We start from the raw sequence: 72,089 nt of genomic DNA, 5'->3' as shown, positions 1-72,089 counted from the left end.
AGTTAATCTTATTATTGATAATAATTAATCGAGGGCATTTGAGCATTTAACGTAAATAGTAGGATAAGGGAATTTGTTGATTGCTATTTCATGACCTGATTTTGACCTTTTGTGAGCCCTCAAAACCAAAAACTTGGAGACCCTATAATAAACTTCATTTTATAGGCAATTCAGGAATTAAAAACAAGCAGTTAAACAGTGCCGTAGACTATCTGCGTTTTATCGACATGTCAAGAAGATGCCAAATTGCAGTTGTTCGGAACACGGCTTTCTCATTGTCTGCTAACTGCTCACGTAGTTCTTTTACAGACGGCAAGCTGGAGTAATTCGTAATCTGGCCGGAACCATCCTGTATTTCTGGGGGTGGATATATAAGTCCTATAAAACGCATGTGTCAAAACAGTTGATAAGTTAGACTCTTAATCTACCATTATAATTGCATTCAACAGCCCTAATCCTGTCTTAATATTATTTCCAACTGACACCTATTTACCTTTCCTTCATCACTGACATTGTTGTTTTATGTTTGGCTAGTCTTTCTAGCTGCAGAACTGAGTGTTCAAATATTTCACCTCCTATATCAGTTTATAAAATGACTAACGCTGGTACGTTTCCTTTTCAACCTGCAACTCACAAAAATCCCAATTCAAATTTTATGACTGTCCAAAAGTATTATGAAGGTTCCATTAGGCAAATGAATTCATGATAACCCATGAAGGTGCTGAAAATGATTTCAATATACATCAGGTGCGAATCAAAGGACACAGGTTCAGCACTTAATCCATGAAGGCGACAACTACTACATGCGCGTCATAAACATGAAAGCCAGACCCATTGTCAGTGACCGAGTGCTATGGGTTATCAAGCCTAGGACACTAGCTGCTTGATAACCCAACTCTGTATCAACGACCTCCTAACTGATCAGTATAAGACTACTCTTGGACAAATTCACCTTGAGTTCAGTAACTGCCTCGAAACACACTAGTATAGCCTTGAGATTTTCCACTTCTTCAATTTTAGCATCCACCATTAGTGAAGTATCATCTGCGAACTGCAAAGGCATAATACTTTCACTTTCTGCACTTACTTTGAAGCCTGTAATGAGTCCCATTTCTTTGGCTTTATCAAGAATCTTCGACAACACCTCCGCAATTTCAGAAACAAGAAGGGTGACAGCGGATCACCGCGGCGAATCCCTCGCAAGCTTTTAACTTGAATCCACCTTTTCTATTTAGGACCAAAACCAACTCTATCTAGAACGTAGTCTAGACACACCCAGTTCGCTCTATCATACGCTTTCCTAATATCAATTTTACACACAAACACAAGTTCTCCTGATCTCAACGTTAACAAGAGTCTATGTACTCGTTGGCCACAAGAACCTTAAATTTGGCATACTATGAGATCTTTTAAAATTTCATACATGGAGGTGGTTTAGAGAGAAAACTGCTTTTCTCAATTTCTTCCATCAGCTCGACGGTGGAGTCTTAAGTCCTTTGTTTCTCAACTCGCCATAGCTAGCAGAGTGGCGGAACCAGCCATTCATGTAGAGGGGGGCTAAAAAATTTTTTCTATAAATACAATAAAATTTAGAGGGCTAAATACTAAATAATGGTGGACTAAATCAAAATATATGATAAAACTAAGGGTGAAAATGTGATTATATTAATTTTATGGGGGTTAGAGCCAGGATTAGTCAACCCTTGGCTCCGCCAACTGAATCGTGCACGAGGAGGTTTATTAATTAATTGGAAGTACCACTGAAATAAGAGGTATAAATTGGGTTGTGCCAGCACGAAGACAGTCCAGCACAGTACGTTAGCACATACGCATTTCATTTTCCTCGGCTATCCTTCTGTATTTGGTAGTGTTCTGTGGTTAGTGTTCTCTGCTAGACAGGTAATAAATCAACTTCATATGCACAGACCATGCACAGAGCCATAACTCTCCTAAACAAATTCTTCCCAATCTTTTCAAGTTTTCCCACCAACCGCATGAGAGGTAATTTTTTAGAAACATCAAAAGTCAGTTGTCCAATTAATTCCAAGTATACCGAGCATAGCAAAAAAAGAAAACAAGAAAAAAAAGATTAGCTAATGTACAAAATACATTACAAAGCTGGTTACAGAAACTATGGCAACTCAGAATCTGATGAATGGCCAGATGCTTTACATCTGCTAGGGCTCATTATACTTTCGTTATTTAGATTGCGACCCCAAATTGTCAATAGAGGAGGCCTTGTTGTCCCTCTTGGACTTGGTGTACCTGTCATATAACATCAGTGTGGACATATCCGGTTAAACATCTGGATATGAACTCTAGAGTTAATTTGCAAAACGTTATTTAGGTCAGATTTAAACTATCATAACATTCTGGTTTGCATCATGATGTCAATGCTATATCATAACCCAGGCTCGAGCCGAGTTCTATATGGCTGAGCAGCAATTTATCAGTTGCAAAATGTACGCATTTTCTGAGTCACGCCTAATGCTAAGTAAGATGGAAATAAGGAAAAATGGGGATGATGCAGCTGACCTGGTTTACTGATTTTTCCATCCATGAACTTCTTTGCTGAAAAAGTTTTCTTCAAAACGGGTTCTGTCCTCTCGTAGCTAAGTGTAGGCATCTCGGCTATCTGCTGGAAAGGATCTTCTAATGTACCCCAATTTTCATCACCACATAATGAAGCTCCGTCGCTTCCGGATTCCAAACTCCTTTCTCTAAAATTCACAATTATCCGTTCTTTTTCAAAACCTCTATAAGCAAACATTTGGAATGGGATTTGTGATACAACTAGTGGATCATGACTTCCCCACTCCGAGAATTTCTTTGAAAGTCCTTGCTCAATGTCACAGTAATCCATCACTGGGGACGGTGCATCAGGTTGGCTATGGTCAGGATTCATCAATAAGAATCTCTTGATGTAGCGGAGAATTCTGCAAATGGATGTGAAACTTGGTCGTTGAAGAGGCTCAGCATGCCAACATCTCTTAGTTAAGGAAGTGAGATATTTCGGTGGAGAGAACGGGAACAACGGCCTCTCCCCTGATCTTATATTCCTATTCAATTTATCACCCTGTCCATGTAAATCCTCAAATGGAACTTTCCCCATCAAAAGCTGATAACAAATCATCCCAAAGCTATAAACATCGGCTTTCTCGGAATACTGAAATGCACAGTCATCTCCAGAGTGTTCTTGCTCGGATAAAACTTCAGGGGCATACCATATATGCGGGTGCGTCTCCTGTGGAGTTGTAGGGGTTCGCACGTTAAAGTTCTTAATAGAAGATAAACCAAATCCAGAGACTTTTGCATGCAAGTACCCATCTGACGAAGGATTCCTTGTTGTGACAAGCACGTTGTAAGGATTTAAGTCACCATGGTGTATCTTCTGTGAATGTAGATATTCCATACCTCTTGCAATTTGTAACATTAGATCAACTGCGACAGGTAACGAAAAAAGAATTCGTCTCCTTGGACCAGATATCTCCTTGATGTAACTGAAGAGATCTTTATTCATAAGCTCCATTACTAGGAAGTTCTCTTTCTTATCCTCATCAGAGAATCCCCATGGGAAATGCATTATATTTGGGTGAGTAATTGACAAGAGCAAATATATATTAGGAATTAACTTATCGATATTGCCGTAGAATTGACGCAACGCAAAGCTCCCAGCCATTGAATCTCTTTGTATTGGCTGCTTCCGTTTCCTAATCGTCTCCTCACCTGAAAGTCCTTGGAACCTACTAGCAACGAACTATGAAAAAGAGTTTCAGTTTCTGTATCATCTAGCTTTCGTATAAGTATCTCAGCAAGCCGTTGTTCTTGCTTTGAAAGATTTGTCGAGCTTCTCATTTCACGAATCGTTTGCAGAAGAAACCAGCGATCTTCTCGCCAAACTGTATCCAACCTATTGCAGATATCTTGCGAAACCAAGTACTGCCTGCCGTATTTCCACTGGAAAAGCTTTGGATCCGTCCAATCTTTATCATACTTGTTTGATATTATTACCCGTTTCTTATGAATTCCGTCATGGTCACAGCCTGCAATCTCTCCGGCAATCTCGATTGCTTCAATGACAACAGGAATGCAAGATAAAAAATTGTGAATGTGGAATTCAATACAATTGGTATTCTGCGCAAGAGAGATCGCTTTAGCCCACCAATCTTTGATTTCTAAACACTGTTGAATATAATGTGCACCTTCTTTATAGATTCTGTGCAACTCTTTCAATGGACAACTGTATGAAAGAGTTGACTACAATGAGGTGTTCTCTCCAGTTGTGAAACACTCATCAATCCGAATTTTGTTGGCCTTGGTAGCATAGTATGATTTAGACCTAGTTCAGCTAGATGTGAAGACGGCGTTCTTACATGGTGATCTAGAATAGAAGATTTATATGACTCAGCCGAGTGGGTTCAAAGTTGCTGGAAGAGAAGATTGTGTATGCAAGCTGAAGAAATCGTTGTATGGGCTGAAACAGTCTCCAAGACAGTGGTATAAGCGATTTGATCAGTTTATGATTGGCCAGACATACACAAGAAGTCACTATGACCATTGTGTATACTTCAAGAAGCTACGTGATGGGTCTTTCATATATTTGCTCTTGTATGTCGATGATATGCTGATAGCATCAAATAACAAGAAAGAGATTGATAATTTGAAGCAAAAATTGTCAACTGAGTTCGAGATGAAAGATCTGGGAGAAGCTAAGAAGATTCTTGGCATGGAGATTCAACGTGACAGAAAGAAGGGTAAAGTTTGTTTGTCTCAAAAGGCATACTTGAAGAAAGTGTTACAGAAATTTGGTATCTGCGAAGGAACTAAATCTGTAAGTACTCCCCTTGGTCCTCTTTTTGAGTTGAGTTCTGATATGTCTCCCACTACTAAAGAAGAGCGTGAGTATATGGCCCAAGTCCCATATGCAAGTATTGTTGGCAGCTTGATGTATGCGACGTTATGTACAAGGCCGGATATTTCACATGCAGTAAGTATGATCAGCTGTTATTTGCATAATCCTGGTAAAGGACATTGGCAAGCTGTGAAATGGATTTTGAGGTATCTTTATGGTACTGTTGATGTTGGCTTGGAGTTTGTGAAGGAAGATGGGAACAATCAGCTGTGTGTTGGTTATGTGGATTCTGACTATGCTGGTGATTTGGACAAGATGCGTTCAACTACAAGGTATGTATTTACATTGGCTGGAGCACCGGTTAGTTGGAAATCAATTTTGCAGTCTATTGTGGCTCTCTCAACTACTGAAGCGGAGTATATGGAAGTGACTGAAGCATTTAAGGAGGCTATATGGTTACAGGGTTTGCTAGATGACTTGGGTGTTGTGCAGGAACAACTGCCTGTGCATTGTGATAGTCTTAGTGCAATTTACTTGGCTAAGAATCAAGTGCATCATGCCAGAACCAAACATATAGATGTTCGATTTCACTTTGTTAGAGAAATTCTGGAAGAAGAAGACATTATACTTGTGAAGATCGATACCAAAGACAATCCAGCTGATATGTTAACGAAAGTAGTATATGGGGTCAAGTTTCGTCATTGCTCGAAATTGATCCACATTCTTTCGGTTTGGTGAGACCTTTTGGGGTAGAGGTTCTTAGGAACCTGGTGGAGGCCTTCTAGCAAGGCCATTGAGTGAACTACGGTCAGTTTGATTCCTTGCAGAGGATACGTAGGCAGCTTATGGCGCAATCGACGTTGGAAGACGAAGGAGATTTCGTGTATTGATCGTCTCATGCATGAATGCATGATCCGAGGTGGAGAATTGTTGGATATAGGTCGATGGGTTTGAGTTCTAGATAACTCAAACAAAACTTGGTAGGTGGAGTTAATTTGGGATAAACCCAAATTTAGTCAGTCACCAAAAGGATTAGGATTAAGAGTTTGTGATAACTCTTAATTGGTTTACTTGATCCTAAATTCTAGGAACTTTGTAAACAAGTTATGAAACCCTAATCTTATAGGCTAAATAACGTACCTATATAAATAGTCTAGTAGAGAACCTAGAAAAATACACCAAAAATTCTTCTTTCTCTCTTAGGGTTTATATGTTTTCTCCCAAACGATAATATATAAATCTCTTATTTTTCCCGAGGATTCAACCTCGTTAAAATTCTCGTCTCTTTTCTTTTCTACTTTGTGTTTTTTGCAATATTTGGAGTACCATTGTGTAGCTGTGCAAATCGCTTTCGCAGGGTTTTAATGCAACAGTATGTTCTGTATCTCTCACTCTTTATGTGATAGTTTGACTTTCTCTTCGTGTATTAATAATGTCCAAATGACAGTGTGTGGTTGTAATGAATGATACCTCTCATTGAGAGTTCTCTCTGTAGATGTTACACTGCTATCAAGAACACTTATGGATTTCACTCCAACTAAAACTAGTTTTTTTGGATCTGTTCTCGTAACTGCGAGACTAGGAAAACAGATCCAAGGAAACTAGTTTAAGACGACGCTCTTGAGGTAGAGAGATGGAGGAGGGAACGGAAAAGAAGAAGAAAATTGATGGGTTTTTATGGTTTTGTTTTGGTATTAAGTAGTAGTAAATTCAGTAAATCCTAGTCAAAGAAAGTCAACGTCATAGTATTCCAAATAAATCGGCTAAGGTTTGATTCTTCAGAATTTCGCTAGTTTATGGAAAACAAAACTTTTAGTATAATACATGCTACTTCCATGTGTTTTGCTTGGTTGTGGTGTGTTGGCCTGTTAACATGTAAAATTAAAGTATCCAAGGTGAATGTGTGCGAACATAACAATGTAATTTGTATAGATCGACCACATACTTTTGCATTAATTGGCTGTCATGACTTGGCCTAGCGGCGGAGCCAGATATTATGAATGAGGGTAGAGGTGTAAAATGTGCCGACCGTTGCTCAAACTGAATCATGCCAATGCGGCACAGTCCAGTACACAAAGTCACGTGCTTAGCGTGTTGCGTGTTGTGATGAGTTGTGCCAGAAATTCAGACGTGTTGTGTTGTGCTGTGTTAAATGGCATGCCGTGTTGTGTTGTGCCAGAAAAATAAACGTGTTGTACCGTGCTGGGCGGTGCTATCACACTTATTTTATGTTCTTCAAAATAAATATTTTTGAGATATTTTAGTTAGTACATTTATTATTACAAAAATGAATTAGCATAAGGAAAATAAAATGTCAGAAATTGGCTAGAACAATGATTTTTTTGTGAAATATGCATCAAATGTAATGTATTGTGTAGTACTTTATGCATGACGTGGTGTACTTTTTTAGCGTGTTGTGTTGTGATGTGCTGTTGTGCCTATTTATCTGGCACATCACAACACATTAAACAAACGTGTTGTGCCCGTGCTGGGCCGTTCATGTGTTGCGCCGTGCTGTGCTCGAATTTTAACGTGCTATACTGTGCCATAAACGTGCTGGCCCGTCCCAGTTTACACCTCTAAACGAGGGGAGTAAATTTTTTTTACACATTAGTGGACTAAATATAAGAATTGTGTAGACTAAATATAAAATATATGATAAAAATAAGGATGTTTTTACGATTTTAATGATTTTTGGAGGATAGAGCTAGGCTCGGCCCCTTACTTGGCCTTGGGCAAATAAAGAATGTCATTTTACTTGGCTATCCTGCTGCACTTGCAAGAGAGAAAAAAAAAGATGTTTGGTAATGTTCTAATACACACGTATTAAATTAACTTCATTTGCAAAGACAACCGTTGCACAAAGCCATAACTCTTTCAAACAAATTCCTCTCAATCTTTCCACTCTTCTAACATTCTATAATCATAGATGCATCACCAACCGCGTGAGAGGTAATTTTTCAGAGACATCAAAATCAGCTGTCGAATTGATTCCAAGCATATTTAACATTGCAAAAAAAAAAAAAAAAAAAAACTACCTAATGTACAAGATAGATTACAAAGCTGATTACAGAAATTCTATGGAAAATCAGAATCTGATGAATGGCCAGATGCTTTGCGTCTGCTAGGGCTCATTATACTTTCGTTGTTTAGGTTACGACTCAATATAGTCAATTGCGGAGGTATTGTTTTCCATCCTGGGGCTTGCAGGTGTACCTGTCACATAACATCAGAATCTGATGAATGGCCAGATGCTTTACGTCTGCTAGGGCTCATTATACTTTCGTTGTTTAGATTACGACCCCAAATAGTCAATTGTGGAGGTCTTGTTCTTCCTCTTGGACTTGGTGTACCTGTCATATAACATCAGTGTTGACATTTTCGGTTAAACATCTGGTTAAAGGCTCTTGAATTAGATTCCAAAACGTTATTAAGGTCATCTTTAAAACTATCTTAACATCCTGGGTTGAATTATGATGGCAAAGCTATGTCATAATGCAGGCGAATTCAAGATGGTTGTGATGCAGCAATTTAGCAGTAGCAAATGAGCACGTTTTCTGCATTACAACAAATGCTAAGGTGGAAATAAAGAAAAATGGGGATAAATATGCAACTGACCTGGTTTACTGATTTTTCCATCCATGAACTTCTTTGCTGAAAATGTTTTCTTCAAAACAGGATCTGTCCTCTCATAGCTAATTGTAGGCATCTCCGCTATCTGTGTGAAAGGATCTTCTAATGTACCCCCATTCTCATCACCACATAATGAAGCTCCGTCACTTCCAGATTCCGAACTCCTTTCTCTAAAATTCACAATTATTCTTTCTTTCTCAAAACCTCTATAAGCAAATATTTGGAACGGGATCTGTGATATGACTCGTGGATCGTGACTTCCCCACTCCGAGAATTTCTTTGAAAGTCCTTGCTCAATGTCACAGTAATCCATCACCGGTGACGGTGCATCCGGTTGGCTATGGTCTGGATTCATTAATAATAATCTCTTTATGTAGCGAAGAATTCTACAAATGGATGTGAAACTTGGCCGTTGAAGAGGCTCAGCATGCCAGCATTTCTTCGTCAAGGAAGTGATATATCTCGGTGGAGAGAAAGGGAAAGACGGCCTCTCCCCTGATCTTATGTTCCTACTCAGTTTATCACCCTGTCCATGTAAATCCTCAAATGGAACTTTCCCCGTCAAAAGCTGATAACAAATCATCCCAAAGCTATAAACATCGGCTTTCTCGGAATACTGAAATGCACAGTTGTCTCCAGAGTGTTCTTGCTCGGATAAAACTTCAGGGGCATACCATATATGCGGGTGTGTCTCCTGTGGAGTTGTGGGGGTACGCACGTTAAAGTTCTTAATCGAAGATAAACCAAAGCCGGAGACTTTTGCGTGCAAGTACCCATCTGACAAAGGATTCCTTGTTCTGACAAGGACATTATAAGGATTTAAATCACCATGGTGTATCTTCTGTGAATGTAGATATTCCATGCCTCTTGCGATTTGTAACATAAGATCAACTGCAACAGGTAATGAAAAAATAAAACGCTTCCTTGGACCAGATATCTCCTTGATGTAACTGAAGAGATCTTTATTCATAAGCTCCATTACTAAGAAGTTCTCTTTCTTATCCTCATCAGAGAATCCCCATGGGAAATGCATTACATTTGGATGAGTAATCGACAAGAGCAATGATATATTAGGAATTAACTTATCGATATTCCCGTAAAACTGACGCACCGCAAAGCTTTCACCCAACCATTGAATCTCTTTATATTGGCTGCTTCCGTTTCCTAATCGCCTCCTCACCTGAAAATCCTTGGAACCTACTAGGAACGAACTATGAAATAGAGCTTCAGGTTCTGTATCATCTAGCTTTCGTATAAGTATCTCAGCAAGCCGTTGTTCTTGCTTTGAAAGATTTGTCGAGCTTTTCATTTCTCGAATCGTTTGCAGAAGAAACCAACGATCTTCTCGCCAAACTGTGTCCAACCTATTGCATATATCTTGCGAAACTAAGTACTGCCTTCCGTATTTCCACTGGAAAAGCTTTGGATCCCTCCAATCTTTATCATACTTGTTTGATATTATTACCCGTTTCTTATGAATCTCGTCGTGGTCACACCCTGCAATCTCTCCAGCAATCTCGATTGCTTCAATGACAACAGGAATGCAAGATAAAAAATTGTGAATGTGGAATTCTATACAATCAGTATTCTTCTCAAGAGAGATCGCTTTAGCCCACCAATCTTTGATTTCTAAACACTGTTGAATATAATGTGCACCTTCTTTATAGATTCTGTGCAACTCTTTCAATGGACTTTCAATAGCTTTCCATTTCGTATGTCGCTCTTCAAACCTCAAATTCTTTTTAATCTCTTCCGCAATCACTTCGTACGCGAGAGTATACACATCGACTAACAAACAACATTGCCGTTGGTTGATTTGAATATCGTCTTTGAATACCATTAATGCCTTTAGATACCCCAGAACTTTTCCCAAGTGCCTGAACTGATCCATTCCTAGTGCCGAGATTCAGATTACGGCGAAAAACGATGAATGTTCAAAACAATTGCAAAATTGGGAAACTGGCACTGGTGCTCTTCCAAGTCATGGCAGTCCGTTTTCTGCGGGGCATTGCCCCTTGGAATTTTTTGACTTATTTTAACTAACGGCTAACCGTATTTTCTTGAGGATCTTAACAAATCTTTGCTTAATTTATAAAGGCCATGCGGGAAAATTTTCAGATCCACAGCTGATGTGACAGACATGTCATCAGTTTATAGCTAACGTGTATTTGATGTGGCAAATTCTAAGATTCGGTAGATTAGCTACTTTGACATGTCTGGACTGGACGCATTCGGTGGACAATCACTATGAACTTTGCTAAGAAAACATAAAATTATGTCCCCCTAGATAGAATTTACTGGCTCCGTTACTGATGTGCACCTTCTCTATAAATATTGTGCAGTTTTTTTAATGGACATTCAATAGCTTTCCATCTCATGTGCTGCTCTTCAAACCTCAATTTTTTTTTTGGAGATTTGGATAAAGTACACCTTGTCGGAGTACTATTCATAAAATAGCCCCGTTTTTTTCATAATTACTAAAATACACCCAACTCAGCAAGATTCTGTACTATCTTCGATTAACAGCTCCAGATACTAATTAACCAATTCTCGCTTATGAGAAGGTGCTGAACAATAGAAAGTGCAAAACAAATTTGCTAACAGCTAATCAATCATCAATATAACAATTATCACAAAAAAAAGGTCATTTCCATTGTTACCTGATACATCTTCACTTGTATTTCTAATCAATCATCACTTAGTAACAGGTATACTGAACTGTGCAGAACCTGAAGGTTTTTGGTAATTCCGGCCGCCAATTTGAAGCTACCCTGATAGGAAGCTGTTAAAAACAGAGAGTGCAAACGGTTTTGTCAACTGGTAATAAACACAATTCAGAAGTTTGATATTTTATTAAGCAAATTTAACCTGCTCTGGACATAATCATAATCCTATTCACAAAATCAAAATCATTTAATTTAAAATAACCATAGGGAGAGGGGAAGGATGAAAGACCAAACCTCCAGACCAAAACAGTAAATAAAGTATATCAAAGAAACTTATATCGGAAATCTACATGATGATGTAGTTTTCCTTGTCTCGGTGGTGGATTTTGAGAGAAGAAAAGATGGAAGAGAACAACAGGGGAGAAATGAGACGCTGATTTCTTCACAAACCATTATAATGGTAAGGGTAGATTAGGAAATTCGTACATGAAAATGATCTTTCACCGTTGAATGATAATATTTGGTGTACGGTTAGATGCTGAGATGGTGGGCCTTAACGATTTCGTGGATGACGGGTGTATTTTAGCATTTAATAAACAAACGGGTGTATTTTAGAAAATACTAATCTCATGGGAGTATTTTGTCAAAATTCCTTTTTTTTTAATGATATTTTAGGAAATTACTTTATATGCAAGGACATCAACTAGCAAACAACATTGCTGTTGTTTAATTTGAATTTCATCTTTGAATACCCAGAACTTTTCCTAGGGTCCGAAATCGATCCATTCCCAGCTAAACAGCAGAGACTTAGATTACAGCAAAAAATGAATTATGTAAATTTTGGAAAGAGTCAACAGGTTTCTTCCAAACCATGGCAGTCCGTTTTCTCACAAGCAATGTGTTTTGGATTATGCGACCAATTTTTTGTTAGGAGGTGAATCTTGGGTCAGATTGCATATTTTCACCCACATGGTATGGGAGATATTTGTTAAAGAGAAAAAAAATTCAGGTCACAATGTTGATTTTGGGCATTAGATCATAAATGCTGGGTTGTAGTAATACACATTATATTACAGGGTAAGTTAATATTCATGAGAGAAATTCTTGGCCAACAAGATGGCTCTATTTCTTATTTCAGATTATAGTGGCACATTGTCTTTCACTCAACAAACTTCAAACAGATTTTGGGTCACGTTTCACAATGGGAGATGATAACCATTTAGATATTAAGTAGGTACCTTTTAGCAAGCCGATGCAACTGATCAGTGGTCCATTTGGATGATTACTGATCACTCCATCATTGTTCTCTTTGTTCCTTCGCAACGAAGTGATGATTGGAGCCATTGGATTCTTGTTTTTTCTTTTTCAAGCTCAAAGTTTGAAAATGTTATTATAACCATTTTTTTATGTTTAGCCATTGGAACAACGAATCATACACTTATGATCATACTCCTACCAAATACTCCCTCCATCTCTAAAAGATAGACAAGATTATGTGTAAATTTATACACAACCTTGCCTATCTTTTAGAGACGTATTGAGTAATAATTTGGGCCTTTAGAACGTTTTTTTGCCCCCAAGGAATCACGAGTTGCCATGGTACTTGAGAACTTGAGGTCCTGCAGTACTCTGAAATTTTGAGTCTCTTTCATATGAAATACCAGTAAGTTACCATCATATTCTTATCACGGTGCTCTAAGAGACTTAAAAAAATTCCTACCCAACAACCCGAGTGACAGAGTTTGATGCCAAATGCACCAAAATTTCCCATTTATATCGGGATATGCCCCCTCAAACAGTTAGTAACTCTCCGACTCAGTGCTGAACTTGGTTGCTATAAATAGCGAAACCCTAGCCGCCGGCAACTAGATTTTACAGGGGTAAAAAGGTATATTAGCTAAACATAAAAAAAAAACCTAAAAGCGGTGGTTAGGCGGCTATATATATCAAAAACATATACGTCTCTTTCCTCGGCCACCACAATCACCAACCAATCCCCCAATGACAGCAATGGTGTCTCTGCCATTCTCTACCGTCAGTCACATTGTTCCATTCTCCGCTGTCACTCTATTCCTATGTAACGGAAAATCGTTGGGCTGATGAAGGTGGTTCAATATATACCATTCCGTCACTCTGTTTATATGACACCGGAAACAGAAGGATCTTAATTTGCACAACGATTTCTCCGTTCAATAAAACAAAGCGATATAGCTCTTCGATATCTAAAAGGAAAAATTATTGTGCTGATTAAGATGGTTTTAAACTATCTCCACCGCCATTCTCCACCTTGTTAATTTAATTGCTATGTTTATACGGAACATGAAAACTGAAACATCTTGATTTGCACAGTGATTTCTCCTCTGAGGACACAAAGCTAACCAGTTCTTGGATCTCTCTGAGAGGAGAAATCATTATGCTGAAGCATCTTTGATTTCATGGTGACTTTTCTTCTTAAAAATATAGGGTAACCATGTCCTTTGATGATCATTGAGAGAAAAATTCATTATGGCAATTAAGGTGGTTCAACCTTGAGAATATTTATGTTTTCCTTCTGAATAAAAGTTCATAGATTCGAACTATGAACATCCAAAAAGGTTCGAATATATATAGCTCGAATCTTGAAGTGGGTGCAGGTGTTAGCATAAGAACCATCAGGCCATTCGTTCGGGAACTTACTGCCAGTCATTAGTTGCTGTTTTTGTGCTGACATATGCCAATTTTGGGTTGTGTCTTGCTTTTGGGCTTTTCCCTTACTTGTTTTGGTCTTTGGGCTTTACCCTTATTGTGGTTTCTTTGAATTGTTGTTAAATTTTGACATTTTTTTTTCTTTTGGTAATTTAGTTTTTATTAATGGAGAACATTATGATCACTTTGAACTGTTGTTAAGTTTTGACTTTCTATTTTATTTTGGTAATTCATTTTTTATTAATGGAGAACGTTATTATATAGATTTCAAGTACATCAAATTCCAAATGTAACACTTGTGACAGTATGAAAATCCCGACAAAAAAGTGAGAAAGAATTCCAAATAACCTAATCGACCAAATAACCTAATAGAACCAATTGAGTTAGAAAACATGGTCTTTATAATATTTATAGACTATTTGATAGATCTCCTTCATAGTACTTTTTTTTAATTGATTGGTCCTTAATTGATCCTTGTTAGTCTTTCTACCAATGGATATGTTACAAACCTAATAGAGCCTAATACAGCCCTAGGAAAGAGTTGGTTGCTCACTACATAAACCATTAAACTATTTTAGATTCTCATGTGAAAACCAGAAATCAGAGGAGGAAAGGGGGAGAAAAGATAATAGAAAAACATGAACATATTAGTTTTTTTTGTTTTGATATTTTGACTTTGGGTCCCATAATAGTGACCAGAGTTGCATTTTGATCATGAAGAAATTTTAATTACAGTTTGGGTTACGAGACCGTCATTGACTGTCTTGACAGTTAGAAGATAATTTATTTTTTAAACTATTTTCAGTTTATTTAACTCTGTTAGTTGATGTTAACAGATATCTTCTGAAGTCAACTCAAGAGACCAATATCAAAATCAATCCATTCTTCCACTCTTCTCATTTCTGTAGCTGTTTCTATTTCGTATGCTTTACAACTTATAACTAAGAACACCACCTTTACGGTTCTTTTCAGTCTTCTTACCTATATCTTCATGTGAATACCTAGATCTCATTAATCTTGAACCTATTCTTCAATTTGTTTCAATTCCAGAGAAATCCTAACTTCGGCTTCAAATCCTCAACCAGCTTCTTTTGTTTGTAATTCAAGCAGACACAATCAATTTCCTCAAATTCATTACAAACAAACCCTAATTTCATCATTATTCAATAAACTGCTCTTAGAAATAAATTCATCAGAACCACCATCTTTGTTATCCTTTACAAACCCTAAATTGCCATTAACATTCATCAGTTCTTCCATTCATCCTCAGTCGACATCAGCAGAAAACATTGGACAACAACCCTAACACCATCAGATTCTTCCAACTTAGGTAATCCATTCTTCCAATTCTTAAAACCCTTTCTTCTTCACGATTCTACGATTCCTTCTAGATCAAACTAACAAAAACCCTACTCAGCCGCGATCTGTGTTCTTCTATGTCTCTCAAAACATCAAATGAAAATTTTCTTTCGATCTCTGCTTCAGTACCCTAGTCAATAGAACTGCCATTTGCAGTATCTTATGCATTCATCGAAGCCTAGACATGAAGAAAAGAAAAAGAATTACGGGGAGGGAGAAACAACAAGAAGAGAATGATTTAGGTTTTGGTGGATAGTGTATTTATCTCATCCCTTTGTTCATGGACGATTTTAACCACGCGTGTGGCAAATAGAAATGGAAGCTAGAGTTGGTAAATAAATTAAAAACTTAATATTATTTGGTCATTTCAAATTTTCACTTGTTTGTTTACTGTGAACACATATCTTGTGACTCAAACTCTAATTAAAATTTTCTGGTGACACAAACGTAACTCTGATCACTTTTAAGTGAAAATATTCCTCTTTTTTGTTTGGTAGTGAAAATGTCAAGGCCATCTGTCTGTTAAAAAACTACCAAGAACAAATGGATGGATTTGGGAAGATGTCCAATAATTATGGACATGATGTTTTACAGTGTAAGACCGAGATTATGAGCCTCAGAGTTAGCTCCTCTCTTCACAAATTTGAAAGAAACAGATTCGAAATTATTCGAGAACCATTTGATGCCTTCTATTCTTCTCTGAATTCTCCAAGGCGCTGTTTGCCAGTCACTTTCCACGATGACGGGTTGGGACTGTAACTTCTGCGCCAATATTGAGATAATAAGAGAGAAACCATGTACCTCTACTACTTGTGGTGTGGCATTAATGAAAATGGACGTGGTAACAGCAATCGGGTTACCATTATGATCTCTCGCAATAGTAACAGAAACAGATTTCCCCGAGAGTATGGTGGAGACCAGGCTTCAATAGTATGCTGAACTGCTAAGGAATTAGCCTCTTCCATAGTGACGTTATTAATGGTGTCTTTCGTCTGAAATAAGTGTTAAACCAGTGAGTAGCATCACTAAGAAGTGAGACCTGCAGGAAGATGTGGCTGAATATGTTCATAGTGCAGTCTATTTCTTGCTCTCCATGTATCCCAAAAGGGTCGGGCTCCTAAGCAAAAGGTGTATCCACCATCTTGAAGTTTCAACCACTGCGAAAGGTTTTCTTTGACTGTAGAGGAAGAGTCATTAGTAGTTCTGCAGGTCCGAGGAGACCCAAACAAAAATTGACAATGATGGAATAAGTGATCAACTGTTTCTTCATGTTCTCCACAGAACTAATATTCAACAGGGATGCCATCAATGAATTTACCTCCAATGTTTTTTCTCTCCTCTCTCCCAGAAATTAGCCAACCATAAGATTAAATGACTTGGATCTGATCGCTCATATAAATATTAGAACCCAAAATAATTAATGGACGTTTTGGTGGGCTACGTATCCAGCTTCAACTTTGTTTAATGTATGATTATGAAGAAATAGTTCGGTTTAAAGTTCTAAGCATAGTTTAGGAGGGCTGTTTTTAGTCATACCAAATAATTTCTAGGCATACAAAGTAGTTTTCCTATCTAGGGTATCTTATAACGGGTATCCCTTTAAGGCTGTTCAATTACCTATTTACCCTTAAACCTTCATAATTATTAATCTGCCCTTTTTCTTAATATATAAACCTAAATTCTAAATCCCAAATCAGTTTTATCTTCTCTTCTTTTTCTCCTTCTCAGCCGAACCAACCCCTTCTCCATCAAAAAAAAAAAATTCATCGTCGTAACGAAAATTTTTAATCGTCGATTCAACACCACTATATAACAATATGGGTCGTGTAAAGACTAAAGCATCGCGTTCTAAAACCTCTCAATCAATTGAAGAACCAATTGAAGATGAAGATGTAGAAACTGAAAACCAAACAAAAATCGAACGGGAAAATCATCCAAGTAAAGAACCAACTTCTGAAATGAGAATAAGAAAGTAAGTTCTACAAACCCATCTCATATTTGATGTTTTTGATTGTTATAATAGGTTAATACGTCAAAAATTAGTGTTTTTCGGCGGTTACAGTTCATGGTTCGGCTCAAAATTAAGTCTAGATTTGCGCCGAACTGCTCTTGAAATTGATCTTTGAAAGTGTAGATGAACAGTTCAGCTTAAAAGATTAATTTATTTTTAAGCCGAACTTCGTTAAATAGCACCCATGTATGTAGATTCGGCTTATTCGACACTTTTAGTTTTGAGCCGAATATGTATTGTTAGGTTTCCATAAAGTTAAGTTTCGGCTTATTCCATGATTTCGTTATGCGCCGAATATATGTTTTAATGCATAAGTGTAGATTCGTCTTGTTCGATACTACTAGATTTGAGCCGAATATGTATTGTTAGAATTTTTAATAAATTGTGCAAGTGTAGGCTCGGCTTATTCCATGATTTCATTATGCGCCGAATATGTGTTTCATTTCATAAGTTTAGATTCGGCTTATTCGATAGTATGAGTTATGAGCCGAATATGGAGGATCGTCTTGCAAGTGTGTTGTATCTATAAGCCGAACCGATCTCTATGTATAATAATCAAAATTTAAAGACATAGTTCGGCTCATTTATGTTACTTCGGGTTAGCCGAACCTTGTTATTTGTTGACAAGTTTTTGGTGTTTCAAATTTATATCTCATATATAGTTTGTTTTCTTTTGTTGTTCTAAGTATTAGCCTTATAAGTTTTATACGTGTGTCAGGAACGTTGCAGCTAAAAGGAGGAAGAAGATGGAGGTAACTCCTTCTACTTCTAAAACTCCCGAACCTCGAGGAGGAGGTAAGAAAAAATTGGGAGCGGGAGGTAGAGGAACTGATATTTTAGAAGAAGCAGATGAACAAGGAAGAGTTGGAAGACAAGACAAATGAATAGATGATGATGGAGAAGCTGATGATAATCAAGAAACACAACCCCAACGAGAAACCCGAGAAAGGGAAGAAGGTTGCAGAACCCGAGAGAGAACAATGTTGGGGGAGAAGTTAGATACAATGGGTGTTGATGACGTCCTTTTTCAACCATATGTGAAGGAAGATGAAGATGATGAAATTGTTGAAGATGAGGATATGCCGGTGGCTATGTACCATGGTCCATTGTTTTATCCCGGTGGTTATGTCATATACGATCCTCGGAGAATACTCCGTCAATTAGGATGCATCCAAAAGATTCCTTTGTTTGACGAGAAATTCATGTTGTTGCCAAAGGGTGGTAATGGAACTAAAAATACAACTTCATCATGGGAACCAAAGTATGATCCCGACCCTACCCTTAAGTATTGGAAGACTTTAGATACTAATAAATTAGATGCTGCCAAGTTAGTACCGTTAGGTGATGATCCATGTGAAGAGGATCCGGGCTACATGGATTGGTATAACCAGATTTCTCATCCCTTCATTATCAATAAGAAAAGTCAAAAGAAAGCTGATAAGGCGATGGCAATCAAAATATCTGCCAATTCTACATTCATTCAAACACAAATAATTAGTAAGAAAAACTTCAAAATATTCTTACAACAGTAAGGTAAACACCAAGTTCTTACATAACAAATCATTTTGGAAGTGATCCTTAGTATCGTCTTGAATTAATTCTACTGGATCAGGTTGATTTTTCATCGGTACAGGTCCGGCACACATGATCTACAAAGAACATCACAAGGTTCAATACAATGAAGGAAAAATTAATAGTTAGATTCGGCTTATACTATAATCATAGAATGTGCCGAATCTTGTACATGCGGAGGTTTCGGCTTATACGATATTCTAAATATGTGCCGAACAATCAACAAATTTTGTACCAAACGATATTTGATGGTATATTCGGCTCATACGATTTTCATTATATAAGCCGAACCATAGTTTCGGCTTATCCGATATTCTAAATATGTGCCGAACAATCAACAAATTTTGTACCAAACGATATTTAATGGTATGTTCGGCTCATACGATTTTCATTATATAAGCCGAACCAGTTACATTTTTTATTCCAGAACTCTCAGGAATCTGTTCGGCTCTCTAGGAAAATTTTATACAAGCCGAACTAGTGTCTAGCAAATGGGTTGAAGTGGAAAATATATGTTTGGCGCATACCTAAACAGTTTCAGCTAGCCGAACTATTCATCAAGGGATTGGTTCGACTCATAGATGTAAGCCGAACCTCTTCCTGGTTCGCCAAACCTCAATGAAAAATAAAAACTTTTGATAATTTCGAGCTATAAAATTGAGATTAAGCATAATATAGAAGTGTACCTGTGTATTAGAAGCATTGGGTTCCTCATCAATGTCTTCATCATATGGATTTGGCTCATAAAACGCATCATATTGAGTTTGTGTTTGAGTTTGAGCTTGAGTTTGAGTTTGAGTTTGTGTAAAACCATTCTCATAATCTAAGAAATCAGCCATTTGGGAATTATTGTTGTAGTTGATGTGTATTTTTGTAGGTTTTTTAGATGAATAATGACCCTCCTCACCCTCCATTGAATCAACAAATAAAATTTCTCACTCTCACTTTCTCCTTCTCAATAAAAAAAAATTTCCCCCAAAATTTATCATCTACACAAACAAACCTTATAATTCTAAAAATCATCTTAATTATTAAACAAAAATTTTAATCACTAATCCAGATTATCAATAATAATACATAAAGGGAAGATTTGTCACTAAACATCCCCTTTTGTTTTTATTAAGTATGCCTAAAAACCAAAAAAGGGTGTGCAGTTGCTACCCAACCCATTAGGCTTCCATGCCTAAATTTCCAGGCCCAAATATTCTTACAAGCCAAATTTTGATTTCTAGCTACACTTAATATAACATAACCACGTGTGTCGCTTATTTTCTAATAAAGCTCCTCACCATAAACAAACTTGATCAAGAAAAAATACCTACATTTTCTGTGATATTTGGCCTATATCCATCTGTTTTCAGTGAAGAAATTGATCAACGTAAAAACAAATCCAGGATCACAACATTTAAACCCAGAAAATACAACAGTAACACTATTAAAAGATGATGTTTTGGTCAGTGACTACGCATACTCATCCTCTAGGACCCGTACAACACACCTATTTGACGGTCAGAGCAATAACTAGCAGAGTAAATGTTCCGAAGGTGCCTGCAGCAGCTATATAGGGGTTGTCCAGCGGCTGCAATGAAACAATAGAGCGGTTAGTGGTATCTGGTGTAGGTTAAACGATGAAAGCAGTTGAAGAAATGTTTGGAGATATATATATTTTAAAAACATAGTTTTGTAATATTCTCCCAAACTTAGAGAGATAGTGTGGTGGTACTATTTTGGGTTCCCACACTAAAGATTTGGGTTCAAGTCTCATCCCATGCATTTGGGTAGGTATATTATATATATATATTATTTATTAAAAGTCCGGGAGAGCGGGGTCTTGGGTCTAGGGAGGTCTGGTGACTTGAAAATAACTTTTTGCAGATTTGACTTTTGGTTTCAAGAACGTTTTAGGGAAATAATTCTTAAATTGATTTCCATTAATTTTTAGCATTATTTTCTGTCAGTTTTGACTGTTGCGGAAGCTTAATCTCGTGTAATTAATCAGAGTTTAATTTTCATTAAAAACATAATTGATTCTCTTAAGCCTTTAAAAAGTCTGGTTTTCCAAAAAAAGAGAAATATTATTATCATTTTTTTGAGCGATTCTGAGCAAGTGTTAGAAAGAGAGATAGTTAGCTCGATTTCTCAAGGTGCAGAGAAATCGAGCAAGAAAATATCAGCTGTTTTATTCCATAGGTTTTCGACAATTTTGACTGCTAGCACAATCAAGAGGCAGAGTCGCGAAATACCTTAAAAATAGCTACCTAGTCCGCGACTCTGTGTGAGTTTTCATTCTGTTTGAGATTTATTCTGTGTGAATTTTTATTATTGTTTCCAACAAGAAAAAATGGAACAAAAAATTAATGCAAAATAAATATTGCAAGACAGAAGAACCAATCTAAAATTTGGATGAGTACTTATTTGGTTTAACTAGAACAAAACTCTCGGTGCTAGGTCTCGGGAACGTGGTGCATGAATAACCACCCTGAAGTGCAGAAAATTATGACTAAAGTGACTGAAACAATGAGCTACAAATGATGAACGAAGCTGCGTGTGCATGTGGAAGATTTGTATTATTATTTGTAATAAGAATTAACAATTTTCCAATTATAATTCGAAATGAGCTACAAAGTTACAACTGAGTCATTACTAGTATTATTATTTTTTTGGAAAAGGTAAAATTCATTCAATAAAAAAGTGCTGAGAAAGCACTGGAAAGATACAACAGAAAATTTAAGGCAGTTGCATATCTGAAAACATGTAACGTAAGTACAGCCGTGGATTACCGAATTCTTTCCCCTATTACCAGTTGATTTCGGATGGTATTCTTAAAAAAACCCCAATAGATGATGAAGTCCGCCAACTTAAAATGTTTAAAGGATTCGTGAACACTTTCCCAGGAAAATAAAGAGGCTTTCACTTGAGTAATAACTTGTTCTACCGTCTTTTCTTTGTTACGGAAGACTCTTTCATTCCTTTCCTCACAAATTTGCTTGCATATAGAAAAAGGCAAACAAAACTTGAAGAACTCGATAGCCTCAGAGTTGAATTTCCGCTTCCATAAGACTCTTTCATTACTAGTATTATTTATTATGAATGTAAAAAATTATTTTTACAGCAATAGAATCAACAATTCTCCAATAAGGAAACCACCACTGATGTTTTTTTAGAAACAAAACAAAGAAAAGACCCCGAAATCCAACTACAAAACCCAAGGCAACAATAGCATACAACAACAACTTTTCTTTTCGATCTTCTCCATCGCCTTCATCAAATATATTTGCAGGATTAGAATAACCCGTACTAGTTTTGCTATCACCATCACAAAGTTTATTTGTTGGATATCCACATAATAACTCATTTTCGGAAAAAGCAGAACCGTCCACACTGAGTGTATCAAAATGGGGACCTCGAGGAATCTTGCCGCTCAATTTATTATAAGATAAGTTTAGAATTGCAATAATGGCAACTGCAAGATGAAACTTAGCTTGTATAAAGACAACTCTCTTTATTGATGTTTAGTAAATCTCTCAAAACTAAACACAGAGCTCTAATCTTGCTTATGATCAACCACAAATTTGGTGATCAGTTATATATAGAACTATGATTTCCTTTTCTAAGTTTTATTTCCTTATTACATGTATATCCTGATCTTAGAACTAGCTAACTCCTAATCCTCTTAGAACTACATGTATTTCTTAATCTTGTCCTAACCAACTTGTTAGTGATTTCTATGTTGAAGTTTAACCAACATTCTCCCCTTTAAGCTTCAACCTTACCTGTGACATATCTTATACTCCAATCAGTTGTCTCATCTCTTCAAACTTGATCCGAGCTAATGCCTTTGTCAATATATCTGCTTTCTGCTCAGTTCCTGGTATGTGTTCAACGTTGATGATCTCCTTCTCGATACATTCCCTTATAAAATGATATCTCTTGTGAATGTGTTTAGTCTTACCATGAAACACAGGATTCTTTGTGAGTGCTATTGCAGATTTATCATCAATTCTGATGAGAATTTGTTATGTATCTCTTCCTTTGATTTCACCCAAAATATCTTGAAGCCGGATTGATTGTTTAGCTTCTTATGTTGCGTCCATGAACTCAGCTTCGCATGATAAAAGAGATATTGTGTCTTGCTTCTGTGAGCATCATGTGATAGGTGCATCTCCTAAGTAAAAGATATGACCTGTCGTACTCCTTCCATCGTCTTAGTCAATGTTGTGGCTACTATCACTGTACCCTACAATCTTCTTTGATTCTCCTCGACCATACTTTAACCCATACGTGATTGTTCCTTTTAGGTATCTTAATATTTGCTTCATGATGTCACCATGAGACTTGCGTGGACTTTGCATATAACGGCTAGCTACTCCCACTGAGAAATCCAAGTCTGGTCTTGTGTGTAACAAGTAACTAAGACACCCAACATTTCTTCTATAACATGTTGGATCAATCTCTGTTTCCTCTTTTGCCTTTGAAACTTTGAGTCCAAACTCCATTGGTATCTTCGTTGGATTACAAGTTTCAAGTCCTGCTTCTTTCAGAATTCTCCTTGCATAAGCTTCTTGTTTAATATGAATCCCATCTACTCCTTGATGGACTTCTATGCCAAGGTAATAAGTGAGTTTTCCGAGATCTGACATCTCAAACTTTGATGACATTTCTCTCTTGAATTCATTGATCACCTTAAGGGAGTTGCCAGTCAAAAATAGATCATCTACATAGACTGCAATCACAAGAAGCGTTCCCTTTTATTCTCTTTTGTATACAGATGTTTCTTTAGGGCACTTAACAAATCCGATTCCTCTTAATATTTGATCTAACTTTGTATTACAGGCTCGAGGAGCTTGTCTTAGACCATATAGAGCTTTCGATAACTTGTAAACCTTATGCTCTTGTCCCTTTACTTCAAAACCTTCTGGTTGTTCAACATACACATCTTCTCGCAATTCTACATGTAAGAATGTTGTCTTAACGTCTAAGTGGTGAATTTACCATGAGTTTGATGCTGCCTCTGCAATTAATAAGCGTATTGTTTCAATTCTAGCAACTGGTGCAAAAACTTCATCAAAATCTATGCCTGATTCTTGTACATATCTTTTAGCTACAAGTCTTGCTTTGTATTTATTAACAGTACCATCGGCATTCCGTTTTATTTTGAATATCCACTTAAGACCAATCACTTTCACCCCACCTTGCTTATCAACTAGAAACCAAGTCTTGTTTCTGTTGATTGAAACAATTTCTTCTCTACATGCTTGTGTCCATTTAGACGAGACCTTTGCTTCCTCAAAATTCCTTGGTTCATCATTAACATAAATTAACATAATCTCACATTCTTCTGCAGCTTGAAGAACATAATCCTCCAAATACTGTAGCTTTTGTATCTGTCTTGTTGATTTTCGCAGTGGAATGGGTTGAGTTATTTCATCGATCTCTTCTTCTTCTTCTTCTTCATTATTATCAGTGTTTTCATTATTCTCTTCTTCTTCTTGATTAATATGATTGTTTCCATCAGGGTTGATGATTATGGGTCCTTCGCCTTCATCAAATACTTGACCCCATCTCATACGAAACATTCCTGGATCCCTACCTGGTCCATCATTAGTTTCCTTCCAGTTCCAGTTTGCTTTTTCATCGAATACTACATCTCGATTCACTATCAATCTCTTCGTTGTTGGATTGAATAATCTGTAAGCTTTGGATCCAGGCTCAATTCCTAGATGCACAAGAGTCTGAGATCGATCCTCAAGTTTCTTAAGAGTTGCAGAATCAACTTTTGTGTATGCTTTGCAACCAAACACTCTTAAATGATCTAGGTTTGGTTTTATCTTTCGCAAACTTTCATATGGAGTCATGTCTTTCAGAGCTTTCGTAGGTATCTTGTTTATTAGGTATGTGGAGTGTCGTACAGCTTCTCCTCATAGATAATTAGGTACCTGCATAGCCTTTAAAGAACTTCTTGTCATCTCCATTAGAATCATGTTTCTCCTCTCCACCACTCCGTTTTGTTGTGGTGTATATGGTGATATGAGTTGTTGTTTGATTCCATTTGACTCACATAATTTGTTGAACTCTAAGGAAGTGAACTCCCCTCCTCTATCAGTTCTAAGCATTTTGACCTCCTCTCTTAACTATTTTTCTATCAGATTTCTGAAAACTTTGAATCTGTCAAATGCTTCACTCTTTTCCTTCATAAGGATAGACCACATATATCTTCAGAAGTCATCTATAATAACAAATATGTATTTGTTATTTGCATGAGTTTGTGGTGTAATGGGACCACATAAATTAGCATGAAGAAGCTTTAATGGTTTTGAGGATCTGAATGTTGTTGCTTTTGGAAAACCTTGACGAGTTTGTTTCCCAACTAAACATGATTCACAGATTCTTAATTCATCGTTTATCTGTGGTAGTCCTCGAACCATATTGTTCTGAGACATTGCTTTTAAAGTTCTGAAACTTATGTGTCCTAATATTGCGTGCCACTTCCATGTCTGATCGTCCATTCTAATATTCAGACACATTGGCCTTCCAATCATGAGACTTATCTTGTAGAGTCTATTCTGTGAGCGTGAGACTCTAACCAAAAGTCTTCCACTTGGGTCATGAACTGTTAGATAGTCTTGCCGCATTCTAACATCACATCAAACTTCTGTAGCTTGTCCTAGACTTAGAATGTTGCTTTGTATGTTTGGGATGAAGTAGATGTTTGTGACAAGCTTATGTTCTCCGGTCTTGCTCTGAAATAGAATTGATCCTTTCCCTTCAATTTCTACAGAAGATCCATCTCCAAACTTCACTTGTCCTTTGATTTTCTCATTGAGTTCAGAGAAGTAGTGTCTCTTACCAGTCATGTGATTGCTGGCTCCATTATCTAAATACAAGATTCCTTCTTCACCATTCTTTGATTCGTAGTTCTTTGGTATTAGTTTCTCTTCGTTTAAGAATACAACTTCGTGCATGAAAAGGGCTGTATCTGCTTCCATTGTTTCATTCTTGTTTTCTTCTTCCATCTTTTGTATTATTTCAGGGCATACGGAGGAGAAGTGTCCCGATTTATCACATCTGTAGCAAATAATGTTTGATCTATCCTTCCTTTCTTTCCCTTGGTTTTGATCATTCTGACTTGTTGTTCTATCTTGTGAGTTGAACCTTCCTCCCCTTCCTCGGCCTCTGTTTACTCTACCACCTCTTCCAAGACCTCTTCCTCTTGTTGCAGAGTTTTGTTGGTAAGAGTTTGTGTACAAGAGTTTTCCGTGAGTTTATCCATTGTTTTCTTCATCAAGGATTCTCTCTTCATATGCTTTCAGTCTTCCAATTATATCTTCATAGCTAGTCTTCTTTAAATCTAAGAATTGTTCGAGAGAAACTATGATATGAATATACTTGGATCTTGGTAAACTATTGAGAAACTTCTTTACCAGTTTATCTTCATCAATGGATTGTCCAAGCGATGCATCTTTTGAACCTATCTCTGATAGCTTTCCAGCAAGAGTATCAATGGTATCAGTTTCTTTCATCTTTAGTCTGTCAAATTCAGACATAACGGTTTGCAGGCGTGCTTCTTTGGCTCGATCAGCTCCCATGTTACGTGCTTTGATCGCATCCCATATCAGCTTAGAATTTTCTTGTTCACCAACTTGCAAAACAAGTGATTCTAGGATTGCTTGAAATAGTAATCCAATGGCGATGTTGTTTTTATCTGCATCATCTATTCCTGGTTCAATTGTATCCCAAATCTTGTAGATTTTCATCAATATCTTCATCCTCATGGCCCATACTGTGTAATTTGTGGCATTGAGGATTGGAACTTGAACTGGTGGTGCTGAGAATTCTTTTGTACGCGTAGTGGTGCTCTCGTTTGGTACCATGACTTGGTTTTGACAAGATCACTTTTCTCGTCTGTGCACAAAACTTGTGGCTCTGATACCAAATAATGGCAACTGCAAGATGAAACTTAGCTTGTATAAATACAAATCTCTTTATTGATGTTTAGAAAATCTCTCAAAACTAAACACAAAGATCTAATCTTGCTTATAATCAACCACAACTTTGGTGATCAGTTATGTATAGAACTATGATTTCCTTTTCTAAGTTTTATTTCCTTATTACATGTATTTCCTTATCTTAGAACTAGCTAACTCCTAATCCTCTTAGAACTACATGTATTTCTTAATCTTGTCCTAACCAACTTGTTAGTGATTTCTATGTTGAAGTTTAACCAACATGCAAGAGTATCGATTATTGCCAAAGATGGTGGGATACGCCCAGATAAATTATTTGAACTCAAATCCAAAGATTGTAACCCAGACATATTTCCAATACTTTCTGGGATATCGTGGAGAAGTGGTTATGTGACAAGTTAAGTGAAGAAAGCAGTGTTAACAAGCCTGTGTCTTTTGGAATGCTTCTATGAAGATGATTGCATGATAGATCAATCACTGAGGTGTAGTCGTTTAGTCGATTCATGTGTATCATATTCCCTTTGGTTGCCAAATACAATTGAATATCACCATAGTTCCTTCCTTGTAAATGATTGGTTACAATCAGTCCTCTCAACTTCCCTAATTCACTAGGAATGTGGCCATGAAGATTGTTTAGCGCTAAGTCTAATATTTGGAGTTCTTGCAGATGAATAATTGCTTTGGGTATCAACCCATTAAACTTGTTCGACCTCAAAGAAAGAAACCGAAGATACTTGAGTGAAGAAATAGTAGTTGGTATACTACCTTCAAAGTTGTTATTCGCCAAGTTAAGAAATTTCAACTCGTGAAATTTACCGATGATGTGAAGAGGAGTACCTTCGAGATGGTTATTATTTAACTGGAGAAAGCTGATGTACTTGGCTAATATAAGCCCATCTGGAACATTTCCGGTGAGATTGTTGTTGCCAAGTTATAGACCACGCAGATCTCCACAATACCCTATATTAGAAGGTATAGTCCCAGATAGTTTGTTGTTGGACAGATCAATATATTGGGTAGATGTGGTGAATCCTGGTTTTGTTGGACATATAGTAAATGGAATTGAACCTGAAAGTTGATTACCAGCTATACCGACGGAGTACGCATTAAATAGTCTTCTTCCTAATTCTGTCGAGATTTCACCGCTGAAGCTATTACGTGATAGGTCAAACTCTATTATACCTTTAGGTGGAAGTGGCAGTGGACCACATGAAGTTTGTTATCTGGCAGATATATATTAAGAAGATGTTTGAGTTTGAAAAGACAAGAAGGGGTGGTTCCTGTTAAGCTATTATCAGAAAAATCCAATTCCACAAGATCAGTCAAATTACAAATGGAAATAGGGAATGATCCTTTGAGATTGCATGACCTTAACCTTAGATATTTTAGTCTAAACTTAGGAAGTAACTGTAAACTCATATCTAGGTTTAAACGGCTATTAAACCTCATATCAAGGGCAATTAGGTTTTCATTCATCAGGGAGAAAAACGAAACATTGCCCTCAATAGAGTTTCCAGCAACTGCAAAGTGCTTAAGATTTTGGAGCTTTGATAAGCAACTTGGTATAGTTCCTGTAATATTATTGTAATCCAAAAGAAGTATTTCAAGAGGAAGATTCTCACAGATTGATTTTGGTATGGACCCTTCAAAATTATTAAAAGATAAGTCGAGATGGTAAAGGAATTTTAGGTTCGAGATTGAAGGATGAATAAAACCTGTAACTGAATTATCAGATAGGTATAGATATTGTAGTTCGGAAAGATCATAGAACGAAGAATGTAGTGATCCATCAAGATAAGGGACTGAACCATGGAGATTACAGCCAGATAACCCAAGAATAGAAAGTGAAGTCAAATTAGCCAGCTCAACTGGGAATGGATAAGGAATTCCAAAATTGTGATTCATATTAAAAGATGATAGACGAGAAAGATTGTGAAACTTGTGAATGGGGAAAACCGAGCTAGATATATTGCAATAAGAAAGATCGAGCTCCTTGAGATTACAAAGATACGATATATGTTCACCAAATTTCTCTTGTGGACATGTAGCCTCGTATAGATCAATACCGCTCAACCTTAATACCTTAAGATTCACTAAACCTCTCAACCATTTTGTAGATAATGATTCCAAGCAAGAAGTGCTAAAATAATCAGAGTTGCAGGATAAATCGAGGAACTGCAGAGATGGTAAGTTGGTGACTTGTGTGGAAATTGATGATGCAAAATTTGCGTAGGAGAGATCAAGATGAGTGAGTGATGTTAGATCAGAAAACTTACGTGGGATATCTGATTCCTGGAAGTCATTATAGGCAAGATCAAGATACTCTAAATGAGTAACTTTCAGAAGGGAAGCAGAAAACTTACCTGCCAGAAAAGTGCTTCGTGGATCAAAGACATCAAAGGAATCATACTCAAATTCCTCGATGTAATTTTCAAGGCCTTTATTTCTTAGATTGATGGAGACCACCCGAAATGAGCCATTGGAACATTTAATGCCATGCCAATTACAACAGTTATGTTGGCTGCCTTGCTTCCACGACGATAAACGATTTGAAGATTTAAAGCTCAAGAGAGCATTTCTATCCTCTTCATGGCAGCAGTGCGAGGCATGCGGGAACTTAGTGACTGATCACCAAAAAGACCAAGAAATAAAGATGCATAAAATTGAGATAAAATGACGCTACTTGAGCGTTCTTATTGAATGAAGCCATAACTAGTTAGCTTTGTTGATATTTAGATATTTTGTTAGATGAATGAATATGCAAAATGGCTTAGATATGAACTACAATTTAACATCTTCAACATTATAATCATCTAAGAACTCCCACTTGTTCAATTATTAGAGTTCGTCTGTATTTTCATTCATGGACTAGATTTCGATGATTAAGCTTGACTTGGCAACCGGGTAGTCTGTCAGTCGTTGTTGAATTAGGTAGAGAGAGATTAGCTAATTATGTCCATACTTGTTGATTGATTAGGTAAATAGGAGACTTTCTTAATGTTCACTAATTAATTTAAGGTTGGCAAATTAATCATGCTGTGATCTATTAGAGAGTTTGATGGATCTGGCCGGCCAAATGCTATACAAGATGCGAAATGGTGAACAATGTTCTGACACTGTACGTAATTGAATTGAACAAATTAGGAATTAAACAAAATTAAAATCCAAGGACAGCAGCATTTATGGAATCCTGTTAGATTTTAGCATTTAGATAGTTTCAAACATTGGCAACTTGATTATTAGTATTTTTCCAATTAATTCCAGTCTATAGGTCTCAAATCCAATTTTAGGTTCCAACATAACTATACATACATTGCAGCGCATTTCATCCACTTTAAGGAATATCTTACGCTACAAGGTTAGGATTGTTTGCTTAAGGTTAAGGTACTTCGCAAATACAGAACATCTAGACAATATGGAACTGTATTTCTAGCGATGTCTAATTATGAAGTTGGTCTCTGATACGACAATTATCACTGTTACAAAATATGTAGTTGTTTCTCTTTCTCTGGCTTCTTACTTCAAGTATAGCTTCAACAAGGTTGCACCATCATGTTCCACAACATGAGCATCAACCTAATCCTACAGACATACAAAGATGTATTTACAATAATATATTAGATAATGATACAGACTGACAAGTAGTATGTAGTGATGAGGTTAAGGTCATATACCAGTGTAAGATAACAAATCTAGAGTTGCGTATACCTTATGACATTCATTCCCCATATATAAAGGTATAAAAGTTGGGACTCAAACCAATCTAGAGGTGCCCTTGTATTTAGTCGCGAGTAAATAGTAATAGATGGACTGGGAGTCATAAAAACAAAAGCAGAAATCACATAATGTTTACAAATATCAGCAAATTTATTTCTTACTTTATTATTAGGAAATCCAAATAAGTAAGAGGAGTACATGAAGATAATCAATCATTCTGAATAAAACTTTTTATATATTTTCACCGCAATGGAATCAATAAATCTCCAGTAAGGAAACCACCATTTTTGTTTCTTTGAAAGCAAAACGATGAATGGACCCCAAAATCCAACTCCAAATCCCAAGGCAGCTATAGCATACACCAATAATCTTTCTTTTGAATCTTCTGGATTGACTTCATCAACTTCAATTGTAGGATTGGTATCCCTGGTACTAGTTTTGTGATCACCCTCGCAAACCTTATTTGTTGGAGATCCACACAACAAACTGTTCCCAACAAAAGCTGAACCATCCAAACTGAGTGTATCAAAGTGATCTTGTCTAGGTATTCTACCACATAGGTTATTGTACGATAAGTTAAACATCCCAAGAGAGTCGATTGTTGCCAATGATTGTGGGATATGTCCAGCCAATCTGTTAGAACTTAAACCTAAGGACTCTAAAACAGACAAGTTTCCAATACTTGTTGGGATATCGCCGGATAAATGATTATGGGACAAATTAAGGGTATAAAGTAGTTTTAATAAAACTATATCTGTTGGAATGGTTCCGCCAAGACTATTACACGACAAATCGATCGCTCTGCTGTTGTTATATAAATGGTCCAGTTGTACCATGACCCCTTTGGTCACAAATTGAATTCCAGGATAACTAATGAACGAAACAGTTTTATTGATGAATCCATCTAAGTTTCCTAATTTCGTAAAAATATTTCCCGAGAGATTGTTTAGTGATAAGTCTAATATATTTAGATATTTCAATTGAAATATATTTTCAGGGATTGACCCATTAAACTTGTTTGATCTCAAGGAAAGGACTTCAAGAAACTCGATAGAACCGATACTAGCTGGTACACTACCTCCAAAATTGTTATTGGCTAAGTTGAGAATTGATAAACTCGAACTCAACTTATGTGGAAGTTCTCCAGAAAACAAGTATCGCTCATCACAATGTACGTTGCAGCATCTATAGACCAGAAACTAGCAGGAACCTCGCCACTTAACATGTTATTTGCAAGATAAATTTCTGTCAAACTAGAACAATTTGCAAAAGATTTTGGGAGTTTTCCCGTAAACTTATTTGACGAAGCCAAAATAGTAACTGACGCACCACCATGACATAAATTATCTGGTAACGTTACGTTCCATATTCAAACATTCAAAGTCTTTTGGAATTTCACCTGACAATTTGTTACCAGATGAATCCAGGTACGTTAAGTTCTTTAACAAAAACAACTTCCCCGGAATTGTTCCTCTCAAATTATTCAATCCCAAATTAAGTACTCGAAGGTTCGAAATTCTATCAATATCATTCGGAATTTCGCCATTTAACTGATTCCCGAAAAGATTCAAAACTTCAAGCTTTGAACAATTTAAGATAGAATTCGGGAACTCCCCAAAAATATAATTATCAGAAAGATCAAGTTCCATCAAGTTTTTCAGATTACAAATGAATTTTGGAACTTTTCCTGTAATATTCATACTTGCAAGAAATATACTAGAGACGTTACCACGGGTATCGCATTCATTACGTTCCCAATTGCAGAGATGAGATGAATTCCATGATCCCAAAGACAACGGGTTTCCAAATTCTTTCTTGAGTTTTAGAAGAATACTTCGTTCTTCGTCGTTCTCTTGAAATTTCAGAGAGTTTACTACAAGAACGAACATGGAAAGAAAGAAGATGAGAGAGACAATAACTTATTTAGAAATCAACATTTTTAAGAAGATTGATTTATGATCTATTAACTCCAAGTTGTCGAATTATATAGACGGATTGAGTTTTCTAGTCAACTGATTTTAACATTAAGATATTACAAGCATTTCAGCTATATTGCACGGCATTACAGCCACTTTAAAAAAATACATATCTGACACAACATATACTATTTACCATAGCGCTTTTTCATTGTGAGAGCCCCCAAGTAAAATATTAATCGCGCCCTGCATTAAAACGTACACGACATGCAATACATGTACTGTAATTAGCAACAATTTATTCAGTTCGCCAACATCCTGCAGACAGCAAATATTTGACTGCTACCAATGAGATTCGTTCCAAAAAAAAAAAAGAATAGTCAGCGCTCTTCGGCCATCTTGGTAAATTTGCAGCCCTATCCACAAAAATAGTTTCCCACGATCTTTTTTCTTTGCTTCTATTGATAAATAAGCTTTAATTCATAAAACAAAACAAAAAAAATGTAATGTTTTAATATCATAGTTAGGAGGCGGTTTGTTCACCGTTCACTATTGTATTAATTTTGACAACCAGGTTCTGCTCTCACTTGCTATATGAATATTCATGGGCAATCCAATCTTCAACTCCGGAAAACCTCATTTGCAAAATCTGGTCTCCTCATTTGAAACGAAAGAGCAGCCAACCTGACAATCTAATTCTAATCAACAAAACTTGGATGGATGGCGTTTTAGTTTGTCAAACTTAAAGATCAACAGAGCCGCATCATTTACGGGTTCTCCGGGATTTGGCAGATTATTTTACTCTTATAGTATTCGGCAGATGTGATTTTTCTTTTTTAAATCATTTCATTAAAAATACATGACATTAACCCACCCCACTAGACCAACGGTGGTTAGAAAATAACCCAGCAGATGCATTCTAACTCAGAAGACATCGATGCATGTGGACAACTACTTCAACATCAAGGAGTGTTTCAACATCATCGTTACCCATGATACCGACCACCGTTGGCATCAAAACCAAAATCAGATAATGAAAACCAATAAAGATTCCTGCTCAACCCAATGTAGGTTTAACTCCAAACATTAACAATAACAACATTAATACTGTGATCACAATAATACTAAGATTATCCGTTCGGCATTCCATTATTGAGCTCTCGGCTGCCAAAGACTATTCTTTAGGATAGTCTTGGTGTTTTATGCATTTTGAGCGTTTTGAGTGGAGTTGAAGAACGGAGGAGGCACTACTAGTAAATAAAAAATAAATTCCTAACAAACAACCCGAGTGACCCAATTAGATGCCAAATGCCAAGTCAAAAATCTAATTATACAAAATTTCCCATTTATATCGGGATTTGCTAACTGAAACCAGTTACACGCCGATTCAGTACTTAACTCGGCAAATACCAAAAAAACCATAGCTCCGGCAACCAGGTTTTACAGGGAAAAAAAAGTAATTTGAGGTATAATATCCTAAACTTACAAAACCGTAATAATTTTCTAAACTTACAAAACCCTAAAAGTGGTGATTAAGCGGCTATAAATAGCAAAACTATACGCCTCTTTCCTCCGCCACCACAATCAACACCGTCAATCTGTTCATATGCAACCTTAAAACAGAAGCTTCTCAATTTTCGATGGAGAAGGTGGTTCAATAATATCTCCACTGCCGTTCTCCACCTTGCTACCCACTATTTTTATATGGAAGATGAAGAAACAGATGCATCTTGATTTGCATGGTGGTTTCTCCTCTCAGAGACACAAAGCTAATCAGCTTTTGGATCTCTGAGAGGAGATAGTGTCATGTTGATGAAGGTCTATCTCTACTTCCATTCTCCACTTAATTCTCGCTATGTTTATATGGAACATGAAAACAGGAGCATCTTGATTGGCATAGTGATTTCTCCTCTGAGAGACAAAGATAACCAGCTCTTCTATGTCTGAGACGAAAAATCATTGTGCTGATGGAGATGGTTTATACAATACTTTGGAGTTCTTTTTCTTTTTACTTCAGCAGATACAAAAAATATAGAAGCATCCATGATGACTTTTCTTCTTAAAAACATAGGTTAATCACGTCCTTATATATGGATCATTCAGCGGAAAAGTCATTACGACAATAAAAGTTGTTAACCTGGAGATTTCATACTTCCATTTTTAGGACGTGGTTTTTGCAGGTGGATGTGAACTGTCGGTGGATGGTGGTAGCCGTCCCAGGTGGTTGTTGAAAACTTGAGGCTGTTACTTTTCTGGTTGTCTGTAACGTTGTAAAACCTATGGTTTCCGGTTCTGTCTTGTACTTGGCCTTTTCCCTTATTTGTTTGCTGGGTAATGGGAGTGAGTTGGTTGTATTTACCCATTATTGATTGTTGGAAATATTAACAGTGTTGTTCTTTTGCCTTAGATTTATTTTAGAAAAACTCTAAGCAAAACTTTTAGAAAAACTCCCTAAATCGCATTGGCCTTCACTTTAGCACCCATTCGTAACCAAAGGGTTCACCATTCGGGGTTAGTTTGGAAGTAAAATGGTATTTGGGGTGTTTTTTCTACGGTTTATTATGAACATCTTTTATGCTATCAAAAGTCTTGATGAACTGTATTGAGAAAAAATTATCTAAAAAACGTCTATCACATCAGAAGATTTTGGTTGGGTCCAAAAACTTGTTTATGAATTGCATTCAGCCGGACTTATTCCCCATAAAGTGTTGAACGTTTCTGGTTGCGGTCCTTGCGGACCGTTTTGTGGTTTAACAACGCACTTGGAATTACCGATCCGTGGAACCTTTGATGAAAGAGGCAATTTATGATATTGAGGTTTCTTTGGAATTGATCACAACAATACGTTTAGTCTTTAAGAATGTAACTTACCTCCCTAAAGAATGTTACTTACCTCCGTAATCAAATTATCTATAAAAGCCACACCATTTCTTTCTTCAATATCCAAGTCTAAAGTAGTCCTCTGTCTTCCTTTCCAATTTAGAAAAACTATTATACATTTAAAAAACAAAGAACAAGAATGGATTTCTACAAACCAATGATGACTGCTATGACATATGCAGCAGTACTAGTCATGCTGATGTCCCTAAATATCCCCACAGAAACAGCTGCTACTGATCATGGGTTTGTCGCCTCCCAAGATTTTTGGGTGGCGATGAATTGATTTCAAACCAAGATTTTTGGTCCTGCCACGAGCAACTAATAAAGACGGGCGGACTTGTGAATATAATTGGTGAATGTAGCGGAAGTTTCTTACGTTGGCTTTGGGGGAGATGGGATAGTAACGATAGATCAAATGCTGATTGTTGCCGAGCGATAACCAATATAAGTGAGGAATGCTTTGCAGAAAACTTCGCAAATTATAAGGAATGTTTGAGATACTGTTTGCCGTTTTCGATTTGGTGGATTCTGTGGCTAGAAAGAAATGATATCCTAATTGCTAAGAAACAGGAGAGGAAATCGATGAACTCTCTTGTAGTAGAGATTAAATCGTTGCTCTTTAGTTGGACCGTTAATGTGATTTCGTTTAGATTAAAACAGTGGGCAGAGAGCAGTTCTATTTATATTAAAACAGTTTCAATATTCTGTTACAGATTTTGGTAAAAGATACAGAGACTGATCATGCCAATATTGTAGGCTTTAGACTCTGACATAGTACTTGGTCAAGAGACTTGGTGTAGAGACTTTTTAACAGAGTCTTCAGGAGTTTGCTTAACAGTTTAGAGAGTAATATTGGTGTAAACTCTCCGGGCTCTTTGCTCTTATGTTGTTTTCTTTTTTTCCGGAGGGTACTATCTTAGCACCCTTTCTCTTTTTTTTTTTATTCTAATTTAACCTCTTTCAAAAAAAAGAAGTGTAGTGCCCTATAGTGTAAGCGTATTCATAATAAAATTTTCTTATCTATTTCATATGAGATCATATGAGATTACTGACCTATGACATTCACACTTCTGAATAAAGGAAGTTCGATCATGGTCTGTATTCGGTCATCAATAATAAGAATAATCTAATTTTTCATTTTCCATCAAGTTTCTTATTGGTTTACCATGACTTTACTTTTCTTACCTATTTGTTCGCCTCGTTCTCCCATTGGCCTTCCGTTGAGGTGAGGGATTCGCCTAGGGGTGTAAATATTACCCGAAAAAACTCAGCCTGCCCGTACCCGCCCAAGCCCGCCTGTACCTGAAATTGCCCAAAGCCTGTTATGGCCCGTTGCGGGCTACCCGGCCTTGCCTGGATTAATTTATTGGGCGGTCCCGGGGTTTGCGATTAATTATGATGCCCGGCCTGATACCGGGCCTGGTGCCCGGCCTGAAAGGCTTCTATGTGCTATTAATCATTTAATATCCTCTTAAAAAGACTTAAAAGTTACAATTTTATAATTGTCAATTTTGTGTCAAGAAAAATAAAATATATAATTGTTTTTCCTTATAATTAACCTTTTCAAAACATTAATGATAATATATTTTCTTATTAGAAAGTTTATTGTACTCTAATTAATTATTTATTATAGCCTAAAATTAAAAATTTGTCAGTGAAATTTAAATATAAAATAATACTATCACTTTACTTACGATATGTGATGTTGGAAAGGAAAGGATATTGTATTTAATACCGTTCATTTGAAAATTTAAACTTAAAAAAAAAAATCAAAATAGTGGCCTGTCCGGCCCGATCTGGCCTGCCCGTATAAAAAGCGGGCTTTGGGCGGTCTTTGGGTAGCAAATTATCTACTTGTACCCGGCCTGTCCGGCCTGAATTTGTTTACGGGCTAACAAATATTAAGCCTGGCCTGCCCGGCCTGTCTTAGTTTTTGGGTCGGGCGGCCCGGCCTGCCCGAATTTACACCCCTAGATTCGCCCCTTCCACCCTTAAATTAAGGGCGGATTCTCTTGCATACCAAGCCGAATGGGCATGATCCCGGCGGGCTGGTGCATATCACGGGTTCGGTTTTAGGGAAATGGTTTGTTTATTAGACATGTACAGGGCCATGAAGTGGTGGTGGAGCCAGACCGTCATGCATGCTAGTGGCTTTCATGATTGCAACAACGATTACAAAAGTGAAAAATACTAGGACCCCCAACTATATGGGTTCAAACATATAGAAGCCCCACTAAATGGATCATCCACTGTCAACTACATACTTTAAGAAAATGATATTACTAGGCCCAAAAAATCAAATTTTCTTCAGATCTGGCCCATAATTAATTAATACGAATTTTAATAATACCAAGGCTACCCTTTAATATTTATACAAGAGGAATAACAGAAGATACTTTCATTTTCTATTTCATTTTCTTTCTCCGTCTAAAACCAGAGTTGCTCTCATAGATTCATTTTCTAGGGTTTTATCTATTCGGTTGTACAAGATCTAATCTTCTGATTTGATTTCACATCAACAATTTGCAAGCAAATCGATCTGTGATTTAGAAAGAATCAATTATGTATAGAGATTTTTGTTCTACTCTATCTTCTGCTAAAAGAATTTAGTGGTTTTCGATCTATGTCATCTATGGATGCCGATGTACGACGAAGAGGAAAAAATGACATGAATCTCTACTTCTGTATCTGTATCTACTGATGATGTTTGTAGATCATCATTTGTTTGTGAATAAGTCGAAATCGAGATGCAGAGACAATGGAATTCGTCATCAACTATTAGATCTGAAGATTCAACAACAAAAAGTGAGAAAGATAAGTTTCTCCCTTCTAATCCTGTTTAATTCAATTAAAATTCCTAGTTATGTGATCCGAAAATAAAATTGACTCTAATTTGTTGTTTCGAAGCTACTTCAGGTAAGGTTTTCTATTTAATTCAATAGGTTTTCCTGATTTAGTAGTTCTACTTTCTTAGTTTGATAAGGTTCTGATTTTTGTTTCGTTGACTTTATTCAGATCGGAGAAGAACATTATTTTTATTGAATCAACAGGTTTTGAATCTAGGTATGTTTAGGTTTGTTGTTTGTTTCTGCCGATTTGTTGATAATACTAGTTAAATTCTCCATTTAATAAAAACGCTGATCTCTCATAATTCTAATGGAGCTAGTTGTGGACTCTTGTTGGTGTTTTTATGTTGCTTATCTTGACTATATATGTTGAGTTTGGTTAACGAATCTATGGTGGTGTTGATGGTGGAGATGCAGAATCAGGAGGAGTATGAGGAGGATGTGGTGGTAGAGGTGGTGGTATTGGAGCAGGTTTGAAGGAGGATTTTGAAGTCAGTGGTGGTGTTTTTCAGAATTGATGAATTGAAGGAGATGATGAGAAGATAAAGGATGAACTATTTTAAGTTTCTACTACTGGTGCTAGTGGTGACAGGTAATTAGCTGATTTCACAAGGTTCTCTTCTTTTTTAAATGTTTATGTTTTTTTTGTGATCAAGGTTAACTTGTTCTGATAAATTTACTACGGTAGCATCCCTGTCAATGATTGGTTTTTACTGTTGACTTATGCATCCTTGTAAAGGTAGTATATGGATTTTGTAATGTATATCAAAGGGGTCAATGCTTTCCGTTGAATGAATGTATATCAAAAGGTAGTATATGGATATAGGTCTGCACATTACATCTGTTTAACTGCACATTAGACAAGTCATATGCATGACAGTTTGCACATTTAACTAGCATTGGCAGACTATATATGTGTAACTAGTAGTTACACATCTAATCAAATGTGTAACTTCTAGGTACACAAGCTAAATGAATGTGTATCTACTAGTTACACATGCAAATTAGATGTGTGACTTATAGTTACACATGTTAATTTGATGGTATATGCATATGTAACCTAATATGAAACTTCTATCTAACTGTAACATTTTTAATTTTACCTTCTTTTTGTAGAGTCTGTAACTCTGTAAGGGTGAACTATTAAGTTTTGTATACTTGCTCTAGTTTATTCAGTTATGAGATAGATTTGACTATTCTGTGTCCATTGGTTTTTGATTTTTGGATGTCCTGTTTTGTTCATTTGTATGAGAAGTGTTCTAGCTGCTATGGTACTGATATCATTTGCTTGTCATGTAGTTACTAAGAAGGCTGACCCCAAGGTGCTGGCTAACAAAGCTTCCAAGGCTGTCAAAGATGGAGCATCAACCATTAAGAAGAAGGCTAACAATATCTGCACATCAGTCATATTTCACAGGCCAAAGACATTGCAGAAGGCAAGGAATCCCAAGTACCAATATATTAGTGCACTACCAAGGAACAAGCTGGACCATTACCAGATCCTGAAATACCCACTCACCACCGAGTCCGCAATGAAGAATATTGAAGACAACAAGAAGAAGAAAACAAGGATGCTTTCAAGAAGATGTACAACATCCAAACAGATAAAGTGAACACCGTTATCAAGTAAGCCTTCTTGATTACTTACGACTAGCTACTTCTTTTTCTTGAAAGGTAGTATATGGATATAGGTCTGGAATGGTTTCACTTAACTCATACATCTGTTTAACTGCACATCACACAAGCCATATGCATGACAATTTGCACGTTTAACTAGTATTGGCAGACTATGGATGTGTAACTAGTAGTTACACATGCTAATTAAATATGTAACTTCTAGGTACACAAGCCAAATAAATGTGTATCTACTAGTTACACATGCAAATTAGATGTGTAACTTATAGTTACACATGCTAATTTGATGGGATATGCATATGTAACTTATAGTTACGCATGCTAATTTGATGGGATATGTTATAGTGGTTATATTTATGAAATTGAGAAAAGAACATCAAGTCCTAGTAGTAGGGAGTAGTAGTGGATGCAGATTAGACTAATTAGATGCAGGTTATACTTATAGTTACACATAATAATTAGATGTGTAATTTCTAGTTACACATGATGATTGTATGTGTAACTTATGCTAATATGCATGTGTAACTATTGTTTACATGTGTAACTACTGATTACACATGCATTTTGTTTTCCTGGGTTCATATCTATACCCTGCTGAATCAGTTGTGTGATCATTTTTTGCGATATTAATGTGCTAGCACAAGGTTCCCAGGTGTTTGTATTATTCTGCCAGTATAATTACTGTCTGAAGCTTTACTTTCTGTTGCTTAAAATGTCCTTCGTCATCGATAATATGAAAATGGCTTAGGTACATCTAGACTAGCGCTGTAAAACGTCTTTCTGTTAATACAGTGCTAACAACGTCTTTCTGCTGAAGCAGTGATATATTAATTAAGAGCTTCTCATTCACTTGCAAGGTTAACTGTATTATTTTATGACTGGTAATTGCTTGATAGTCACCTCTCGTTTTTGCTAGTGTTATTCATTTAGAGATGGATTTGCTGATTTTATGTTGACATATCTAAGTCAGATGCATGTGTAACTCCTAGTTACATAATTCAGATGCATGTGTATCTGCAAGTTACACATGTTAATTAGATGTGTAACTTTTACTTACACATACTGATTTTGGGTACACATATCAATATGTATGTGTAACTCCTAGTTACACTAGTCATATGCATGTGTAACTGCTAGCTACACTAGCCAGATGAATGTGTATCTCCTAGTTACACATGTTATATGCATGTGTAACTCTCAGTTACACAATTCAGATGCATGTGTAACCGCTAGCTACACTAGTCAGATGCTTGTGAAACTGAAATATACATTGTTTTATGTACTGTTCATTTTAATAGTATAAATACTGATTGCTTGTTGTTATATTTCAGGTTTTAGATAACTTCATAAAAGCTAATTGCTTAAACGTGGTAATGGTCTCGCTGGAACTGGAGTTGACGCTGAATACACAATTCAGATGCATGTGTAACTCTCAGTTACACTAGATAGACACATATGTAACTCTCAATTACACTAAACAGATGCGTGTGTAACTTCTAGTTACACATGCTAAGAAATTATTGTAAATGAATATTAAAGTAATAACTTTTTTTTTGTGTTTTTTTTTTGATGTCTATTTATTTGGATATATATACAAGTGTAACTTTGCATTACACATATCATAAGGATGTGTAACTTCTGGTTACACATGCCATATGCATGTGTAACTTCTGTTTACACCTTCGCACTGTATTTTAATAATTTCGGGCCTAGATTTAATAATTTTGGGCCTAGATTTAAATTTTATTTAATTATGGGTTTGACAATATGCATAAGGGTATCAAGGTCTTTTAAAAACTCGGGGCCTAGATTTAAACTTTTTTTAATTAAGGGCCTCATATTATGGGTTATCCATGGGTTGGGCCGGAGCCTAATTTCCCCATTACAAAATAAGTTAGGAAGGCTAGATATGAAACCCGAATCTTGAACCATATTTTCTTAGGTCGAAAAAAAATATTTTGTTTGGTCATGGGTAGTTTCGTACAATTTATAAGCCAAGCTTCACGCAAAACTCTAAGCCGAGTATTCTTCGTGAAGATCCACTCATCCGTCCCCTCGCGCAAAAAGTGTGGGATCTTCCTCTTGAATGAATGTACGTATGCTGAATATACTACAGAACTCATGCCATTCAATTAAGTGAGGAGCGTAACAGCGTGTACTTCAGCCACAATGTCATTTTAATGGTCTTGAAAGGTTACCTATGCATGATGTTGAGGTTTCTTTGGAATGAATCACTATAAAACCTCTGCAATTAAGTAAATGTGATCTTTACATATCGTCTTAATGAATGTATGTTACCTCAATTCAAAGTTAGAACTGAGTACATTATTACTATAATACTGTTACTTATTTTTGATGTAACCAATTATTCTTACAGCAACTGAATCAACAATTTTCTAATGCGGATACCACCATTTCTATTTGTTTAGAAACAAAACAAAGAAAACGCCCAAAAATCCAACAACAAAACCAAGGCAACAATAGCACGCAACAACAACTTCTCATTTGCATCTTCTGGATCGACTTCATCAACTTCATTTGCAGGATTATAGCATAAGTACTAGTACTAGTATTTCGACCACCTTCGCAAAGTTTGTTTGTCGTTTCCTGAAAAAGCAGAACCATTCACACTCACAATATCAAAGTGAGGACCACGAGGAATGTTGCCGCTCAGATTATTATAAGATAAGTCTAAAACTGCAAGAGTACCGGTTATTGCCAAAGATTGTGGGTTATGCCCCGACAAATAATTGTAACTTAAATCCAGAGATTGTGGCACATGTAAGTTTCCCATACTTTCTGGAATATTATTGGAGAAATGAAACGAGAAATTGTGTCAATCGCCCAAATATTTTTAAAACATGATTTTAATGGATGAGTAAAAAATTAGTATAGGTGAGATGGACACCAAAAAAATAGCAAGAATGAATCTGGATTCATCCCGACTTAAACTTAACAAATAGCGATGGTGAAACTGGATGCATCCTGATGTATATTAAAAATAAGAAAAAATATTTGAAAATGGTAGGATGAAACTCTTTACATCATGGTCATTTTTACATTTTCACCCATTTAAATATTATCAAATTTTACATATGTTTTTTAACCAGAAATTATGATTATTGTGTCAATTGACCAGTTTTGTGAAATGATTATGGGACAAATTAAATGAATACCAATGTCAACAAGCCTATATCCTTTGGAATGATCCCCGGAAGATAATTGCACGATAGATCAATCGCTGAGGTGTAGTCGCTTACTTCCTTATCCTGTGTCATGATTCCTTTGGAATGATCCCCCGAAGATAATTGCACGATAGTTGTCAAACACTTGCCTTTGCCTAACATTAATGGCTGGATTAACATTAATGAATGTCATTGGTCTAAAATTAGTCAAATGTTCACACCAATAGAAATTTCGTAGATTATAGTGCCAAGAATTCGGACTATAAACCAACATTAGTACAAGATTAATAATTATTTGGTCAAAAGTTTAGACCAATGCAAATTTCTATTTTGAGTCTTGGAACCGTAAACCAACATTTGTACCAAATTAATAATTTAATAAATGCCATAAACAAAGCTAAAAAATGAAAAAAAAGATTCAGAAAGTAAAATTTTTTTTGGTACAAGTATTTGTAATTAATAATATATTTATTACTTCACTTACAAAAGACAGATGACGTTTAAGCATTTTACAAAGGAGAAGAAAAAAGAAAAAATTAGAGCACATATCACAATCTGATGGTACAATGTTGCTTGGTCGTTCGAACAAATGGTCCTTCCCAATGAATTGTTTCTATTACACCTGATGGATTACACCATTACCATAATCCCCAGTTGCATTTCACTAAACTGCCAGTTAAATAACACTTCACTAGACAAGCTTAAAACAGCTACGAGATAAATAGATAACATCATTCAGTCAGTATTCAGCTCTCATTTTGAGAAAAATTGGAGTCATTCCAGATCTGGTTCCTCCCTCCAAACATGATAAACATGGATCCTGCATTTAGTTGCAAACAAATACAAAATCTGAACTTTTCAACGAATAATTATTGGATGAAATAAATTTTGAAGCTAGATATGGGTGCAGGTACTAAATAGTCTATGTTCAACATTACTCCAAGGATATAAAGAGAAGGTGGTTCAAGTTCTTCATCTAGAATCCATATAATGTCAACTCTATAGCCCCATATTGTAGTGAAATCATACATAGCCCCATATTGTAGAAAAATATGCTTTTTCTCTAGTTTTCACGGTAAATTTTCTTTTTGTGCCCCCTCCGACTTGTGGATCATTGCGTGATCTATATTAAACTTGGAACTTTGCAATTTGCAAACCCATCCTAAATGCTGGGAAATAAACCGGATAATTCAAAACAATCTCAAAAGCTCCTACTAACTAAGCCACGTTCAACAGGTTGAAAAAGTAAACCCCGCTCTATTTATTCTCTACGACCAAAAGAGATAGACACATACTAAAACGAAAACAACTTAAAACTTAAAATTGAATCGTAACAATAGCAAACTTTTAAGGGTGTGTTTTGGAATTTGGAATGTGATATTGGGAATCTTATAATCCCTTATAAATACCGGTTGATAATTAACCTTGAGCGCATCACACCTTTCTCATCCTCCTAATAATATTCAGCACCTTAATCTTATAATCACTATTATTTTTTAGTTTTATCGCCATCTCTTCCACTGGCACCATTAATTGAAGCAACAAAAATATCAGTATTTACTAAGTCATTTGACTACGTTTTTGCACTTCAATGGAATCCATATAATGTCAACTCTAGAGCCCCATATTGTAGTGAAATCATATATAGCCCCATATTGTAGAAAAATTTGTTTTTTCTCTAGTTTTCACGGTAAATTTTCTTTTTGTGCCCCCTCCGACTTGTGGATCATTGCGTGATCTATATGAAACTTGGAACTTTGCAATTTGCAAACCCATCCTAAATGCTAAGAAATAAACCGGATAATTCAAAATAATATCAAAAACTCCTACTGACTAAACCACGTTCAATAGGTTGAAAAAGTAAATCCCGGTCTATTTATTCTCTACGACCAAAAGAGATAGACACATACTAAAACGAAAACAACTTAAAACTTGAAATTGAATCGTAACAATAGCAAACTTTTAAGGGTGTGTTTTGGAATTTGGAATGTGATACTGAGAATCTTATAATCTCTTATAAATACCGGTTGATAATTAACCTTGAGCGCATCACACCTTTCTCATCCTCCTAGTAATATTCAGCACCCTCAAACACGATGACCATCTCTCTACTCTATTATTTTTTAGTTTTATCGCCATCTCTTCCACTGGCACCATTAATTGAAGCAACAAAAATATCAGTATTTACTGAATCCTGCAGTGCAAGAGCGTAGTCAAATGACTCAATAAGTACTGATACTTTTGTTGCTTCAATTAATGGTGTCAGTGGAAGAGATGATGATAAAACTAAAACATAATAGAGTAGAGAGATGGTCATCGTGTTTGAAGGTGCTGAATATTATTAGGAGGGTGAGAAAGGTGTGATGCGCTCAAGGTTAATTATCAACTGGTATTTATAGGGATTATAAGATTCTCAGTATCACATTCCAAATTCCAAAACACACATTTAAAAATTGCTATTGTTACGGTTCAATTTTAAATTTTAAGTTGTTTTCGTTTTAGTACGTGTCTATCTCTTTTGGTCGTAGAGAATAAATAGAGCGGGGTTTACTTTTTCAACCTGTTGAACGTGGCTTAGTCAGTAGGAGTTTTTGATATTGTTGTGAATTAGCCGGTTTATTTCCTAACATTTAGGATGGGTTTGCAAATTGCAAAGTTCCAAGTTTCATATAGATCACATAATGATCCACAAGTCGAAGGGGGTCACAAAATGAAAATTTACCGTGAAAACTAGAGAAATAACATATTTTTCTACAATATGGGTCTATATATGATTTCACTACAATACGGGGCTATATGTGGGATTATAGAGTTGACAGTATATGGATTCTAGATGAAGAACTTGAACCACCTTCTCTTTATATCCTTGGAGTAATGTTGAACGTAGACTATTTAGTACCTGCACCCATTATATCTAGCTTCAAAATTTATTTCATCCAACTAATTATTGGGAAAAAAAATCATTTTTATGTTCATTTTCACTATTAATAATACCCCAATTGATGTTAATTTGGTTGAGGCATATAAACAAACACTTAAAATGCAAGAACAAAGCCTGAAATTGGTTTTTAACGGCATTGCTAACTTCAATCGTACGACGTAGCACCCCTAACTGGATATATGCAAATGAGAATCGTACAATGAGATCTAAAAAAAAAAAAACTGCAAGAAAGAAACATTAGATGCACAAACTTAACTCTGAGATGTGAACGACTGTGGGAAACGCTGACATGGAAAGGAAATTACCGAGAAAACAATGTTTTCGGCTTTGGTGTGGTATTACTTGAAGCGGCTAGTTGAATAAGGCCTATCAACAGACAAAAATCATTCAAACAGCAGACATAAGATTAAATGGAGAGCGTAATGAAGACCACATGAGAAACTGTTACTTGCTGCCATTTTTTTCTTCTAATTGGGCTAAAAATTGATGAACACAGAGGGTAAATGAAGGAAGAAGAGATAGAGAAAGAGGGTAGATGGAAGAAGGAGAAAAAGCGGCATGGAAACGACTGGGTTTGCCATTAGGGTAAATGTTTTAGGGTTTTATCTTATTTATAAGGTATCATGATAGGCGAATCAATAGGCGAGAGAACGCAAGTTACGCAATATACTTGGCTAGTTGGCTTAGTGCGTTTTTAGTGCAGTTTTGTTGACTAAGTAGGTGCAACTAGTTTTTGTTTTTTTACCAAAATCAATAGAAGCCAAGACATTTTACCCCCGCCATCATTTTCTAAGTGTACCTGTGTATTCTAAGATCAACTTTTTAGTAGTGTGTATATATAAAATTAGTTTCAAAAAACAACAATTTTCTAGATTCAAAATCATGAATCGTGGTCCTGATAGTGTGAGCTAACTGTGCTATTTTGATAAATCACCGTGGAGGGTGTGGAATGAAAATAACATTTTATTGGTGTACATTTAGTTTAAGGCTGTTAATGAGTTCAGTTTTATTCGGGTATCACTGGACCCATAGTCGGCCCTAATTACAAAAGTTCAGGCCAGTTGCTAAGTTAGTGGATCAGAAATCATTTTCGATACTCAGTGATCTGGGTGATGCCAGGTATTAAGAAAACTCTCGATTTTTCTATAAAAAACTTAATAACCTCCATTTTTGGTAAATAGTCCACATTAATTCCATAAAGAATTATTATTTTAATTTTTTTTATCAATGTTCTAAATAAAAATCAAATTAACCTAAGGCAAAATAGGAAATTGAACATGACAAAAAAATCAAAATCAAAATTAGACAATTACTTGAATTTCGTTAAAAGAAATCAACTAGACACAAAGAGATTTTGGATTCAAATTGGGTAATACTCGCCGGGTACCTAGCTAGATTGTTTATGAAATCCTATTATAGGACCCGAAATCGGACTAGGATCAATTAATTTCGTTTTTGTTTCGATTAGTCAGATACCTGTTGAAAGCCTTGGACTTTAGCTAAACAAGCTTAATTCACTAAAGAGTCTGAATTTGGTTTGAAAATCCAAAGCCGCTACTAAACCTAGCTAATAGTATCTGAAGCCGAATGAGATATGTTTTGGCTAGTATAATGACTATATAATTCTGAATAAAATCTTATTTGTGGTCATACCTCGATATATACTCAAGATGACTCGAGAGACGCTAAATTTTTTCGAGAAGATTCATATGTATGTGCACGTTGGTGGTCTAAGCCATTATAAAGTAAATTCATCTTTTTTATCCTTCTTCTCGGTCTAAGTTTCTTTATGTGACTCGAAAGAAATGTTTCTTTGTATAGGAACAAAATAGCCAAAGAGAGATGGTTTTGCGCAATGACTCGCCTCATATTAACATAGTATATATTAGACCCTCACAGTTATTGACTAACATTATTGAATCGGATAGTTCAATCAATGCTCTTCATGCTCTCTTTTTGAGGTTATCTTCTTTCCAAGTCTAGTTAAAACACAAGGGTAGTGAAAGGTTTCATGAGTTTAGATTGGAAAAATGACATAATGTTGAGGTATATGGTTATTTCTCATTTTTAGTTCTCTAATTAAGTGAGCTAATAGGAAAACATAAACCAAAATGAACTATATAATGAACTATATAATAGATATATTAGTAGGGTATCTCAAGGAACTAACCAAAGAATTCCCGAATCGTATTCGTATTCTTGTCTTGAAAAAATTATATAGTTATATAATCATTCTCGAAATCAATTTATGTAAATCTCTATGCCTATCCAGTGAGATTAATAAATTACGGAGACGTAGAAACTTTCCTTGGAATTTGAGTTATGTAAATATCTAAGCATATCCAATCAAATCGAGAAAATTCTTGAGTTGGGTGAATATTTCACCGAATTCCAGAGACAGCGTCATTGAATCACACCCGCATTTCATAGTTTTTCCGATTATCTACCAATTTCACTTAAGGTCCATCAACCACACTCCTTTTACGTGTTATTCATCGAGCAATCACAATATCGTTTTCCTTACTCGTTTTCACCCGTATTTCATCCATTTTCTCGACTGTCAATCAATCTCACCAAGGGTCCATTGATATTATTAAGTAGCACCGAATGTCCATCAATCTTACTCAATCCCACTCGACTTTACCTGGATTCCATTAATTTCTCTAGTTATTAATCTATCTTACCCACCCGATTATTCGAATTTGAACTTCTTCGATTTTTCCGGTTATCCACCAATTTCACCTAGTTTATTTTATTCCATCAATTTTATCGAGTAACATAACAATCGTTTTTTGTTTTTAAAGAACATACATATTTTACCGATTGGGCGCAAAATATAACTCACATGACATGTACATACATGTATGATATATTTTCACTTTTTATAAGTATATTTTCTTTCTTTTTTTTTTTTTTTGCAGGCATCCATTTTCATTTAAAAGTTGGCGTTGTAAGTTCCCACCAAATTTCTTTTTAAGAAAAATCAAATCCCCTCGGCAAATTTTTATATCTCTGTCACATCTCTTTTAAATCTAACGATAACAAACTATGACAAGTCATCGATCCGTATGCATTTAGAAAGGAATTTCACAATTATAACCTTTATTGGCGGGAATAACAAAGCTTTGGTGCTCTAGATCCCACGATATTTCCAAAGAAAAAGTCTTTTTCCCTCCACTGGAACCCTAGCGGCATCCTTGTTAACAAAACCCACAAACAGAATTTCATTCCATTCACCTCGAAAAGATAACAGGATAATTTTCTCTCACCAAACTTCTTTGAGATTTTAATCTACCTTGAAGCGAAACCCATCTTCATCTGTATGATTTTTCTTCGACAAAAAAAAAAATCATCAATAGGTCTCTTCCCATTGAGTAAATTTGGATTTCCCTGTTAAATTTAACCCGATTTCGAATCTGACGACAGATTAATGCTCAGTATGTTGTAATCTGCATTACCCATAAAATGCTTTCGCAGTCAAATCATTTACAAATTACAATTCTTCAACCTAATGGATGAAATTAGGGTTCATCCGATTTGTAACTGTAGAAATCCATTAATCTGGTAAGTAATATGTTCATCTTTTTACTTAAAATACGTTTTGTGTGGATTCAATCTTTTGAAGCTTTGGGGCCGATTTACATCTTTGTTTTTCTAATTTCTTATGAGTTTCTCAGAAATCTATTCGAGTCTTGTGTTGATCTAAAGCCTAACTGGGTTTTCATTTTATTGCAATTAGGCGCGAGTATTGGTTCGTTTGAAGGATTGAATGTTTGGTATCCATCAGCAGCTGAATTAATCACCTGTTTCGGGTAATTTTCTTGTTGCCTTTCTTCCCCCCTTGTTTGGGCTAATCTTCTTACTCGTGATTTTGATATGTGTTACCTATTTGAGATAATGTCACCTATGGAATGTTAATTGCTTTCTAAACAGTAGTTATACTGGTGAACAAGATGCGGTTCTGGTTTGTTTTCATGTAAATATTCCCAGTTTTGAGCTACGAAATCTGTGTGTAACTAGAGATTTCTGATCTCCAGTGTAAAGATATTATCAAATGCTGGATATTGATTTTCGGGTCTGTTTTTTTTTACTCATTTATGAAACTCTTTTTTGATTTTGATGGGATGATCTTAAGGTGTGTTATATTCGATTGGTTCAATTGATACTTTGATTGTGCAAAACGTTTTCCCAGTTTTTTTTTCAAAAATTACTGAACAATAATCTTTGTACAATTCGCAGAGAAACTATGCGTTTGAGCGATCAGACATACCTCTATTGGAGGATTATGTTCTTTTTTTTTGAAAGAGGTAAAAAAAAAACAAAAAAAGGGTGCTAAGATAGTACCCTCCAAAATACAAGAAGAGATGAGCAAAGAGGCCACAGAATTTACAACAACATTATTCTCTAAACAAACTTGTCCAATCAAAAATAAATTCCTCAAACTTGATATTTCTAAACGAAACAAAATTGACGGACCAACTAAAGAGCAACGATGTAATCTCTACTACAAGAGAGTTCATCGATTTTCTCACCTGTTTCTTAGCAATTAGGATGTTATTTCTTTCCAACCACACAATCCACCAAATAGCAAACGGCACACAATATCTCAGGAAAACCATAGGCATGATAGCAGCATTCAATTTCCACCTCCATAAGAACTCCAGTACCGTCGTCGGATGAACCCAAACTATGTTCAGCTGCTGTAGAAAGTGCTCCCATATCTGCCAGACGAAAGGACAATGAAGGAAGAGATGTTTCACTGTCTCCTCCCTAGTATAACAGAAAGGGCACATAGTATTCTCTACCTCAATACCCCTTCTCGCTAACACGGAGAGTGTAGGAACCACTCTAATTGCAGCTGCCCAAACTAGAAAGCTAATCTTAGGTGGAATATTCTTGTTCCAAATGTAGTCGGACGGAAATTTAATAGGAATGCTTCTTCCCTGATCATGCATAAGACAATTATAGCAAGAGCTTACCGAGAAAATACCTTTTGGATTAGAGCTCCATTCCCTTTTATCATCCTCGTCAGTAAGCATCCTATGATTGTCTAAGATTCTAGTGAACTCCATAACCCTCTTGAATCTCTAGCTCTTTAAGCCTCCTACACGGCTCTATATTCCAGGCCCTATTTTCCGTATTCCCGCAGCTCACCTCTTCAACTAGCGCTTCTTTCTTCCCATTCACTTTCCATAATTTGGGAAACAACTCCTTAAGAGTTTTATCTTGGCACCATTAATCATCCCAGAATTTACTTTTGTTTCCTTTTCCAATTGTGAGCTTCGACCCATTTCTTAGAATCTGTAAATAATTTAGAGTACCTCTCCATAGCCCCCATCCATAAGTATTCTTAGAATCTTTTGGAACCCAAGCCTCTTCGACACCACCAAACTTCTCTAAGATAATTTTCCTCCATAAACTGCTCTTCTCTTCTCCATATCTCCACAACCATTTGGTTAATAAAGCAACATTAGTGCTCTTCAAATTTCTTAAGCCTAGGCCGCCTTCATTCTTCGGAATACACACTTTTTTTCAAGATCTCCAATGCAAACTTTTCTTGTTTAATGTGTTGCCCCACAGAAAATTTCTCATGATTCTCTCTAGCTTGTTAGCCACTGAAACCATAATCTGAAAAAAGGAATACTAAGAAGTATAAAGGAATAGCCGCCAACGTACTATTTATGAGCAATACCCTTCCGGCTCTCGATAGATATCTCCGTTTCCACGGAGCTAGCCTGAGAGTCATTTTTTCGATGACAATATTCCAAACAGATTTGGCTCTTGTAGAAGCCCCGACTGGAATCCCAAGGTAGGAAAAAGGGAACTCACCTACTGCACAATCCGCTAAAACCGCACAATCCTGGATACAATCTTGATGAAACTCAATACCCATCATCGAACTCTTGGAAAGATTAACTTTCAGACCCGTTTTTGTTTTAAATTTTTCCAGCACCTTTAACAGTTTCTGACCCTCCTGAACTCTTGCATCTAAGAAAACAATCGTATCATCTGCAAATTGAAGGTGTGAAATCTCCATACCATTTTCGTTAACGTAAAAGCCTTTGAGACAACCTTCCATCTCCGCATTATGCATGAGCTTGTTAAACACTTCCGCCACTAACAAAAATAAGAACGGAGAGAGTGGGTCTCCTTGACGTAGTCCCCGCGAAGCCTTGAAAAATCCTTTCGCCGCACCATTGAGAATAACTGAAAACCTAGCTGTAGATATGCACCATCTGACCCATCTCCTCCATTTCCAACCAAAACCCATCTTCCTAAGAACAACTTCAACCGAATCCCAAAGAACATGATCATAAGCTTTTTCCATATCTAATTTATAAACAATTCCTGCTTTCCCTTCTTTCTTTCTTGAGTCAATCAACTCATTTGCAATTAGGATACCGTCCAAGATCTGTCTTCCGGCTAAAAAAGCACCTTGGAGTTGAGAAACCAGCTTCGGCATAACCACCTTTAATCTGTTCGCGAGAACTTTAGCTAGTACTTTGTAGATGGTGCTCACCAAACTAATAGGACGGAAGTCCTTCAACTCAACAACATTATTCTTCTTCGGAATCAGAGAGAGGAAAGTACAATTCAACCGCCAATTGAAACCTCCTGTAGCATTAAATTCCTCCACCACTTTCATGAAGTCAATCTTTATCACGTCCCAAGCAGCTCTGAAAAATTCTATAGGAAATCCGTCAGGTCCCGGAGACTTACCCAATTTGAAATAGTTTATATATAGTTGACAGAACTTCATCTTCAGCGATATCTCTTCCCAGAACAGAGTTCTCCATCTCAGAAATGGTGGAAAAACAACAGTCTTCCAGCACAACTATTTCTTCACCAACTCTAGAATAAAGCTTCTCACAAAACTCAATCACTTCTGACTTGATTCTATCTTGACAAACCACCTCTTCTGAATTGATATTCAGTTTAAATATTGCATTTCTCCTTCTGTTTCCATTTGCCACTTTATGGAACATCTTTGAATTCCGTTCCCCCTCAACATGCCAGCGAACTTTAGCCCTTACTTCCACGTTTCTGCTATCAGAATTAACACTTCTTTGTAAGACAGACGAAGACAGGCCCTCTCTAGAAACTCCTCTTCTGAAATAGGAGCAGAAGTTTCTTCTTTCTTATCCAAAATACTAATAAGAGCTTCCAAATGTCTCAGCTTCATATCTAAGTTCCCAAAAACCTCTCTACTACGTCTTTAACATTGTAACTTCTTAGAGAATATAAAACTAGGAGACCCCTCGAACAACATGTTATTCCACCAATACATCATCATTTCTACAAACTTCGGATGTTCGAGCCAGAAAGTTTCGACTTTAAACGGAAACGGCCCAAACACAATACCACCACTTCGTAATCTAGAAATACCAACACAATACAGCAATCGGTAGCATGGTTTCCGGTAATCTAGAAATTAGCCAAATTAGCGGCGTTGGATCTCAGATAATTTATAGATTACAAGTGTAAATGCGGCTATATGCAGCATTTGAGCTCCGCTAGAACTTGAAAAATTTGCAAATTGATGGTGTTTTGATAGTAATTGATAGCTCTAGCAGATTCACATAAATGATTTCACCATGATTTTGCTGATCACAACTCCATGGTACTTCATTTGTATATCCTTGTTTTCATTCCTATTTGAATCATATCTGTCTCATTTGATTTACTTATTGAACATATGTAGTTACCTTTGTAGAATTGAAATCAGATTGTAAATTATAACTTTCATAACGGTTTCATTCTGAAATTTAAGTGGTTCTTTACTCATTAGATTACTGCAAACATGGGAATTCAGCAGTGGTGCTCTTTTATATATGTATGGAGGCACCGAGCATCCGTTATTGCAATTATGATTTTTTTTTCTCACAGTGAAATTTGGGATATTAAAACACAACATGGAGTTTCATGTTATTTGTTTAATGCCATTTACTTAGTTCTCTGTATTGATTGTGACCAGCTCTACTCGTCCAGTTTCTTGTGCAAAGATGCTGCTGAGTTGGGGTGCTACTAAGCTCCTGGGTTTAGTATTGGAATGGGCTTATAAGTAATGGCAACTGCAAGATGAAACTTAGCTTATATAAAGACAACTCTCTTTATTGATGTTTAGAAAATCTCTCAAAACTAAACACAAGGTCTAATCTTGCTCATATGATCAACCACAACTTTGGTGATCATATATATATAGAACTATGAATTCCTTTTCCTAGTCCTAATACCTTATTACATGTCTTTCCTTTTCTTAGAACTAGATGACTTCTAATTCCCTTAGGATTACATCAATTTCCTAATCTTGTCCTAACCAAATTGTTAGTGACTTCTATGTTGAAGTTAATCCATCAATAAGCTGTAATAAATTTGTTCTCCAAGTTAGGGTTTGTAGGATAATTCTAATTCTTGTTCTATCCATTAATGAAATAAGATCAAATTTTATTCATCATGTCTTAGCTTAATTGTTCATTACTAAGATTTCCAGCAACTACAACTACACTTGGATGTAGTTGTGGGGGTTGTAAGATTTCCTGAAACTACACTGGCGACAACTTTTTCGATTCAACCCTCCCAAAAATTATTTAGAAAGACTAATTTGTTGAAGAGAAAATATCAGATGCTGCATGTTGATTCAGGTTTTTGAGTATCTCTACCACCACCACATTCCAATATGAATAAACCAAGATCCATTTGTGCTGAACAATAGAAGTGTAAACAAATTTTTGACAGTGAAGAGGTGAATACAGAGAGGATAAGATTGAATAACCGGGGCAAGTTCCCAAGTGTTAACCATAATAAGGTTGCTTTACTGCATGATGAAACTTGTTTTTTCTCGTGTTGTCAAGGTTGGCCTAGCTGATGAAGAAGAGGACTAGGTAGTGTGTCCATTAATTCACTAGTTATAACTGTAGTACACGTTACATGGGCATGACTAGGTACGGCTACCATTAGCAGGAGTGCAGGACTATGTGAAGAAGTGAATGGCCCATAGGATGCTCATTGAAGATTTTTTCACAAACATTGTTAACAATGCCACGTCTAAGGGACGAGGCCTGCATAATATTCGTGCCTTGTGAACTATGGAGGTTGTTCGAAGAATGTATCTAAGTCTTCTTGGAACAATAAGCTGATTCGCATATCTCACCGTCCAGCTACCATATATAATTTGGTAACAATGGTTTGAATGGAAACACAGGTTTGATTACTAATCACAAGCATCCAAATCAACTAAAAACATGTCTATAAACGTCATTCGGAAGATTAAAATTCACAATTGACTGCTCCCTTATTAATCTTTGAAGCAGATTTTTTTATCATATTTTTATTCTGAACCAATCCTCATAACCAGGTTAATTCGACTTGGCTCTTCTCGACAATGCTCGTTCCAACTCTCTCCCCCTTGGAGCACCTTCTTCTCTGGATGGGGATTTCACCTGTAAAATCCTTCCTAAGCTCTTCAAATACTCTACTTTACAATAAATCATAAATACTTGACCTTATAATCATGCTTAATCGAAACAAAGTTGCTTTTGCAGCTGAATCAACTAAAATAACTTGGGTGTAACATATTATTGTCTTATATGTTCACATTTTTCATTGACAAATGGTGAACCATCCGCGCTCAGTGTATCAAAGTGATTTTGGTTATGAATTCTACCACTCGGGTTATTGTAAGATAAATCTAAAACCCGAGAGAGTCTATGGTTGTTAAAATGGTGCACGGATTATCCCGATATTTACCCGTCTCCTTGAACATCCCACTAGGAAGATGGTGCCAACAGCAAGGTGCATCTGAAATTGCATCAATCGTAACTTTAGATGTAATATAAATTACTAAGTCATTAAGCCTCCATAGCGTGTTATTCATGACCTATGAAGGTTGGTCTAAGCAATTTCTCTATAACAATAACCACCTTGATCAATGAAAAATATCTGCATTTTTGGCGAACTTTGGGCCAACTCTATATCTGTTTTTTGTGAAGAATGCATGAGAATAAAAATCTTCACTGTATTCCAACAGATCTGATCAAAAGTTCGGCAAAAAAAAAATTGATCAAAGGAAAATAATCCCTTTTGGCAAATGAAGATATGTAATTGCATCTGGAGCAATTAGATAAGCTATTAGTAAAAAAAATTCAACTGAATCTAGATAGATACATAATACTTTTAAGAATTTAATTTCCCTGAATAAACAATTTGTTAGTCAGATTCAGACGAGTTAGGAGAAAAAACATACAAACAAACATAAGACTCTGGGATGCCTCCATATTGCACTAAGTAAAATAAGCAGCCAAATTGGAGATATTTAGAGAATTTGCGCTCACAAGAAGCCGGTTACAGATCGAAGCCACTATATATCTCATTACATAAGACACTCCAAATAAGAATTAAGCCACCAAAAACCATTGTGTTTCATTACATGACACTAATAAATAAAGCTTATATGGCTAAACCGAAAGATTAAACTGTTTTTGCACATACGGCTCTGACAGCAGCATCCACCACCTAGCTAGAACTTCCTTCCGAACAAATTGCACAGACATTGGAATTTCTTTTTGATAAATGTCCGAGCTTGATCGTCCTTTTTCATCTCACGATACCTTTCAGGACTCTGGTTGTGCCTGCATAGATTAATTACCATATGCAAGGTTCTGGTAAGACCCTCCACTCCACGACACACTTCACCCAAAGTTATACGCAGATTATTGCTTGCTTCATCTTTTCTAAACCTTATTTTGATTGCATACTTCTTGAGTTCAGAATTCAGTCTCTCGGTTCTCTCCAGTACGTATTCGAGATACTCAATACCTTCAGCTGTGCATGTAGTAGTTGTTGAGTTCATCTGCCGACTATACCATGTATCGACTTTATCCAAATCCTCCATTGTTTCCCATGTATAGTAGTTGTGTATAATTTTCGCGATCTTGGTCGGGAACTTTTTTGCATGAATGTTACCATCAGAAGGTTCTAATAATATTGACATATTCAAAGGATGAACAGTGATACGAATTCAATGTGTTGTTGCTTATCGGGGATGGATCTGCAGTGGGGTGAATCCAATTGGTTATGCCTGTTGACGTGGGGAAAGCCTATGAATTAATAAACAATGACAACTTTTGCAAACTCAATAGATTCAGTGGTCTTCTTATATAGGCTTCAATATGGTATTAACACTAGGAAAAGGAAATCAAACTAAACCAGAAAACTGCCTATCAGAACCGCCAGGTAATAAAAAATAACCTTAAATTTCATGTAATGTAAAGATAAAAACTGAATCGAACAGGGTAACTTGGTCAATAAGATATCCTATGAAAGTATCTTGGTCTAAGCTACTAAGCCGACTTAGTGTAGGATTCATTCCCTGCGATGGTTGGTCAAACAATATATCCAGTCTTCAAGTTTTTTTTTTCTTCTAATTTTCATCACCACCACATTCTCATACAAAACTCCTTTTCAATCTAAGACCCATTTTTGCTGTGCAGCTATAAGAGGCAAGAATATTTTAGACAGAGAAGGAGAGCAGTGAAGATGTGTGAATACAGAGATGATAAGATTTTAGAACTTATAACCGTTCGGGGTATTTCCAAAAGTTTAGACCAGGCTTAGGTTAATTTAATGCTAGACACTATTTTTTCGTGTGGTGAAGCATATAGCCTATCTGATGATGAAGGGTACTGTTAACTAATTCACTAGTTTTAACTGCATAGCACGTTAACTAAGCATAGGGGTGTGCAACAGAGGGATTGATGAGGATTAGAGGTCACCCGCGTCTATGTTAGAGTATACAAATATTATATGGAAAATTTTAGTATTTAGAGTTATATTTAGCGTTTGATATATTTAGTATGAATTGATTTACAAGTATTAGTCTTGCATACCAAGTTATGGTGTCGCTATATATACCTTATCGGTTCTCAATGTAAATCATCTCATTCAATAATAGAATTCTCTTTTATCATAATATCTAGTAGTCTGTCTTGGTATCAGAGCAGGCTATTTGTGTCGAGTCAAATGACCGCACCTTTACTCCGCGTTACCCGATTTATTGTTCCACGTGTTAGACCCAACGAGGCTACACGTGAGGGGGCGTGTTGAGATTATTAGTCCCACATTGTCTGGGTTTCTAAGATCCTGCGGTTTATAATCCTTTGGGCCTCTCCACTCATTGCCAATTGGTTTTGAGTTGGATGCCCGTATTCTAACATGGTATCAGAGCTAGGCCCGTATGAGAGCGGAATGAGAAGTAGACCCAAAGAGCTTCCCGTCCACCCGTACAGAGGTCCACGTTATAGTGGCTTAATCTCCTCCGCCCTACACGTGGAGGGGGATCATGTTGGAGAAACTATAAGATAGTCCCACATAGCTAACTCCTTAGCCTAAATCTTAATATATAAGGTGTGGAGCCACTCCACTCATTACCATGGTTGAAGTGTATGGGCTTCAAACTTCTCCATCTCTCGAGCTCGTCAATGGCAGCAAACCACAGCCCCACCGAGCATTACCGTTTTGATCATCATAATCAATCCAAACTCCGTCGATAATCAGCAACACCTCCAAGTCCTTTTTCAGTTCCATCCCAAATCTGTGCTGGTTATTGTCATCTCTGCCAAGTTCCTTGTTGTCACTGCCATGTTCCTTTCCTTCAGCTTCTCATCACAATCACCGAAACTCCATAGTCGCAACAACTCCTTCTCTTCATCGTTGTCATTCTCTCACTTGGTTCTATAGTGCTAAACAAGTTATGGTGACGCGCAAGTTACGGTTCTCCGAATCGGTATTCTTTTTAATGGTGACGCGCTTCTTCTTATACTTCTCGGGCGTTTATTGGCACCGGACTTCATCAACAATATTTATGGCCAATCTCATGCGGTTTTTCCAATCCCCATGAGATTGAGGGAGGGTGTTAGAGTATACAAATATTATATGGAAAGTTTTATTATTTAGAGTTATATTTAGCGTTTGATATATTTAGTATGAATTGATTTACAAGTATTAGTCTTGCATACCAAGTTATGATGTCGCTATATATACCTTATGGGTTCTCAATGTAAATCATCTCATTCAACAATACAATTCTCTTTTATCATAATATCTAGTAGTTCTGTCTGTCTAATCCGTCAAAGTTGCGGACTTGGAAAACTCACCGTTTCCGACCCAAATCCACGAATTAACGGGTGATACGGACCGGATACGGAGTAACTGCAGATTTAGCCAAAATAAAATAAAATAATAATAATAGTAAAACAAAACCTAATTCTACAGAATACCCTAATCTAATCAAGTAATCAATAATCCTCTCGCTCTATGTTCAGGATTGATTTGAGTGAGGAACAACAACGGTATGTAGCTCCATATCCTACTTGATCCTCTCTGTTTTGCATATTTATATATAATAAGCAAATTAATCTATTAAAAAATCACCTGATTGATCCAAAGATATCTATTTGTACGTCTTTTGATATCTTTTATCACTACAATTAGTTTGTGTTTGTTTGCTATACAGTATTTTCCAGTATTAGGGATTGTATTTCATGAGTTATGCATCTTAGTTGGATTAGGGACTGTATTTCATGAGGTATGCATCTTAGTTCAACGCATAAAAACAGTAGTCGTTGTGCGGGTGAATCTGCGGATTTCAAAATCCAACCTCAACCAAACCGCTAAAAGTGCGGATTTGAGAATCCCACACGTGTCCGGTTCATAGATCTTGCGGATTGGGTTTCACACGTAATTTTGCGGACGAATACGGATGAAATCCGTGGTTCCGGACTTTTTCCTCACTCCTATCTAAGCAGGAGTGGGATACTATACGAAGCACAATAGCGATGCCCATCGAAGACTGTTTGTTTGTTTGTTTTTTTTTTCTTTTTTTGACTTTAAAGTTTAAAATTTTATTGGCAAGAGAAAGAGAATTACAAAAGAAGAAAGCACTAATCAAATGCCACAAAAGCAAACTAGACTAAGGCATAAACAATCCTTAACAACAAGGAACAAAGGCATGCGACCCTCTCTCCTAGCTCCAAAGAGCTTAAAATTAAAGGCATACAAGCAAATGCCACGGTTTGTTGTTCTTCCTAGCAGGGGTTCTTTTCTCTCTACCAAGCATATCATTATTTGTAACCCCAAGTCAAATGAGTTTAGCAGGTTCTTTTTCAGGATTTACCTTGGATTTCCTTTCTACCATATATACCAATGAATATATTCTTCATGTCGCCTTCCTTTCGTCCAACACTTAACAAACCACTAACATTCACAAGATTTTCCACCTTTTTCTCCTTAGTCATGGTCTCCATCTAGATATCCTATCTTCTTAACTTGCGTACCTTCATTATTTGTTTCATACTCCTACTGTTCTCTAGAATCATCACAAAATACAATTGTGACTTTGTCATCACTGACGTTTTTGCTACCCTCTTGTTCTCTAATTCCCTCTTCTCCTATCAAAGATTCATCTAGATCCGCATTCCCAATTTCAGCGTTTGTATCGAAAATAAAAAAAGGGTTCAGGGAGCAAGGTTGAATTTTCGAAGTACCTTTATCGCTTGATTTATTCTTCTTTTAGTACAAACAGTCCAATTTTCAGTTGAAGGTTGGGCTGCCACTTCTATGACCCCATCATACGCCAACAGTCAAAATCTCCTTTGAATGGACACACATGAATATTGATTATTAATTAAAGGCATCCAAATCAACTAAAAAGTACATGAACCCATGATCGAAAATGAATTACATACATAAACGCAGATGATTAATTTAAATTCACAATTGTCTGCTAGCTTATCAATTTTCTTATACATATCTTCATTGGAACCAACCCTCCTAACCACGTTAATTCTGCAACCTTGGTATAGGGGCGGCAAGGAATGGTAGAGGGGCAGTAAGGATGATAGAAATATCCTTCTAATTGGTTAGGGGATGTCCTATGGGGTTGTTAATTGAATAGATTACCCTTTCACCTCAAAGGGACTAATTTACCCTTACTTTTGTGGTTGAAAAGACTGAATTGTCCTTCCCAATTATTAACCCAATTCAAACTGAAAATCAAAAAAGTTTTTTTTTTCAACTTTACTTCATCTTTTTCTCCTCCTCTCCACCACCATTAAAACTGATTTTTCATCGTCCTCTTCAATTAATTGGCGAGTTGAAAAATTGATAATCGTTGATTTGAAACTATATTAGAGATGCCGAAGATTGTAGCCGTTCTAATGAACCAAATCTTCCATTAGGTCAAGAACATCAATTTGAAACACCTCAACCGTCAAAATCAAGCACAATGACTTATATAAGGTATGTTTCGAAAAACCCATTTAGGGTTTAGTCTATTGTGTTTGATTTAAGTTAGTTTTGTATGAAAAATTAGGGTTTTGGATCGAAATTGAAACTGGAAAATGAATTTTGCATCTGAGTTTCGGTTGCAAATAACCCACATACCAACCGTACCTACAAATTTTGAAGATCATACGGTTGGTGTCAACCCAAATACGAACCGTACCTTGAAAAAATTGAGAATTAGGTTTAGGTACGGTTTGTATCGAAACCTTAGTTAACAACCGTACCTGGGTCCGGTTTGTAACTTAAAGCACATTACCAACCGTATATTGTCCTGTGTATGTTTGAAGTTGTTATGTTCGGTTGCAAAAGTTTGTTGAATTACAAACAAAAGTTGGGTGCGGTTGGTGTTGAAACCTTCGAGACGAACCGTACTTGGGTCCGGTTTGTAACTTGAGGCAGATTACCAACCGTACATGCTCCTGTATGTTTGAAGTTGTGTGTTCGGTTCAAAATTTTAAATGAGTTACCAACCGAAGTTTGGTACGGTTGGTCGCGTTTCATGTAATTATGAACCGTACTTTATCCTACTCATGAATATATTTGTGTTTTGTTTTCCATATTATTTGTTATGCTCTTAGTTAATCAACCAATTGTAATGCTTGTGTAGGAAAAAGAGAGGAAATAACTTAACCCCGATTGATCATACGCCCACCCCTCGTGGTGACAAACATTTAGGATTTAATAATAGAGGTATCCACAAGAATGAGATGAAGAAGAAGAATAGGTTTGAAATTAAGTTAAGGGAACAACCTGTGGCTCAATCTGTAGTTGAGTTAGAAGGAGTGAAACATAATTATCAAGAAGAGGTTAGAGTTCAAACTAACCGTGAAGGCAATATAAATGAAATTGTAGAGGAAGGAACTAATAATGATGAAGCTGAAGAAGAATCTAAAGAAACCGGTGATGGTGGAGAGGAGGAAGAGGAATCAAATGATAAAGAGGAGGAAGAGAGAGCAAATGATGAAGAAGAGGAAGAGGAAGAAAATGATGAAAAAATGAAAGAGGAAGAAGATGATGAAGAGGTAGTTGTTGAGGAGGAAGAGGAACCCGCACCTCCAAAGCAAAAGAAAGAAAAGAAGCCGAGAAGAGAACCCGCACCGAAAGGGATGCATATTCCTAAAGGCAAAGAATTGTTGTTTCCAGCGAAGAAGAATAAAATGATTTGGGGCGAGGCTCCAGATAAGTCTTTAATCTTATTTGGTTATAAAGATTCCTGGGACGCAAAAGTCTGTCAGACAAGGGTATGATTTTTCTTGTTTTTCTTAGCATTCAATTTTTAACTGATTGTGATCCATTTTGTTTGTTTATTTCAGTTCACCAATATGTGTTTATATTTTTGTATATTTGTGTTTTTAGGACCATGCAAGATGCACAAAATTACTCAAGCGTCAAAGGGCTAAACATTGGGCATTAAGTAAAGAATGTGTTGTGGTTCGAAATCTAGTGGTTAGTACAGGATTAGGGCCCGGAATTCTAATTGCCAAACGGAGTATGATAGTGTTGTGGTCTCTGCCTTCAGGGAACGATATTGGCTTGAAACCGATACATTTTATCTTCCATTTGGAGAGATGACAATAACACCGGACGATGTGAAGCAAATTACTGACCTTGAAGTTGAAGGACAATCAATATTTGAAGGTTTCAACAACAACATGGCTTGGACTGACCTTTACGCTCTTTTTGAAGAAACAATTGGGTGGGGGAAAGATGAAACTGAGATGGAGTTTAAGTTGGCTGGTGGTTATGACCCAGATGAACCACATAAACAGAAAAACCCGTTGAGAAAGCTAATGTTGAAGAATCTGAGGAAAAAGTTTAAAGGAACGTTCAAGAGGGAAAAGGAAGGTGAGGTGATTGATGAAATAACAATTAAGCGTACAGCCACAACTTACTTGTTGTATTCTCTTGGGACCATATTCTTTTCCGATAACTCGGGAAATCGGGTGAATGTTCATTATCTACAATTGTTGAATAATTTGGACAACATCAAAAACTATTCGTGGGCCACTGCCACCCTTGCATATCTACTTGATAGCCTAAGAAAAGCCTCGAGGGTTGGAGTTACTGAAATTGCTGGGAATGTTGCGATTCTAATGATAAGTTTGGTTACATTTTTATTCAATTATATGATGGTTTGTTATATTTTTAGTCATGAGGCAATAGTTTATACATAAATTTTTTTTTAGGCATGGGTTTATGACCACTTTCATAGCCTGGCCCCTCCTTCTAATTGGGAACCACATGATTATGGCCCTACGGGAAAGAAGTTCATGTTTACTGGTAGACAACAAAGGTTCAAAGACGACAAGCTCATTCGAATGAGGGAGCAAATAGATGCTTTCACTGTTGAAGATGTTATCTTTTACCCTTATGTGAGGATCCAAAATGGAGTTGATGCTCGTAAGTTCACAGAGACTGCAGGCTACAACGGACCATTGTAGCCTAACCCTCCATTACAACTATGAAGTTTCTTCTTCAACCGGTTGTGAGATGACTCCGCCGTACTTTTAGCTTGGTTGTCATAGTGCTTATATTGGTTTGTGAACGCCGATATGAACTTCTCTTTGTGCGGATCCAACCAATTATCCAACAAATACTTCACAACACTTGGATAACTTTTTTTTCCAATGAGCCACTAACATACGAGCTCTATCATCATATTCATCCACAGTGACAGAATAGGTCAAGGCTTTCCACTCCGTTTTAAAACTTTCCCATTTTTGTTCCGCCAACTTGTCATCCTTCTTAAACTTCTCTTTGGCATCCTTTTGTTGATGTAACGGTTGCTTCTTTATTCTTTCCATTTCACTCTTTTTGGTTGGACGGACAAGGCGCATGCCCTTAGTTTCAATACTTTTCCACAAGTGGAACGTGCAAAGAAGGTTATCAGCTTCCGGTAAAACCCTCCTTATTGCATTCAACAAAGCTTGTTCCTTGTCGGTAATAATGACCTTTGGAGTATATCCCTCTACGTAGAATAGCTTCACTTGGTTCAATGCCCACACATAGCTCTCTTCGATCTCATCTTTCAAGAAGTTAAAACCAACACTAAAAGGAGCATTGGTAGAAGTTTTCCTGACAAAGTTCAACAACGGCATCTCAAACTTGTTGGTTTTGTATGTGCAATCCATTAGAAGGATTTGATGAGAGTACCGTGCCAACTTCACAAACTCGGGATTATCCAACAAAAGATGTCTTATTCGTCCTTTCTCATCATCATCGTGGAATACGGAGTAGTTATGCATCTCCCCCAAATGCTTTAATTGTTGCATTTCGTGCCTTTGTTCCCATTTCTTAGCCTTGTATTTTTTTTCTTGCATTGTAGATGTTATCCAAATTAGAAGCATTTTGAGGGTTTCTTTCCTTTAAGTGAGCGAGGATATCAATCGGCTTCGTACGAATTTGTGTCAGTGATTCTACGATATTCTCTTCTTCTTTGGTAAGGCGTCCAGCATAAGCGTGTGATAGCAAACTCTCGGGTATAGGGTGGTTATGACTACAACATACAACTTTCTCCAAAAACCACTTGTTTTCCTTGTTCCTTTTAAACTGAAGCTTGAAGGGGCATCCTGTCTTCTTACTGAAAGTAGTATTCTTCCTCTTTGTCTTTGCTACTTGCAAGGTATCCTTTTTTGCGTGACTTTTATGTTTTCCACTACACTCGCAAACCATTTGAAAGGCACTATCTTTAGTGGTACCATTACAAACTATGATACACCTAATCAACTTGCCTCGTTCTCTAGCCCACTTCTTTGCATCGTCTTTCTCCTCCCATGTCTCCTCGGTTAAATAGTGAGAGCTAGAATCTTTGGTGAGAAGTTGATTTTCTAAAGGTTGGTCATCCATTGTAGGAGGTACAACAAAGAGCTGGACAAAAATATACCAACATTAGTCTAAACTAGGCAACAAAACAAATATATTTTTGGACGGTTGTTAATGACAGAGGCAAACAAACTGTAACGCAGGTACGATTGGTAACGATTAAAACTTACCAACCGAACCTCGGGTACGGTTGGTTATTCGAAAATTTTAACCAACCGTACGAACATATAGTACAATTATGGTATTTGGTCACGGCTGACTTTGTCACGGCTGTACCTACAAACGAGACTAAAGCTTTGTTTGTCCCGGGTAAATGTATTTCCGAGACCGTTTCATAACTCTTTGGATACGGGTATTATTGACGCGCGTCTAATTTACATCAAGGGTCGGTCAACATTTTCTAAACACGATTAAAAGTTAGAACTGCTTTACCTAAACTCCCAGTCTCCCACGATGTACTATAACTCCGCACACCTTCTTACGTCTTAGGGTAATTTCCTCTCTACTTCTTCGTCTCTCTGTAATTCAATCCCAAATAAAATCAATCTGATTTCATGTTCCTATGCTAAATCAGTCAGAAGTTTCGGATAGTTCAGGAAGTTTATGGGTTTTTTCTGGTAAGATTATGAAGTCTGTTAATTTTTGGACTAGCTTTTGGTTAATAGATGAAATAATTTGCTCAAATTGAATTAGTGAATTCTTTGTACATTAAGGTTTTCTTATTTGAAATCATGACACACATTATTTTTTTCCAATTTTGACTGTCTGAATTTGAAAATAGTACCCTAAAATAAGCATTGCTAGAGTGTGGGAGATCCATGCCTTTTCTGTTTATGTGAAAGGTAAGTTAATTTTTTCCTCAATTGTTAAAGAAATCCCCAATTTCCCTTTTCACCCATTAATGTCGAAGATGATAATCTTTTGTGGATTTGGTTGTTTTCAAAATTATTAGGGACTGATATGTGTAATTTTGGTATAGTTATGTCAGAATGTTGATGTAAAATTCGAGGCCCTTGGCCCTTGCTGTAATGAGATGTTGGGTTGTCGTTATTACCATGTTACAGAAAATTCCACCTTTTTTATGTTCTAGATTTACAATAGTTATCATTTTGTTTGCCTGTAATGGATTTGTTTTTGTTTATTTACGGAAATTTATCTACCATTTGGCCATCATGGTTTCAACTTCATATTAGTTTCTGATACTTTTTTAGGTAAGTGGTCTCTGAAGTTGATAGTGAAGCTTGCGCCTTTGTTAGGACAATGATGGCGTCCTGATCAATGATGGTGGTGTTGGTATCTATTTACTCTATTGTTAAGTTAAAATCTGTGTTTGATCAGTATAATGTCATGATAGATGCAACTCAAATCCATTCCTATAAATTGATTATAATCATCTGTACATAAGGAATGCTAAATGTGGTCTGTGTAGATTGTCTTTGTGCCAACTCGGGTAACTTGTTACATTACTTATCACAATTCCTTGTTTTTACGTACATTGATTAAAGCCTTAGAAGATACAATATTTAAGCAAGTTGAGATATTTGGTATATTTGACAAGTTATTGGATATCTTCCTTTTGCCCTGTATGTGTAGACACTTTAAGCAAGTTAATAAATGCATGCACTAAGAGGGTTTCCCAGGCAAATCTCCTCCTTTACCAAGGGTACGTTCCTTTCCATTCATTTGAGATCTCCCCGATATTTTGACGTTTACAGTTATTGAAACTGAATATTTAGTGGCACGAAAACAAGTTAGGAAGAGTATGATGGTTATAGGCTACTAAATGGTATCTACTTTTCCCGTTCTAGTGCTGTAAATTTAATAGTATTGGCTGCGTATGATTTAGTTAAAGGATCTTGAGTTTTTCCTTTTTGACAATGTTTTTGTGTGTTTAAGGGATGTGTAAGCTTTCATAAAGGAGGCATTTTTCGGTGTTGGTTGGATACACCTTCTTTAAGATAGGGGATATGACATTCCTTCACACATAGTGGTTTAGTTCCTTTTATTCCTAAAGCTATAAGACTGACTTCAAATATTTGACGAGATTGTAGTTTCCAATTGGTCAGATAGGAAAGGAGATTTACTCCGTTGAAAAAAAATGATGAGTGCAGCATGTTCTTTTTTTGTGTTCTTTTAGTAAGTTATCGTATGTTCTTCTAAGTGCCTTTTTGACTTGGGAAAGTAAATGAATGAATTAGCGTTTATTTTTACTGCCAGGTTTTGGATATGTAAATGCGAGCATATATCTTAAAGATTCAACTTCTATACTCTTCGATTTTTTTCACTAGTCTCGAGTTCAGTTACTGGTTTGATTTGTTCAATGCTGGTTTATTACCACCAATTGATTCAGGTTTGGAAGCCATAATGTACTCTTCATCTTTTCTTTATTGTATAGCCTTTAGGATTTGTCAATCTGCATCCAGGTTTAATTTAATTTGGAGCCTTGAATTAGCTGTAAAATGATGCTTTTGAAATGATATTTTCATAATCCAAAGGTTTGGGCATTTCACTGTTTGTTATTGGCAGAATACAATTGATCTTTCTGACTCTTATAGCCTCTGTGAGAAACCGAACTCTAGGAAAAGCCGCATTTGCTAAAGGCTCTGCATCTAAGGAATATACTGTTTTAGACAGAGGTCTGATTTTCTATTCCTTATTTTGATCAAATTTTTTTTGCGTTGAAGTTGCTTTGATAGATGACATCAGGTGTTTCTGCTATCAAACTTTGCTTGATATAGAGCAGAAGCATATTCATCGTACAGTCGTCTGCGACCGTTCCCTTGCAGAAAGTACCATCCAAAAGCTTCAGGTTATTAACAAAGTTGATAAGGTTTAATTTCCGCTCAAGCTGAATTTGTGTTTTAACTGAACTGATATGAAGAGAATGGGTTGTTCATTATGCATCTCAACATTCTTAACTGAGCTTCTTCATCATATTTGACATGATTTTTTCCACTGGCCAATGGATCATGGTAGATTCAAAATGGAACTGTAATTTGATGAATTGCTTGCAGCGTTAATGATGAGAAAAGATTGCTAGCAGTGACTTACATATTAACATATATTCTCCCTGATGAAAGAGTATATTCAATGTTAGGAAAATTACTACGCACTTATGCAGTATAAGATGTTGCATTATAACTTGACTTGCACTTTTTTTTTGTTCTCTTGCTTTCAGCTAAGCGACATCCTAGCGGGAGAATAGGCAGCAGCTCTTGCAGGGTGACTATGCACATGATTCTTCAGTAAACAAGATCTCGAGTAGGCACTTAACGGAATTGGCTGTCCTTTAATTCAGAGATTTCGTCGGAGGCTCCCCTTCCTACTCTTATATGCGAGCGTGTTTACATATTCTGATACTTTCTGATTATGTTGATAATGTCTTTCTTATCAACTCTAATACAATCTATATATCAAGATAATGTCAACTATGTTGATTTTTAACGATATTATTCAGATACGGTAAAAAATTTATTCATTACTACTTTTGCTTATTGCGGTTCAAAAACGTACCCAACAAAGTATTTTATATGCTTGATGGTTTGGAAAGATATGGGGCACATGACCAGTACACAAGTTGGTCACGGTGTTAGTATGGAGTTCGTGGCAATTGAACAAATTTTGTCTCGGTGTTTTTCAGCATTCCGAGACTAATGAGCAAATGTGTCACGGTCACCAATAAAAATCCGTGAGTATTGAAGTTTTGGTCACAGTGATTTAAAGATTTAGACCCGGAATTTAACGTGACCAAATGGTGCATTTTTCGCCTCGCAGGCTTTGGTCACGGTTTCTAAAAATTGGAAAACCGAGGCCATAGAGATTTGGACACGGTAAATCACCGTGACTAAAGGACATTTTTGTATTAGATACGGAGTAATATACGGTTTGTCACGAAAATACATAAGACACCGTAGGATAGGTTCGGTTGGTAACTAATTCTTAAACACCAACCGTACTAGGTGCAGTAAATACCGCCATACAAAGGATGATGAGTTACGGTTGGTATCGAAAATTCTCAACCAACCGTAACTGGTACTACGTTTGGGTTTTCCCCAAAATTTAATAACATACGGTTGGTAACTGATATTTTTGCAACCGTAACCACTAGGTACGGTTGGTAATGAACTCAATTCCTGGTCATTTTCAGTGCTGGTTCTCCACTTTGTTGGCTAATTTCTTCAATTGGTTGAGATTGACCATCACTTTGGGTTAAAACATCTACACCATCTAACAAATAATCCATATCAGGATCTCCATCAAGAGGTATGTAGTACTTGTTTTGTCTATCATATAGAGATTCACCCGCCTCAAAGTTGCCACTGAAATCACTCATTTTGGTTGAGTGAATCAAAATCTAGGGTTTCACAAATATCACATAAGTTTTTTTTTCTCTCCTCTAAACTTTTTTTTTTTAATTTTCATAACTCCAAAAATCTGATTTTAGAGTTATTATAAGTGAAAATTAGTTATCACACTAATCTTGATTATCAAACACTAAACTTGATTATCAATCACTAATCTTGATTACTAATAATAAGGGTTAATTGGTCATTTCCATATTTTATTTGATAAGGGGCACTTGGATTACCACCTAATGATCCTTTTTGTCTTATTAGGTTTGCCGTCCCTCTACCATTCCTTGCCGCACCTATACCAAGGTTGTAATTTTGACTTGGCTCTTCTTGACAATGGACGTTCCAACTCTCTCTCCTTTGGATTAAAATGGCTGAAATGGATGGGTGGGTACTTTTTACCAGGGAAATCTTCTCCAGATTGGAGTTTCACCCCTAAAATTCTTCCAAAGTTCTTCAAATACTTTTTGCAAAATCACAGTTTACCATATAATCATTTTCCGTGCAAACAAAGTTGCATTTGCAGCTGAATCCAGTGAAACAAACTTGGTTGTAACATATTGTCTTATATGTTCATATTTGTTCATTAACAAATCGCTGATATATAACATCTCTAAAAACACACGTAAAGACTAACCATCCGCATCAGAGTTGCATCTCACTCTGAATCCATATGAAAACACACCAAGATGTTATCAGTTAGGTTACAATCAATTGAAATTATACCCAATACCAGGATATGGTCGGGTTGGAAGTTAGCTTCTCCGTGGAATTGCTCAACCCCATAGGTATAATGATCTGTGAATCAAGTAAAATACCAAGATGTCATCAGTATAAAAAACCAAACATGCAGAGGTAGTAGTAGTAAATTAATAATTCCATTAAATCAAAGTAAACCAACCAAATACCTGTTAAACCAATGAAGGGCCGCACGGCATACCTACAAGAAGACTTCACAGATCCAACAAAACAAATGTGAGATTTTATTTTCTTAATTTTATGAAACAAAAATCACTTTACATTGAGACTAGTAGTAGTATTATGATCTTACTAATGTTTTGGGAGGAAATATCACTGTGCTGCATTTTGGTTTATATGTTTTTTAGTATCTCTACCACCACCACATTCCCACACAAAACCCATTTTCATTTCAAGATCCATTGGTGATTTATTTCCCCTGATTCAAAAGATTTAAGAAAATAATCGCTTCAACACTAACAAGAAAAAAAGCAAAAAACAAATTAAGGTAGAGATTGAAGACCCAATCAACACCAAAAAAAGAAAAGAAATCCATTGAACACTTCGAAAGGATAGATCACGGACAGGGTATCAAAAGAAACACCTTATTCTTTACACCCAAAAATTGAAGCTAAGCAGTAGAAGTGTAGACAAATTTTTGACAGAGAAAACGAGAGCTGTGAAGATGTGAATACACTACAGAGATGATAAGATTTTATAACTGGCCATGGTGAGTTCCAAAGCTTTAAGTTTTAACCATGGTAATGTTACTTTAATGAAAGAGACAGTCAATGTAAATATGTACCATTGGCTTGAAACTCTTTTCTCGTGAGGTCTAGGCTGCTGGGTTAGCTGACGACGAAGAGGACTATGTACTGTGTACAATTATTCACTTGCTAACTGCATTGCATGTTATGCTGTGTCCAATTATTCACTTGCTAACTGCATTGCATGTTACACTGGCATGGAAATATGAGTTCAATAATGAGCAAAGCAAATGATCTTAATTGATCTAGAACTGCTAGTTAAGGGTTGTCCGTCTGCTGCGATGGCATTTGGCATTTGTGTCACTTTAACATTAGCATTGCATAATGATCCAATAATTCCAACTTGTTTTGTTGTTGGACTCGACTGAATTTTGGTTCATTGAAGACACTAGATAGTTAAGCACTCTAACTTTAAATATGTACTACAACCTAATTCACAACTAGGAGCTTTATCAATTCATTTCAGATCGTTTTTAAACATATCGGGCATTGGTGTCCATTGCTTGTTAATGTTCAAATTTTCAACAACTCCACCAAAAGTCACACATCTCATCTCATGTTAATATAATATACGCGCCTGTATCAATTTTTACCATGTTTAGTAGATTCATTTGCAAACTATTAATATTAATTTTTACCAGTTCACTAGTTATAACTGCATAATTGCACTTCCGTGGGCAGGATTGTGCACCGGGTACGGTTTCTTGTATGTTGCACATTCCAATAGCAGGCAGGACTACTATACGGTAAGAAGCTAATTCCACATAATATCTTTGTTTTACAAATCAGATTTCTAACTTGCATGCAAGTAAGGTATGTATGAGAACAATCTTCAGTTCAAATGAAAAATCCCACAGATTTTGATTTGATCAAAGGAAAATAATCCCTCTAAGCTTTGAAGATGTATAAGTTGCACGGGGAGCAATTAGATAACTACTAGTACTTTTTTTCCAACTGAATCTTGAATGCAACTAGATACATAAAAACATTTTAAGGGTTCCCGGAATAATCAGCTTACCAGCGCCGGCTACTAGGAATAATACAGTATTAATGATTTAATCATTATACTTAAACATCTTTGGAAATGAGTAAACACCAGGACTGGCTAATGAATTCAAGAGATCGACAAAAGGAAACCCAAATCAGCTTAGTCTCAATTTTTTAGCATATGTAATTCAATATTTGCAGGATAATTGAAACTGAAATATA

At 36.4% G+C, this 72,089-nt stretch overlaps 3 protein-coding genes and 1 pseudogene across 3 annotated transcripts; all 4 read right to left on the bottom strand.

Annotated features, from left to right (window-relative positions):
• Positions 1–2,131: 2,131 nt before the first annotated feature.
• On the bottom strand, positions 2,132–5,646 carry LOC113337118 (annotated as a pseudogene).
• A 2,014-nt stretch (positions 5,647–7,660) lies between these two features.
• Positions 7,661–10,442, bottom strand: LOC113337265 (mitogen-activated protein kinase kinase kinase 7-like). The gene is made up of 2 exons (XM_026582972.1): positions 8,471–10,442; positions 7,661–8,205 (listed from the first exon to the last, which is right to left on the bottom strand). The coding sequence occupies exons 1-2, from the start codon at positions 10,374–10,376 to the stop codon at positions 8,072–8,074; spliced, it is 2,040 nt and encodes a 679-aa protein (XP_026438757.1). The 5' UTR covers positions 10,377–10,442; the 3' UTR covers positions 7,661–8,071.
• A 5,341-nt stretch (positions 10,443–15,783) lies between these two features.
• Positions 15,784–31,295, bottom strand: LOC113337117 (receptor-like protein 14). The gene is made up of 4 exons (XM_026582797.1): positions 30,779–31,295; positions 27,925–29,366; positions 16,056–16,187; positions 15,784–15,957 (listed from the first exon to the last, which is right to left on the bottom strand). The coding sequence occupies exons 1-4, from the start codon at positions 31,293–31,295 to the stop codon at positions 15,784–15,786; spliced, it is 2,265 nt and encodes a 754-aa protein (XP_026438582.1).
• Positions 31,296–45,037: 13,742 nt separating this feature from the next.
• Positions 45,038–56,753, bottom strand: LOC113337116. The gene is made up of 8 exons (XM_026582796.1): positions 56,470–56,753; positions 52,583–52,972; positions 51,555–52,539; positions 51,184–51,373; positions 51,017–51,087; positions 50,668–50,805; positions 50,395–50,583; positions 45,038–45,115 (listed from the first exon to the last, which is right to left on the bottom strand). Exons 1-8 carry the CDS (start codon positions 56,751–56,753, stop codon positions 45,038–45,040), a joined length of 2,325 nt encoding a protein of 774 aa, XP_026438581.1.
• Between the last annotated feature and the right edge of the window lie 15,336 nt (positions 56,754–72,089).

Source organism: Papaver somniferum, unplaced genomic scaffold (genome assembly GCF_003573695.1).
Source record: "Papaver somniferum cultivar HN1 unplaced genomic scaffold, ASM357369v1 unplaced-scaffold_158, whole genome shotgun sequence".
NCBI classification, from domain to species: Eukaryota; Viridiplantae; Streptophyta; class Magnoliopsida; order Ranunculales; family Papaveraceae; genus Papaver; species Papaver somniferum.
Note: the sequence above shows the minus strand (reverse complement) of the source record. Positions and strands in the feature narration are given on the sequence as shown.

What these genes read in the sequence shown, in the direction of transcription:
- LOC113337265 (XM_026582972.1), bottom strand. Translation starts at nt 10,376, where the DNA reads ATGGATCAGTTCAGGCACTTGGGAAAAGTTCTGGGGTATCTAAAGGCA. An exon ending in TGGAAAAATCAGTAAACCAG is followed by an intron (nt 8,206 to 8,470) that starts GTCAGTTGCATA and finishes GTTATATGACAG; the next exon opens with GTACACCAAGTCCAAGAGGA.
- LOC113337117 (XM_026582797.1), bottom strand. Translation starts at nt 31,295, where the DNA reads ATGGTACAACTGGACCATTTATATAACAACAGCAGAGCGATCGATTTG. An exon ending in ATTTGGAGTTGGATTTTGGG is followed by an intron (nt 29,367 to 30,778) that starts GTCCATTCATCG and finishes TTTGGTGATCAG; the next exon opens with TCACTAAGTTCCCGCATGCC. An exon ending in ACTGCCACTTCCACCTAAAG is followed by an intron (nt 16,188 to 27,924) that starts GTATAATAGAGT and finishes CACTTATTTCAG; the next exon opens with ACGAAAGACACCATTAATAA.
- LOC113337116 (XM_026582796.1), bottom strand. Translation starts at nt 56,753, where the DNA reads ATGGAGGATTTGGATAAAGTCGATACATGGTATAGTCGGCAGATGAAC. An exon ending in AAGAAGCGCTAGTTGAAGAG is followed by an intron (nt 50,806 to 51,016) that starts GTGAGCTGCGGG and finishes ATGCATGATCAG; the next exon opens with GGAAGAAGCATTCCTATTAA. An exon ending in TAGCGAGAAGGGGTATTGAG is followed by an intron (nt 50,584 to 50,667) that starts GTAGAGAATACT and finishes TTCGTCTGGCAG; the next exon opens with ATATGGGAGCACTTTCTACA.